Source organism: Rhinopithecus roxellana, chromosome 7 (assembly GCF_007565055.1).
Source record: "Rhinopithecus roxellana isolate Shanxi Qingling chromosome 7, ASM756505v1, whole genome shotgun sequence".
NCBI lineage: Eukaryota > Metazoa > Chordata > Mammalia > Primates > Cercopithecidae > Rhinopithecus > Rhinopithecus roxellana.
The window spans coordinates 36149405-36221493 of NC_044555.1; the positions used below are offsets into that span (position 1 = coordinate 36149405).

Genomic DNA, 72089 nt, shown 5'->3' on the forward strand with positions numbered 1-72089 from the left:
TAATCAATATTTTATAGTTTCCACTTTAGAGATCTTTCCCTTCTTTGGTTAAGTTAGTTCCTAGATAGTTAATTTTATGTATGGCTATTGTAAACAAGTTTACTTTTGATTTCATTTGAAGATTGTTCATTGTTGGCATATAGAAATGTTATTAATTTTTGTACACTGATTTTGTATCCTGCAACTTTACGGATTTTATCAGTTTTAATAGTGTTTTGGAAGCGTCTTTAGGTTTCTTCAAACATAAGATCAGTTCATTTGCAAACAAGAATAATTTCACTTCTTTCTTTCTGATTTGGATGTCCTTTATATCTTTCTCTTGCCTGGCTGATGTAGGTAGGATTTCTATTACTGTATTAGTGTGTTCACACACTGTAAATAAAGACATACCTGAGACTGAGTAATTTATAAAAAGAAAGAGGTTTAATAAACTCACAGTTCCACGTGGCTGGGGAAGCCTCATAATCATAGCCGAGGGCAAAGGAGGAGAAAACACATCTTACATGGTGGCAAGCAAGAGAATGTGTGCAAGGGAACTATCTTTTATAAAACCATCAGAACTCATGAGACTTATTTACTATCACAGTAACGCCATGAGAAAAATCAACCTTCATGATTAATTTCTTCCCACCAGACCCTTCCCACGACACATGGGGACTATGGAAACTACAATTAATGATGAGATTTGGGTGGGGATATAAATATGCCTTTGGCCCATCCCAAATCTCAGGTCATCACATTTCAAAACACAATCCTGCCTTCCCAACAAGTCTCCCAAAGTCTTAACTCATTCTAACATTAACCCAAAAGTCCAAATTCAAAGTCTCATCTGAGACAAGGCAAGTCCCTTCTGCCTATGAGCCTGTAAATTCAAAAGCAAGTTCATTACTTCCTGGACACGATGAGGGTACAGGCATTGGGTAAATATACCCATTCCAAATGGGAAAAATTGGCCAAAACAAAAGGAGCTAAAGGCCCCATGTAAGACCAAAATCTAGCAGAGAAGACAAATCTTAAAGCCCCAAAATGATCTCCTTTGACTCTATGTCTCACATGTAGGTCACACTGATACAAGAGGTGGGCCCCCACAGCCTTGAGCAGCTTCACCCCTGTGACTTTGCTGGGTACAGCCCCCTTTCTGGCTGCTTTGCGTGTCTGTGACTGGCATTGAGTGCCTGTGACTATAGGTGGATCTACGATTCTGGGGTCTGGAGGATGGTGGCCCTCTTCTCACAGCTTCCCTAGGCAGTGCCCCAGTGGGGACTCTGTGTGTGGGCTCCCACCCCGTATTTCCCTTCTGCACTGGCCTACCAGAGGTTCTCCATGAGGGCGCTGCCCCTGCAGCACACCTCTGCCTGAATATTCAGGCATTTTCATGCATCTTCTGAAGTCTAGGCAGAGCTTTCCAAACCTCAATTTTTGATTTATATGCACCTGCAGGCCCAACACCATATGTAAGCCACCAAGAACTGGGGCTTGTGCCCTCTGAAGCAACAGCCTGAGCTGTATGTTGACCCCTTTTAGCCACAGCTGAGATTCAGGGGACTAAGTACCAAGACTGCACAAAGCAGAAAAGCCATGGGTCTGGTCCAGAAAAAAAGATATTTTCTCCTAGGTGTCTGAGATTATGATGGGGGGAATGCTAGGAAGATCTCTAACATGCCCTGGAGACATTTTCTTCATTGTCTTGTTAATTCACATTTGGCTCCTCCTTACTTCTGCAAATTTCTGCAGCTTGCTTGGATTTCTCCTCAGAAAATGGGTTTTTCTTTTCTATCACATTGTCAGGATGAAAAATTTCCAAACCTCTACTCTTCGCTTCCCTTTAAACATAAGTTCCAATTCCAAACCACCTTTCTCAAGTATAAAGTTCCACAGATCTCTACGGCAGGGGCAAAATGCCACCAGATTTTTTTTTTTTTCCTAAGGCTTAACAAGAGTCACCTCTGCTGCATTTCCCAGCAACTTTTTCACCTTCATTTGAGACCACCTCAACCTGGACTTATTGTCCATATCACTATCATCATTTTGGTCAACACGATTCAACAGGTTTCTAGGAAGTTCTAAAATTTTTCATATTTTCCTGTCTTCTTCAGAGCCCTCCAAACTGTTCCAACCTCTGCCTGCTACCCAGTTCTAAAGTCACTTCCACATTTTTGGGAATTTTTACAATAGCTTTACACCCCACTCTACTGGTACCAATTTGCTGTATTAGTCTGTTCAAATGCTGCTAATAAAGACATAAGTGAGACTGAGTAATTTATAGAGAAAAAATGTTTAATGGACTTACAGTTCCACATGGCTGGGGTGGTCTCACAATCATAGTGGAAGGTGAAGGAGGAGCAAAAGCATGTCTTGCATGGTGGCAGGCAAGAGAGCATGTGCAGGGGAATTGCCCTTTATAAAACCATCAGATCTCCTGACACTTACTCACTATCATGAAAATAGCACAGGAAAGATTCACCCCCACGATTCACTTACTCCTCACCGGGTCCCTACCAGGACATGTGGGGATTGTAGAAACTACCATTCAAGATGAGATTTGGGTGGGGACACAGCCAAACCATATCAAGTATTATGTGGAATAACAGTTGTGAAATTAGGCTTTCTTTTCATTTTCCAGATCTTAGAGGAAACATTTGCAGTTTCTCCCCATTCAGTATGATACTATCTGTGGGTCTTTCATATATGGCTTTTATTATGTCATAGTATGTTTCTTCTAGATTGATGTTTTGTCATTTTTTTTTTAATCATTAAGTAATGTTGAATTTTACCAAATGCTTTTTCAGCATCAACTGAAATAATCTTATGGGATTTTTCAAGGGAAAAGAGCCTTATTTTTAAAATAAATCAATTATTTAAAGTATACTTGAGATAGCATCTTTCATTTAATCCTGAGTTAATTGTGTACAATCACTATAATATTGCAATGACATTCTGGAAATAAGTTCCAAGTACATCACCATATGCTTATTAGTAGCTATCACACAAATCTAGTGACTTTGAGGGAAAGATTTTACTAATTTTTCACTGACTCTGAGATATTCATCTCACAGTATAACTGTGATTTATCTGAACATTTACAAATTTTGACAAAATTCTTTTCTTTCCATTGCAGGCATCAATACGTTAAATTATATACTACAATTCAAGTAAAATAATGATGGTTATCAGTGTGCTTTCTGATACTGCCCATGATAGATAGAGTGAAATTACAGCATAAAGAGTAACCGGAAACCTATATTGTAAACTTTATTTGGCTGCAAATATCTTGCAACAAATAAATACTAATATGACAAATAGTTACTAATATACGTAACACATGGAGCATAACAGTCCTGGATTGTAGTATACCTGTAAAACCCTTTATAGCAGTTTTTTTCCCACCTTTTTTTAAAAAACAAATCACCTTTGTTTCCAATGAGAAAAAATAAATTCAAATTAAATTAATTAAATAGCTTTAACTGTAAATTTATTCCTAATAGAAATTAATACTAAGGAATAAGATTTTGTTGGCTAGGATGTTTTGGAAGGTCAAACGCCATTGTATTGTCTAAGGTTTTTTTCACTCTGTGAACTCAGAAAATCTGAGGTAGGTCTAAGTTAATTTAGAAAATTTATTTTGCCAAGGTTTAGGACATGTCCATGACAGCCTCAGGAAGCCCTGATGACATGTGCCCGAGGTGGCTGGGGCACAGCTTGGTTTTATACATTTTAGAGACATGAAACATCAATCAGCATGTATAAGAAGTACATTGATTCCATCTACAAAGGTGGAGACAACCCAAAGCAAGCCCCTGCCCCCACCCTCGCCACTGGGGCTTCCAGGTCATAGGTAAGTGAGAGACAGATGGTTGAATTTTTTTTTAGTTTCTGGTAAGTCTTTCTAAAGGAGGCAATCAAATATGCATCTATCTGAGCGTTCAGAGGGATAACTTTGAATAGAATAGGAGGCAGGATTGCCCTATGCAGTTCCCACCTTAGTTTTTCCTTAGTGATTTTGGAGGCCCAAGACCAGGTCTCTAATATGTTTTTCTTTCATAACCAATTTTTGTCTCCATTGAATATGTATGGCTTAAAGTTGATGAAAATACATTAAATAGCCTTTAACATTATTAGAGGGGAAAAAACCTAATGAGTAACAATGGAGGTTGAGATAGTTGACTTCTAGACTATCACTGTTCTGTGCTGGCTGAATGATCTCAGAAGAAATCATGTCTCTTTATTTTCTTGTTTTGGAAAACACAGGAATAGTGTAAAACCTAATTTCTTGGAAAAATTACTTAATCTCACTGGATTCAGAGTTCTTGGTTATTACTTGAAGGAATTGGTATAGACGAGTTGCTGTCAATTCTGGATGCACTTTCCTGGGACATATAAGAGATATCAATGCTCACTTATATTTACCCAAATCAATTAAACCAGTCTCTGTAGGATGTGGTCTAATCAGTGGTTCTACAACTGTAGTGTGAATCAGAATCACCTGAAGAGTTTGTTAAAACAGAGATTGGTAGGCCTCACTCTCAGAGCTTCTGATTCAGTAGGTTTGGGAGGGTGAGGCCTACAAAGTTGTATTATCAAGTTCTCAGGTAACACTATGCTATTGGTCTGTGGACCACACTTTGAGAATGATTGGACTAGGCATATGTGTAAATGTGTGTGTGTATCTTTCTCTCTCTCTCTCTCTCTCTCTGTGTGTGTGTGTATCTAATCAGGTGAATTCTTATCTCAAAACTCATGGTATAGAAAACACCAATAAGGTTGCTTAAGTTCTAAGATACAGAGATTTTAACATAATAAGAGTTGCTAAACATCAAGATAATTTATATAGAAAAGAGGCCTGTGGACAAATATCAACTTATTGGTGACTTTTCATTAAAAACTTGTTCTTATAAAGCCTTTTACGGTATTTTTTGAAAACTAACTTTTTTTTTTTTTTTTTACTGCATATATTGTTCTTCTTTTCTCCATAGATAGCTTAGTTGATAATCAGTGTCTCATCGTTTGATAAGACCAATGGAAGATTTGAATAGTAGCCAGGTGTTTTCAAATTGCTTGAAGAGAATCTTATAAATTAGTAGTTCAGAGGCAATTCTGCAATTGTTTCAATACGTGGAATTGCAATAGTGCTGTAAGTACTGATTCTTTTACATGACCATGTATAAACCAAGGAGTATTCTGTATTTTTCAGTATCAATAAAGAGCCCAATTTTTTAGATGAACTATTTAAAGGCTTTTCCTTTGGTCCCTTATATTTTCCTTCCTTTCCTAGAGGCCGTCACTCCTCAGGCCTCTCACACCTCATGCCTTCATCCCCTCTCAGTTCCTCCAGGATGAGGACTGTCTCCCATTGTAGTGATGAGCCACTTCATCCCCTCTCAGTGCCTCCAGGATAAGGACTGTCATCTGAATGCATGCTGTCACCAAAATAAACAACCTTGGGCTCAGGTTTGCCAGTCATTTTCTTCAGAACTTTATAGAGGTGGATAGCATTCCCTTGGGGTAGCAGCCAGGTGTATAGAGATGGCAGTGCCTGCTGCTCTTCATTATTCTTGAGTCTCTGGAAAGGCCTCTGACGTAGTAAATGAAAGAAGAAAACAAGCTTCAACACATTTGTAATCACAATGTCAAAAAGGGCTTCAAAATCATTCCCAATGACATCTTCACAGAGAAATCTATCATAATCACTGTGAGAACTGGTAATTAACATAATCGTTTTCCCAGCATTCTTTAGCTGTTGAAGCCGTTTTTCTAACAGATTCAGGACAACCATATAAATATCTGCCCGGATCTCTTTTTATTTCTGGAAAATATATACTACAATTTTCCTTAAAAGCTGACATTTTGTAATTGTGTTGAATACCAGCAAATATATCCTTCCAAAAATAAAAGAGTTTTTGATCACTGTTTGGTTTTGTTAAGTAGTCCACCACTCTGGCACATCAAAAAGTTACTGGAAGGTCAAAGTAGTTATCATAAAACAGTACTCTCCTGAGTGGCAAGCCATTCCAGTGTCCAACAAGAACTGCTTCCATTCCTTCTTGTCATATGCCTTTGCCAGCACCTCTGGAGTCAGCATATTGGTGCCATGGCTTTCGCTGAGAAGAGTGCCATTATCTGCAAATTTAATGAAATTCTCGTCTTCTAAATCCAGTGCCAAACCCTTGAAACAGAAAGACCAATCCTCTGGGGTCACATTGAGCATTTCCTTATCATACCTCTTCTCCTAAACTAGAAACTGGGCAAAGCTATTGTAAATGAGCAGGGTGCTTTGGAGCAGGTTGTAGTGACACAGACTGTAGTCTGAGTTTTAGCTGGCAGAGTCACTGGTGACTGGGAAAAACAGCTGAACCATGGCTGCGTGGGGAAAAATGGGGAGTGTCTCAACCTGGCAGGGTGTGAGGAGCAGACAGGTGGGACACTGCCAATCAATCCTATGATTTTTGTCCTTCATTCTGTTAAAATGATGTATCACATTAATTGATTTGTGCATATTGAACCATCCTTGCATCACATAGATAAATCCCACTTGGTCATGAAGAATGATCTTTGTAACGTATTTTTGAATTTGGTTTCCCAATATTTTCTTTAAGATTTTGGCTTCATTATTTCTCAGAGATATTAGCCTGTAGTGGTCTTTTATTCACATGTCTTTGTCTGCTTTTGTTATAAGGGCAATACTAGGTTCATAGATGAGTTTGGAAATATTCTCTCCTCCTCTATTTTTCAGAATAGTTCAAGCAAAATTGCTATTTATTCTTTAAATGTTTGATAGAATTCAGCATTGAAGCCATTGGGTCCCAGATTTCTTTTTTAACTTTTATTTATTTATTTATTTATTTATTTATTTATTTATTATTATTATACTTTAAGTTCTAGGGTACATGTGCATAACGTTCAGGTTTGTTACATATGTATACTTGTGCCATGTTGGTGTGCTGCACCCATCAACTCGTCAGCACCCATCAATTCGTCATTTATATCAGGTATAACTCCCAGTGCAATCCCTCCCCCCTCCTCACTCCCCATGATAGGCCCCGATGTGTGATGTTCCCCTTCCCGAGTCCAAGTGATGCCATTGTTCAGTTCCCACCTATGAGTGAGAACATGCGGTGTTTGGTTTTCTCTTCTTGTGATAGTTTGCTAAGAATGATGGTTTCCAGCTGCATCGATGTCCCTACAAAGGACGCAAACTCATCCTTTTTTATGGCTGCATAATATTCCATGGTGTATATGTGCCACATTTTCTTAATCCAGTCTGTCACTGATGGACATTTGGGTTGATTCCAAGTCTTTGCTATTGTGAATAGTGCCGCAATAAACATACGTGTACATGTGTCTTTCTAGCAGCATGATTTATAATCCTTTGGGTATATACCCACTAGTGGGATGGCTGGGTCATATGGTACATCTAGTTCTAGATCCTTGAGGAATCACCATACTGTTTTCCATAATGGTTGAACTAGTTTACAATCCCACCAAAAGTGTAAAAATGATCCTATTTCTCCACATCCTCTCCAGCACCTGTTGTTTCCTGACTTTTTAATGATTGCCACTCTAACTGGTGTGAGATGGCATCTCATTGTGGTTTTGATTTGCATGTCTCTGATGGCCAGTGATGATGAGCATTTTTTCATGTGTCTGTTGGCTGTATGAATGTCTTCTTTTGAGAAATGTCTGTTCATATCGTTTGCCCACTTTTGGATAGGGTTATTTGTTTTTTTCTTGTAAATTTGTTTGAGTTCGTTGTAGATTCTGGATATTAGCCCTTTGTCAGATGAGTAGATTGCAAAAATTTTCTCCCATTCTGTAGGTTGCCTGTTCACTCTGATGGTAGTTTCTTTTGCTGTGCAGAAGCTCTTTAGTTTAATGAGATCCCATTTGTCAATTTTGGCTTTTGCTGCCGTTGCTTTTGGTGTTTTAGACATGAAGTCCTTGCCCATGCCTATGTCCTGAATGGTACTACCTAGGTTTTCTTCTAGGGTTTTTATGGTATTAGGTCTAACATTTAAGTCTCTAATCCATCTTGAATTAATTTTCATATAAGGAGTAAGGAAAGGATCCAATTTCAGCTTTCTACTTATGGCTAGCCAATTTTCCCAGCACCATTTATTCAATAGGGAATCCTTTCCCCATTTCTTGTTTCTCTCAGGTTTGTCAAAGATCAGATGGCTGTAGATGTGTGGTATTATTTCTGACGACTCTGTTCTGTTCCATTGGTCTATATCTCTGTTTTGGGACCAGTACCATGCTGTTTTGGTTACTGTAGCCTTGTAGTATAGTTTGAAGTCAGGTAGCGTGATGCCTCCAGCTTTGTTCTTTTGACTTAGGATTGTCTTGGCAATGCGGGCTCTTTTTTGGTTCCATATGAACTTTAAAGCAGTTTTTTCCAATTCTGTGAAGAAACTCATTGGTAGCTTGATGGGGATGGCATTGAATCTATAAATAACCTTGGGCAGTATGGCCATTTTCACGATATTGATTCTTCCTATCCATGAGCATGGTATGTTCTTCCATTTGTTTGTGTCCTCTTTGATTTCACTGAGCAGTGGTTTGTAGTTCTCCTTGAAGAGGTCCTTGACATCCCTTGTAAGTTGGATTCCTAGGTATTTTATTCTCTTTGAAGCAATTGTGAATGGAAGTTCATTCATGATTTGGCTCTCTGTTTGTCTGTTACTGGTGTATAAGAATGCTTGTGAGGCCGGGCGCGGTGGCTCAAGCCTGTAATCCCAGCACTTTGGGAGGCCGAGACGGGCGGATCACGAGGTCAGGAGATCGAGACCATCCTGGCTAACACGGTGAAACCCCGTCTCTACTAAAAAATACAAAAAAAAATTAGCCGGGCGAGGTCGCGGGCGCCTGTAGTCCCAGCCGCTCGGGAGGCTGAGGCAGGAGAATGGCGTGAACCCGGGAGGCGGAGCTTGCAGTGAGCTGAGATCTGGCCACAGCACTCCAGCCTGGGTGACAGAGCGAGACTCCGTCTCAAAAAAAAAAAAAAAAAAAAAAAAAAAAAAAGAATGCTTGTGATTTTTGCACATTGATTTTGTAACCTGAGACTTTGCTGAAGTTGCTTATCAGCTTAAGGAGATTTTGGGCTGAGACAATGGGGTTTTCTAAATATACAATCATGTCATCTGCAAACAGGGACAATTTGACTTCTTCTTTTCCTAACTGGATACGCTTTATTTCTTTCTCTTGCCTGATTGCCCTAGCCAGAACTTCCAACACTATGTTGAATAGGAGTGGTGAGAGAGGGCATCCCTGTCTTGTGCCAGTTTTCAAAGGGAATTTTTCCAGTTTTTGCCCATTCAGTATGATATTGGCTTTGGGTCTGTCATAAATAGCTCTTATTATTTTGAGGTACGTTCCATCAATACCGAACTTATTGAGCGTTTTTAGCATGAAGCGCTGTTGAATTTTGTCAAAAGCCTTTTCTGCATCTATTGAGATGATCATGTGGTTCTTGTCTTTGGTTCTGTTTATATGCTGGATTACGTGTATTGATTTGCGAATGTTGAACCAGCCTTGTATCCCAGGGATGAAGTCCACTTGATCATGGTGGATAAGCTCTTTGATGTGCTGCTGAATCCGGTTTGCCAGTATTTTATTGAGAATTTTTGCATCGATGTTCATCAGGGATATTGGTCTAAAATTGTCTTTTTTTGTTGTGTCTCTGCCAGGCTTTGGTATCAGGATGATGTTGGCCTCATAAAATGAGTTAGGGAGGATTCCCTCTTTTTCTATTGATTGGAATAGTTTCAGAAGGAATGGTACCAGCTCCTCCTTGTACCTCTGGTAGAATTCAGCTGTGAATCCGTCTGGTCCTGGACTTTTTTTGGTTGGTAGGCTATTAATTATTGCCTCAATTTCAGAGCCTGCTATTGGTCTATTCAGGGATTCAACTTCTTCCTGGTTTAGTCTTGGAAGAGTGTAAGTGTCCAGGAAATGATCCATTTCTTCTAGATTTTCTAGTTGATTTGCATAGAGGTGTTTATAGTATTCTCTGATGGTAGTTTGTGTTTCTGTGGGGTCCGTGGTGATATCCCCTTTATCATTTTTTATTGCGTCTATTTGATTCTTCTCTCTTTTCTTCTTTATTAGTCATGCTAGCGGTCTGTCAATTTTGTTGATTTTTTCAAAAACCAACTCCTGGATTCATTGATTTTTTGGAGGGTTTTTTGTGTCTCTATCTCCTTCAGTTCTGCTCTGATCTTAGTCATTTCTTGCCTTCTGCTAGCTTTTGAATGTGTTTGCTCTTGCTTCTCCAGTTCTTTTAATTGTGATGTTAGAGTGCCAATTTTAGATCTTTCCAGCTTTCTCTTGTGGGCATTTAGTGCTATAAATTTCCCTCTACACACTGCTTTAAATGTGTCCCAGAGATTCTGGTATGTTGTATCTTTGTTCTCATTGGTTTCAAAGAACATCTTTATTTCTGCCTTCATTTCGTTAGGCTACTCAGGGGTCAGGGACCCACTTGAGCAGGCAGTCTGTCCGTTCTCAGATCTCAACCTCCATGTTGGGAGATCCACTGCTCTCTTCAAAGCTGTCAGACAGAGTCGTTTGGGTCTGCACAGGCCTCTGCTGCTTCCCCTGTTGTTTTTTAGCTGTGCCCTGTCCCCAGTGGTGGAGTCTACAGAGACAGGCAGGTTTCCTTGAGCTGCTGTGAGCTCCACCCAGTTCGAGCTTCCCAGCAGCTTTGTTTACCTACTTAAGCCTCAGCAATGGCGGGCGCCCCTCTCCCAGCCTCACTGCTGCCTTGCGGTTAGATCGCAGAGTGCTGTGCTAGCGATGAGGGAGGCTCCGTGGCCGTGGGACCCTCCCGGCCAGGTGTGGGTATAATCTCCTGGTGTGTTCGTTTGCTTAAAGCGTAGTATTGGGGTGTTAATTACCCGATTTTCCAGGTGTTGTGTGTCTCACTTCCCCTGGCTAGGAAAAGGGATTCCCTTCCCCCTTGCGCTTCCCAGGTGAGGCAATGCCTCGCCCTGCTTCAGCTCTCGCTGGTCGGGCTGCAGCAGCTGACCAGCACCAATTTTCTGGCACTCTCCCGTGAGATGACCCCAGTACCTCAGTTGAAAATGCAGAAATCACCGGTCTTCTGTGTCGCTCGTGCCGGGAGTTGGAGACTGGAGCTGTTCCTATTTGGCCATCTTGCTCCACCCCCTTATTTATTTATTTATTTGTTTATTTATTTATTTATTACTGGGAGACTTTTTGGCATGGATTCAATCTCATTACTTGTTATTGGTCTGTTCAGGTTTTGGATTTCTTCCTGATTCAGTCTTGGTAGTGTGTATGGGTCTAAGAAGTTGTCCATTTTTCTAGATTTTCTAATTTATGGACACATAGTTGCTTATAGTAGCCATTAATGATCCTTTGAATTTCTTCAGTAGCAGCTGTAATGTCTTCTTTTTCATTTCTGATTTTACTTATTTGTATCGTCTCTCAGTCTGGGTAAAGGTTTATCAATTTTGTTTAAATTTCAAACAAGAAACTTCTTGTTTTGTTGATCTCTTGTATTGTTATTTTTAATTTCAATTTTATTTCTCCACTTATTATTTCTTTTGCCCTACTAATTTTGGGTTTGCTTTGCTCTTGCGTTTCTAGTTCTTTAACATGCATCACTACATTTTTTATTTGAAGCTTTCCTTCATGTCTGATGTAGGCACTTATATCTATAAACTTACTTCTTAATACTGCTTTTGCTTTATATCATAGGTGTTGGTGTGTTTTCTTTCCATTATCATCTGTATCAATAATTTTTAAAAGTTTTTTTCTTAATTTTTTTATTGACCCCCTGGTCATTCCAGGAGCATATTGTTCAATTTCCATGTATTTGTATCATTTCCAAAATTTCTCTTCTAACTGATTTTTGGTTCTATTCCAATGTGGTCAGAGAAGATGCTTGATATTATTTCAATATTTTGAATGTTTTCACACTTGTTTTATGACCTAACATACAGTCTATCCTTAAGAATAATCCATGCACTAAGAAAAATAATGTGTATTCTGCATTAATTGGATGAAATGTTCTGTAAATATCTATTGATTTATTTGATTTATAATGACGATTAAATCCCATGTTTTCCTGTTGGTTTTCTGTCAGGATGATTTGTCTATTGGTGAAAGTGGGGTGTTGAAGTGTCCAGCTATTGAAGACCCCAGAGATTGGAGTCCATCTCTCCCTTTAGCTCTAATAATATTTTTTGTGTATATTTGTGTGTTCCAATATCAGGTACATATATATTTAAAATTGTTATATATTCTTGCTGCATTGACACCTTTATCATTATATAGTGTCCTTCTTTATTTCTTTTTGTAGTTTTAGTCTTGAAATCTGTTTTGTCTGATATAAGTTTAGCTACTGCAGGCCTTTTTTGGTTTCCAATGACATGGAATATCTATTTCAATGTTTTAAATTTTCAATCTCTGTGTTTTTTTATATAGGTGAAGTATGTTTCTTGTAGGCAATAAATCAGTGGGTGTTGCTTTTTTATCTATTCAGCAATTCTGTGTTCATTTTCATTCAGTGATATTATTGAAAAGTAAGAACTTACCCTGCCATTTTATTATTTGCTTTCCGCTTGTTTTGTGGTCTTCTCTTTCTTTTTTATTTCTTTCCTGCCTTTCTTTTAGTGAGGTGATTTTCTCTGGTGATTATGATTTAATTTCTTCCTTTTTATTTTTGATGTATTTATTGTATTTTCTTGGTTTGATGTTACCAGGAGCCTTGCTATTAATATCTTATAAGCTATTATTTTAAGGTGAAAATAACTTAACGCTTTTTGCATGAATAAACCACAAACAAACAAAAATAAAATTAATAAACACTCTATGCCTTAACTTCATCCTGTCACTTTGTAACTTTTTGTTGTTGCAATTTATATCTCATTGTGCTACTGTGTCTTGAAAAGTTGTTGAAGTTACTATTTTTTATTGGTTCATTATTTAGTCTTTCTACTTAACAGTAGTTTACACACCACACTTATGGTGTTATATTTTGTGTTTTTCTGTGTACCTTCTATTACCAGTGATCTTTTTACCTTCAAATGACTTCTTATTGCTCATTAACATTCTTTTCTTCCTGAATTATGTACTCCATTTAGTATTACTTGTAGGGCATATCTTGTGTTGATAAAAATGCCTCAGTTTTGTTTGTCTGGGGAAGTCTTTATCTCTGTTTAATGTTTGAAGGATAATTTCACTAGATACACTACTCTAGGGTGAAAGATTTTCCTTCAGCATTTTTAATATTTCATGCCACTCTCTCATAGCCTGTAAGGTTTCTACTAAAAAGATCTGCTGCCAGACATATTGATGCACCATTGTGTGTGTGTGTGTGTGTGTGTGTGTGTGTGTGTGTGTGTGTGTTTTCTCATGCTTCTTTTAGAATCCTTTATCTATACTTGACCTTTGAGAGTTGTGTTATTACATGCCTTGAGGAAGTCTTCTTTAGGTTAAATCTGCATGGTGTTCCATAACCTTCTTGTACTTGAATATTACTACATTTCTCTAGGTTTGGAAAGGTCTCTGCTTTTATCATTTTGAATAAACTTTCTACTTCTATCTCTTTCTGTGCCTCACTTTCAAAGCCAATAACTCAGATATTTGCCCTTTTGAGGATCTTTTCCAGATCCCCCCTGGTGTGCCTCACTGTTTTTTATTCTTTTTTTTTTTTTTTTTTTTTGTCTCCTCTGACTGTGTATTATCAAATCGCCTGTCCTCGTGCTCACTAATTCTTCTCTTGACAATTTTGCTATTAGATGCCTCTGATGGACCTCACAAATAACATTACGCATATGCAACCATCAGGTCTTTGAGAAACCTGACAAAAAAAAGCAATGGGGGAAAAATTCTTTATTTAATTAATGGTGCTGGGAAAACTGGCTAGCCATATGCAGAAAACTGAAACTGGACCCTTTCCTTACACCTTATACAAAAATTAGCCCAAGATGGATTAAAGACTTAAATGTAAAACCCAAAACCACAAAAACCCTAGAAGAAAACCTGGGCAATACCATTCAGGACATTGGCATGGGCAAAGACTTTATGACTAAAACACCAAAAGCAATGGCAACAAAAGCCAAAATTGACAAATGTGATCTAATCAAACTAAAGAGTTTCTAAACAGCAAAAGAAGCTACCATCAGAATAAACAGGCAACCTACAGATTGGGAGAAAATTTTTGCAAGCTACCCATCTGACAAAGGGCTAATATCCAGAATCTACAAGAAACTTGAACAAATTTACAAGAAAAAAAAAAAAACCCATCAAAAAGTGGACGAAGGATGTGAATGGAGTCTTCTCAAAAGAAGACATTTATGCGGTCAACAAACATATGAAAAAAGCTCATAATCACTGGTCATTAGAAAAATGCAAATCAAAACCACAATGAGATACCATGTCACGCCAGTTAGAATGGCAATCATTAACAAGTTAGGAAGGATGGGTGCGGTGGCTCACGCCTGTAATCCCAGCACTTTGGGAGTCCAAGGTGGGTGGATCACAAGGTCAAGAGATGGAGACCATCCTGGCCAACATGGTGAAACCCTGTCTCTACTAAAAATACAAAAATTAGCTGGGCGTGGTCGTACATGTCTGTAGTCCCAGCTACTCGGGAGGCTAAGGGAGGAGAATCACTTGTACCCAGGAGGTGGAGGTTGCAGTGAGCTGAGATCACACCACTGCACTCCAGCAGGGCAACAGAGGGAGCCTCTGTGCCCTCCCCACCCCCCAAAAAAATCGGGAAACAACAGATGCTGGTGAGGCTGTGGAGAAATAGGAACGCTTTTACACTGATGGTGGGAAAGTAAATTAGTTCAACTATTGTGGAAGACAGTGTGGTGATTCCTCAAAGATCTAGAATCAGAAATACCATTTGACCCGGCAATCCTGTTACTGGATCTATATCCAAAGGATTATAAATCATTCCACTATAAAGACACATGCATACCTATGTTTATTGCCATACTATTTACAATAGCAAAGACTTATAACCAACCCAAATGCCCATCAATGATAGACTGGATAAAGAAAATGTGGCACATAAACACCATGGAATACTATGAAGTCATAAAAAAGAATGAGTTCAAACCTTTGCATGGACATGGATGAAGCTGGAAACCATTATTCTCAGCAAACTAACACAGGAACAGAAAACCAAACACCGCATGTTCTCACTCATAAGTGGGAGTTGAACAATGAGAACACATGGACACAGGGAGGGGAGCATCACACACCAGGGCCTGTCAGGGGGTGGGAGGCAAGGGGAGGGAGAGCATTAGGACAAATACCTAATGCATGCGGGGCTTAAAACCTAAATGATGGGTAGATAGGTGAAGCAAACCACCATGGCACATGTATACCTATGTAACAACTCTGAACGTACTGCACATGTATCCCAGAACTTAAAGTAAAATATTTTTAAAAAGACTCTGATGCATCCTGCAGTATGACAACTGCATTTTTTAACTCCAGAATTTCTGCTTGACTCTTTTTAATTATTTCAATCTCTTTGTTAAATTTATCTGAAAAAAAAATTCTGAATTCATTCTATGTGTTATCATGAATTTTTTTGAGTTTCCTCAAGACAGCTACTTTGAATGCTCTGTCTGAAATTTCACGTATCTATGTTTCCTCAGAATTTATCCCTGGTGCCTTATTTAGTTCACTTTTTGAGGTTATGTTTCCCTGGATTGTTTTGGATATATGTATTTATTGTAATCTTCATTGTCTGGGCTTGTTTGTACCTGTCCTTCTTGTGAATGCTCTCCAGATATTCAAAGAACCTTGAATGTTGTATTCTGGGCTGTATCTGTTTTTATGGGGAGCCCAAACCTAGTAATGCTGTTGTTCTTACAGACCCATAGAGGTAGAAGGTCTGGAAGAATTCTCTGGATAACAAGGCAGAGACTCTTGTTCTTTTCTCTTACTTTCTCCAATACAAATAGAGTCTTTCTCTCTCTTTTCTGAGCCACCTGGAGGTGGAGATGAAGTGACACAAGCACCCCTGTTGTCACCACTCACAGGACTGTGCTAGGTCAGATATGAAATCAGCAAAGCACTGAGTCTCGCCCAACCACTTCCTTGGTACCACCTAAGTTTAGTCAAAGCACTGAGGCTCTAGAATCAACAGGTGCAAAAGCCACCCAGACCTATGTCCTTTCCTTCAGGGCAGTGAGTTTTCATAGGCTGTGGGTGGGTTCAGAGGAGCCATCTGAGAGCAAGAGACTACAGTCAAAGACCTTAGATATTTACATGATATTCTATTGTTCTGGAGCTGAGCTGGCACTCAAATCATAAGACACAGGCTTTCTCACTCTTTCCTCCTTTTTTTTTTTAAAGGCAGAGGAGCCTCATTTTATGGCCACTGCCACCTCAGGCCCATGGTTAGTACTGTCAGACTACTGCCACCAATGACTCCTTAAGGCCCAAGGGCTCTTCAGTCAGCTTGTGGTGAAGTGAATGCTGTCTGGCCTACGAGTCACCCTTCAGAGGACTGGGTCCCCTCTGGCCCAGGAAATATCCAGAAATGCTGTCTAAAGAGCCAAGTCCTGGAACTGAAGAACCCAAGAGCCCACTTTGTGCTCTACCTGACCGTGACTGAGCTGGTACCTAGGTGCAAGACAAAGCCCACATTAGTTTTCCTTTTTTCACTTTTCTGAAACTTAAGGATTCTCATCCAATAGCTACCACAGCTAGGATGAGTCTCATCTGAAGCTAGTAATTCTGAGTCTCACCTATAGCCCTCAACATAGTACATGAGTATTGCTGCTGGTTATTTAGCGCCCAAGTGTTCTTCAGTTAGCAGATGATGAATCCTGCCAGGACTGGGTTCTTTGCTTCAAGGCATTGTGTTTTTTTTTCTGGCCCAGGGTGTGAATAGAAATGTCTAGGAGCTAGGGCCTGAAAAGGGGGCCTCACAAAACTGAGCAGTGCCCTATTCTGCTGTGGTTGAGTGAGCATCCAAGATGCAAAACAACGTCCTCCCCACTCTTCCCTCTTGTCTACTCAAATAGAAAGAAAGGGCCTCTTTTGGAGCCAGGAGCTATGCAGCCTTGGGTTAGGGGAAGAATTATGCCAATACTCCCCTGGATGCCCCAGTTGGTGTCTCAGTATGTCACAGGCCCTCCCAATCCACTGTCTCTGGGCCCAGTTCCGCCCTAGGTTTCGCCTAGGTGTTGCAGTTCTTGTGACTTTAACTGCCTTTTAAGTTTATTTGGGTCCCAGAGCCCTGTAACACGTGGTGGTGATTCTTGCAGGAAATCAAATTCTGACCACTGGGATCAGTGATTGCCCTCTGGCTAGGACTGGTTTAAATTCCTTCTCTGTGAGTAGGCATCGGCTGAATTTGGTTTGGCTTTCCTTTCTGCTCTAATAGGACAGCACTGAGTTCATTATGTAGTAATTGTTGTGACTTCCCTCCCCCAGCACCCAGAGATGCTCTTCACAGCATGCCACTGCTAATGGGGGATGGAGGATGAATGGCGCCAGGGCTTCAAGCCTTCTTTTAAACCCCTTTAGTGCCTTTTTCAGTAATATGATATTACAACCAGGTACTGTGAGTGTTCACTGTATTTTTGTTCTTACAAAGGTGCTTTTGTGTGTAGATAGTTGTTAAATGGTATGCTTGTCAGGGGGATGATTAGTGGAGCCTTGTATTCCTCCATTTTGCTCCACCCCCTCCTTTTTCTGTTGTTTTGAGTAAGCAACCCCACATTTTCCTTTGGTGCTCAACCATAAAAATTATGTAGCCAATCCTGAACCCAGTTCCTGGGATATAGTAGCATTCAATAATTTGTAGCATTTAATATATATATATATATACTAAGAGTAGATAAATAATAAAAGTTTTTTAAGTTTTAAAAGAACTAATAACCAGTTTTATTTCATCCAAGCTATAATTTATATAAAGATAGAATAATGCTGGTAATAATGGTATGTATGATGAAAATTATGGAAACATAAATATGTATAGATAGGAAAAGATTGATATGAAACAAAAACAGTGGTTGTGTAAAGTCATTTTTATTGTTCACAATTATTTTCCCTATTTTAAAAATGGTATGCCATATTTCTGTTTTATGGGACTGAAAAGTCTCACTAATTAAGTAAATATTGACCAAGCACAGTAATTTTATACATAGCTTCACCTGATAGAAAAGGGCTAACTTAGTACCTGCAATGACATCAAGAAATTATGATGTTAAGAAATCAAAGCAAATTAGTTTCTTCCCACTTGTTTGGGCTACTTCTAAATCGTATATTTTTTATTTCAGAACAATTTAATAGAGATTTAAATATTTAGCAGTTCAAATGTTTCTCAATATGAAGAGATTTAGAAATAAAGAAACAAGGTCTGTCCACTTTGATAGATGTTCTACGAAATGGTAAAATGCATAAACCTAAACCTTGGACTTGCCAAAACTCGCCTCTTGAGGTAAAAGTGGAAAATTGAAATCTGTGATTTAATGTTGTATTCCATTTAGGCTGAGATAAAAATCAAATTGAAGTAAAAGTGGAATGACATTGTCAGTATAAAACTGTGCATTCATATTTCACTCATTTTAAACATGAAGTATGCACTTTTCTGCATTTGTTTCCCAAAGTCAAACTGGAAGAAAGCTTTTTGCAACATTGCTCAGATTTTCTCTCAGATTTCAAGCCGTTCCAAGTATATTAAGTCCCTTAAATGCTTGCTGAATTTAGAAAGTGGTTGCATGTATGATGACAAAATGCCTGTGCTTTGAAGTCATCTCTGGGTTCTAATTTCCACTTAAATCATTGTAGGAAAAATTAAATGGAGGCTCGCACAGTGGCTTACACCTGTAATCCCAGCACTTTGGGAGGCCGAGGCAGGTGGATCACGAGGTCAGGAATTGGAGACCAGCCTGACCAACATGGTGAAACCCCGTCTCTACTAAAAATACAAAAATTAGCCAGGAGTGGTGGTGCATGCCTATAATCTCAGCTACTCAGGAGGCCAAGGCAGGAGAATCGCCTGAATCTGGGAGGAAGAGGTTGCAGTGAGCCAAGATCACACCACTGCACTCCAGCCTGGGTGACAGAGTGAGACTTTGTCTCAAAAAAATAAAAATAAAAATAAAAATAGGGCCGGGCGTGGTGGCTCAAGCCTGTAATCCCAGCACTTTGGGAGGCCGAGACGGGCAGATCACGAGGTCGGGAGATCGAGACCATCCTGGCTAACATGGTGAAACCCCGTCTCTACTAAAAAATACAAAAAACTAGCCGGGCGAGGTGGCGGGCGCCTGTAGTCCCAGCTACTTGGGAGGCTGAGGCAGGAGAATGGCGTGAACCCGGGAGGCGGAGCTTGCAGTGAGCTGAGATCCGGCCACTGCACTCCAGCCCGGGAGACAGAGCGAGACTCCGTCTCAAAAAAAAAAAAAAAAAAAAAAAAAAAATTAAATGGAATAATGCAAATGGAACTGTTAGTACAGTGCCTAGTCCACTGTTGATGCAACAATAGATGTAGATAAATAAAAATAAATAAATATTCTTATACAGAAATGTTCAAGTTCTTCTACTTCTTGCATAAATTCACTGGAAATTTTCTTTAATAGGTTTACTGTTTATTTGGATCCAGTTAGCTATTAAGTAAAATAATTAACTCAGCAATCGTACCTTACATGGCAAATTGTACCGTATATGTCATACAAAGAGACATAGTTTATTATGTATTCGGCTCTGTTACAAATTTTTATATTACACACATAAGAATTATATTTAAAAGAAATATCCTACTTTGTAAGCTCATTAATATTAGTAGATAGTTTAATGAATTATGTTTTTAATGCATTTATACTTACTTTAGGTAATATTCCATTTTTAAAAATAATATTAATGTATTTTCATGCCTTATATGATGAGGCTAGCAATAAGGCAAAATATGTCTCCTAACTTAAGAAACAGATGTTGTACTTTTACTTCTAAATGCCAAATTAGTAAATTACCCTAAGCTTACAGTAAGAGGTTGTATTCATAGGCAATATTATCTTACCATTTCAGTCTCAATTTCTTAGAATTCTCACCTGTAATGACTCCTTTCATGATTGGATTTTCCCTTTCCTGAATACTGATAATGATCATCTATTTTATACAAAGTGAATTCAGAGTTATAAACTGCTGTTAATTCAAAGCAAGGCCCTATTCATGGTAGATGCACTAAGCAGTATATATTATACAAATAGGTATTGTCATCTGTCCGAAGACAGCATTCCCAATAATGTCAATTGTATTGATATTTTCAATAGCAATATTTTCCTATTGGTAAACACAGAAAGAACCAGGTTCCGAGAGGCTGGGATGCAGAATCTCAGAATAGTTTTTAATGCTGAATTATGCTTTTATAAACTTGTTCTGAAAAAAAAGGAGTTTTCTGATTAAAATATTTCTGTAAAATGAGCTAATAACTAGTCTTATATACACCTGTGACTTAAAGTCTTACTGTCAGAATGATGCAGTGATTTATAACCTATGACTCCCTGTTAGCAGTAAAGCTAAATTGGCAGCCCTGTGTTAATTGTTTTGTTTTAATAGGCAAAAACACTCTTATATATATATAATATATAATATATATATTATAATATATATAATAGTATATATATACACACTCTATATATAGTATATATAATATAGTATATAGTACATATTATATAGTATATATACTATATTATAGTATTTTAATATAATATACCATACTATAATATACTATAGTATACTATAATATAATATACTATTGTATACTATAATATAATATATAGTATATATACACTATGGTATATATAATTTTATATATAATGTGTGTATAAATATATGTGTGTATATATGTGTATATAGGTATACTTATATTTTTGTGAAAGAAAATATAATTTTATATTTTCAAATATTTGTTTTTTACTTTAAAGCTTCTGAATTTCACATCACACTTAGAAATGCCTTCTTGTGGGTAAAACTAAAACATTCCCATACATTTTTCTTTACAATTTTTGCTTATACATCGAGAGCCTAAATATCCTGAAATGTATTCTTATTTCAAAGTTAAGAGTTTTAACTAATTCATTTTCAAATAGCTAATTATGTTTAAAATATATATTGAAAAATGCATCCTTTCATTACTAATTTGAAATGCTAATTTTATTACTTGCTATGGGAATTAACCTTGTTTTGTGTTTCTCTTTTATTCCATTGATGTGTATGTTTATTCCTCTTTTAGTACCAAATACTGTAACTGTTGTATGTTCACATTATGTTATATGACTGCTAGGGCAAGACCTATGTCCTCATTATTCAAATTATTTTTAAATGACTAATCTTACACAATTTTTCTTTCAAGTAAAATCTAGAATTAATTTATCAAGTTCTGAAAAAAAAAATCCCACTAGATTTGCACTGAAGTTCAATTTATGAATCAATTTGAAGAAAGTTTTATTTTGCAGTATTGAGTTATTACATTCAAAAAGCACTTTTGACATCTAAAGTCAGCTACTGCGAGTGGTCCTGAGTTCATTTTTGTCTGCTCTCCTTAAAATGGTCTAGTGCCATAGTGCTACTAGCATGGCTTGGATGTTTGTTGCCTCCAAATTTTATGTTAAAATGTAATACCCAGTGTTGGAGGTGGGCCCTCGTGAGAGGTGTTTAGATCATGGGGGTGGATCCCTCATGAATGTCTTAGCACTATTTTTTCCGTAATTAGTGAGTTCTCATTATGAGTTCACACAAGATCTGGTTCTTTAAAAATGTATGGTACCTCTCCCTTCTCTCTCTTGCTTCTGCTCTCACCATGTGATTAATTTGCTCCCCCTTCATCTTCTGCCATGATTAAGAGCTTCCTGAGGCCTCTCCAGAAACTGAGCAGATGCTGGCACCATGCTTCCATAAAGCCTGCAGAACCTTGTACCATTTAAACCTCTATTTTATATAAATTACTCAGTCTCAAGTATTTCTTAATAGCAATACAAAAATGGTCTAATTCAGATAATTGATAACAAGGACTGAGGTTTTGCTATAAAGATACCTGAAAATGTGGAAGCAATTTGGAAATGGGTAATGAGCAGAGGTTGGAAGAGTTCAAGAAGCCCAGAAGACAGGAAGAGAAGGGAAAATTTGAAACTTCTTAGGGTCTTGTTAAGTGGTTGTGACGAAAATGTTAATAGAAATATGGACACTGAAGGTCAGGATGATAAGGGCTTAGATGAAGATGAATAACTTTTGGGGAATTCAAGTAAAGTTTACCTAGATTACATCCTAGCAAAGAGCTTGGCTGCATTTTGTTCACATCCTAGTTTTGTGTAAGGTTTAACGTAAGAGTGATGACTTACAGTATCTGGTAAAAGAAATTTCTAAACTGCAAGACATGCAAGAGTGTCATGGCTGCTTCTAATAACCTTTCATCAGATATGAGAGCAAATAAATGACTTAACATTGGAACTTATATTTAAAAGGGAAGCGGAGCATAAAAATTGGGAAAATTCAGAACATGGACACATCATAGAGAAGGAAATTCAATTTTAAGTGGAAGAATTTAAAAGGGCTATGAACCTTTCATAATATTGACATGATGAAAAGGGAGCCAAGTGCTGATACCCAAGTCAAGGAGAAAAATGTCCTGAGGCATTTCAGAGATCACTAGGCCACCACTCTCATCATAGGTTCAGAGGCCAAAGAGGAACAAATGATTTCAGGGGCCAAGCCCGGGGTGCTACTTCTCTGCTCAGCCTCAAGACACTACATCCTGCATTTCAGCTACTCTAACTCTATCTGTGGCTCAAAGAGCCCTAGAAACAGCTTGGGCTGCCACTGTAGAAAGTGCAAGACACTGTTAGCCTTGGTGGTTTCTATGTGGTGTTAAATCTGCAGGCAAACAGAATACAAGCATGAAAGGGGCTTGGCAGCTTCCTCCTATATTTCAGAGAATGTATAAGAAAGCCTGGTTATCCAGGCAGAATCCTGCCACAGGGGTGGAGCCTTCATAGAAAGACTCAACTTGGGCAGTGCAGAGGGGAAATGTGGGGTTGGAGCCCCTATGCAGGGTCCACACCAGGGCACTGCCTGGTGGAGCTGTGGGAATGGGGCTGCCACCCTCCAGACCTCAGAATGGCAGATATATCATCAACTTGCAAAGTCCGTGTGGAAGAGCCACAGGGGTGGAGCTGCCCAAGGCCTTTGGAGCCCACCTCTTGCATCAGAGTGCCCAGGATATAGGACATGGAGTCAAGAATTATTTTTAAGCATTAATGTTTAGTGTCTGCTCTGCTGTGTTTCAGACTTGTGCGGGGCCCATAGTTCATTTTTTGGTCAATTTATTCTGGAATGCTAAAGTTTACCCAATGTCTGTACCACCATTGTACCTTGGGAGTAAATAACTTGTTTTGATTATACAGGTCCCTAGGTGGAAGGAGATCATTGCCATATGAGATGAGGACTTTAAACATGATGCTGGAATGATTTAAGATGGGGGGGGGGGGCGGCGGTTGGAAATTGGCAGGAGATCATTTTATCCTACAATGTGAGAAGAACATGAGATTTAGGAGGCCAGGGTTGGAACAATATGGTACGAATATTTGTCCCTTCCAAATCTCACAGTGAAATGTAATCCCCAGTGTTGAAGAGGGGACCTGGTGGGAGGTGTTTTGATCATGGGGGAAGATCCCTTAAGAATGGCTTAGCACCATTCCCTTGGTGATGACTGAATTCTCACTTTGACATTTCATGAGATCTGGTTGTTTCAAAGTATGTGGCATCTTTACACTCTCTCTTTTGCTCCTGCTCTTGTCATATGACTCTCTACTCCCCATTCACATTTAGCCATGATTGTAAGATTATGGAGGCCCCCACCAGAAGCAGATGCTGGCATCATACTTGCTATATACCCTGCAGAACCATGAGCCAATTAAATCTGTTTTTCATTATAAATAACACAATCTCAGGCATTTCTTTATAGCAAAACAAAATATGGCCTAATACACCTGGTGACATAAATTAGGAGCTTTCATTTTTTTTTCTGTGCTCTGGAACAGTTAAAATAACAGTAATTTTCTATTCCTTGAAAGTTTCTATTCCTTGAAGTCAATTGGAAAATCATTGCTTCTATTTTCTTTTGTGAAGTAAAATTTTATAATCTTATATTCTTCTACAATTTCAGCCAATTTGGGTTTTATTATTTTTACCTGTCATCGAATGGATTTTTTGATACAATTTATTGTTTTAAATTTTAGTTAATTAAGATTTGTACATTTCTTGATATAGAATTTTATATTGTAGTCTCGTTTTTTTTTTTTAATGAGAGAAAAGCATACAAATTTTATTAGTTTAACATGTACATAGGAACTTCACAAAAAAAAGTGAAGCTCAAAGTGGTCAAAGCAAGATGCTTTCATACTATTTAGACAAGGAATTATACATTTGAGAAGAACTGACAGGACAAGGATGATATGGGTAGAGACAGTAAATTTCTACAGAAGTCACTGGGAGATATATGGGGTGTGGTGGGGTATAAAACTAGTGGAAAATAAAGATTACTTCAGTAAGTATATTTATTCAGGCCCATTGCAGCCCCGATTTCCCAGTATCTGGTGATAAGGGCTATTTTCTCGCTGGTATGGGGAGGGTACCCCTCCCAGATGAAGGATTTTTAAAAGTTTGCTGAGTCTAGAAAGAGACAGGTCATCTAGCCCCTTCTGAAGTTTCTTCAGTGTTTTTCAACTCAAAATAATCAATATACCAATTTGGTATACTTGGGAATGGCACACTCTTCACTCCTTCAAAAGTCTTCCTTGACTGTTCAATTTTATCCAGTACAAGTTTTGCTTTGACACAATAAAAGTCTTAGAAAGTGTCACTTCCTGTTGTGCAAGTGAGGAAAACAGGACTGAAAGAGAAGTGACTAGGCACAAAATTCATGAGTATCTAGAGCTGATGTTGGCGAGATTCTTGAGTTCTCTTTGAATTCCTCCATGCTGCATTGATAAGAGAGGTTGAAACTAATTAGCATGGTTTACTATATTGACAGCCTTACTTACTTGCTGGCTTCTCTATGGCTTCTTCACCTACAAAATGAAACCATAATACTACAGACCTACAGGGTAGCTGTGAGGGTTAAATGAGTTAGTAAATGAAAAGTGGCAGTTTCTGGCACACTAGAGCCTGCTATTCTTCTTCTTATTATTATTATTATACTTTATATTCTAGGGTATATGTGTACAATGTGCAGGTTTTAGCATGAAGGGCTGTTGAATTTTGTCAAAGGCCTTTTCTGCATCTATTGAGATAATCATGTGGTTTTTGTCTTTGGTTCTGTTTATATGCTGGATTACATTTATTGATTTGCATATGTTGAACCAGCCTTGCATCCCAGAGATGAAACCCACTTGATCAGGGTGGATAAGCTTTTTGATGTGCTGCTGGATTCAGTTTGTCAGTATTTTATTGAGGATTTTTGCATCAATGTTCATCAAGGATATTGGTCTAAAAATCTCTTTTTTTGTTGTGTCTGTGTCAGGCTTTAGTATCAGGATGATGTTGGCCTCATAAAATGAGTTAGGGAGGATTCCCTCTTTTTCTGGCATAGTTTCAGAAAGAATGGTACCAACTCCTCCTTGTACCTCTGGTAGAATTGAGCTGTGAATCTGTCTGGTCCTGGACTTTTTTTGGTGGGTAGGCTATTAATTGTTGCCTCAATTTCAGAGCCTGCTATTGGTCTATTCAGGGATTCAACTTCTTCCTGGTTTAGTCTTGGGAGAGTGTATGTGTCCAGGAATTTATCCCTTTCTTCTAGGTTTTCTAGTTTATTTGCGTAGAGGTGTTTATAGCATTCTCTGATGGTAGTTTGTATTTATTTCTGTGGGGTTGGTGGTGATATACCCTTTATCAATTTTTATTGCATCTATTTGATTCTTCTGTCTTTTCTTCTGTGTTAGTCTTGCTAGTGGTCTATCAATATTGTTGATCTTTTTCCAAAAAACAGCTCCTGGATTCATTGATTTTTTTAAGGGTTTTTGTGTCTTTATCTCCTTCAGTTCTGCTCTGATCTTAGTTATGTCTTGCCTTCTGCTGAGCTTTTGAATGTGTTTGCTCTTGATTCTCTAGTTAATTGTGGTGTTAGGGTGTCAATTTTAGATCTTTCCTGCTTTCTCTTGTGGGCATTTAGTACTATAAATTTCCCTCTACACACTGCTTTAAATGTATCCCAGAGACTCTGGTATGTTGTATCTTTGTTCTCATTGGTTTCAAAGAACATCTTTATTTCCGCCTTCATTTCGTTAGGTACCCAGTAGTCATTCAGGAGCAGGTTGTTCAGTTTCCATGTAGTTGAGTGGTTTTGACTGAGTTTCTTGTTCCTGAGTTCTAGTTTGATTGCACTGTGGTCTGAGACACAGTTTGTTATAATTTCTGTTCTTTTACATTTGCTGAGGAGTGCTTTACTTCCAACTATGTGGTCAATTTTGGAATAAGTGCGATGTGGTGCTGAGAAGATGTATATTCTGTTGATTTGGGATGGAGAGTTCTGTAGGTTTCTATTAGGTCCACTTGATGGAGAGTTGAGTTCAATTCCTGGATATCCTTGTTAACTTTCTGTCTCGTTGATCTGTCTAATGTTGACAGTGGAGTGTTAAAGTCTCCCATTATTATTGTGTAGGAGTCTAAGTCTCTTTGTAGGTCTCTAAGGACTTGCTTTATGAATCTGGGTGCTCCTGTTTTGGGTACATACATATTTAGGATAGTTAGCTCTTCTTGTTGAATTGATCCCTTTGCCATTATGTAATGGCCTTCTTTGTCTCTTTTGATCTTTGTTGGTTTAAAGTCTGTTTTATCAGAGAGTAGGATTGCAACCCCTGCCTTTTTTTATTTTCCATTAGCTTGGTAGATCTTCCTCCATCCCTTTATTTTGAGCTTATGTGTGGCTCTCTAAGTGAGATGGGTCTCCTGAATACAGCAAACTGCTGGGCCTTGACTCTTTATCTAATTTGCCAGTCTGGGTCTTTCAATTGGAGCATTTATCCCATTTACATTTAAGGTGAATATTCTTATGTGTGAACTCGATCCTGTCATTATGATGTTAGCTGATTATTTTGCTCATGAGTTGATGCAGTTTCTTCCTAGCATTGATGGTCTTTACGTTTGGCATGTTTTTGCAATGGCTGGTACTGGTTGTTCCTTTTGATGTTTAGTGCTTGCTTCAGGAGCTCTTGTAGGGCAGGCCTAGTGGTGACAGAATCTCTCAGCATTTGCTTGTCTGTAAAAGATTTTATTTCTCCTTCACTTTTGAAACTTAGTTTGGCTGGGTATGAAATTCTGGGTTGAAAATTCTTTTCTTGAAGAATGTTGAATATTGGCCCCCACTCTCTTCTGGCTTGTAGAGTTTCTGCCGAGAGATCTGCTATTAGTCTGATGGGCTTCCCTTTGTGGGTAACCCGACCTTTCTCTCTATTGGCCTTTACCATTTTTTCCTTCATTTCAACTTTGGTGAATCTGACAATTATGTGTCTTGGAGTTGCTCTTCTTGAGGAGTATCTTTGTGGCATTCTCTGTATTTCTTGAATTTGAATGTTGGCCTGCCTTGCTAGACTGGGCAAGTTCTCCTGGATAATATCCTGCAGAGTGTTTTCCAAGTTGGTTCCATTCTCCCCGTCACTTTCAGGTACATAAATCAGACGTAGATTTGGTCTTTTCACATAATCCCATATTTCTTGGAGGTTTGTTCATTTCTTTTTACTCTTTTTTCTCTAAACTGCTCTTATCACTTCATTGCATTTATTTGATCTTCAATCTCTGATACTCTTTCTTCCAGTTGATCGAGTCGGTTACTGAAGCTTTTGGATTTGTCACGTAGTTCTCGTGTCATGGTTTTCATCTCTATCAGGTCATTTTTGGACTTCTCTGCATTGGTTATTCTAGTTATCCATTCGTCAAATCTTTTTTCAAGGTTTTTAGTTTCTTTGTGCTGGGTTCGTAGTTCCTCCTTTAGCTCTGAGAAGTTTGATCAACTGAAGCCTTCTTCTCTCAACTCATCAAAGTCATTCTCCATCCAGCTTTGTTCCATTGCTGGCGAGGAGCTACATTCCTTTGGAGGGGGAGAGGCACTCTGATTATCTGAATTTTGAGCTTTTCTGCATTGCTTTTTCCCCATCTTTGTGGTTTTATCTACCTTTGGTCTTTGATGATGGTGACATACAGATGGGGTTTTGGTGTGGATGTCCTTTCTGTTAGTTTTCCTTCTGACAGTCAGGACCCTCAGCTGCAGGTCTGTTGGAGTTTGCTTGAGGTCCACTCCAGTTAGGCTACTGGGGGTTAGAGACCCACTTCAGCAGGCAGTCTGTCCGTTCTCAGATTTCAACCTCCATGCTGAGAGAATCACTACTCTCTTCAAAGCTGTCAGACAGGGACATTTACATCTGCAGAGGCTTTTGCTGCTTTTTGTTTAGCTATGCCCTGTCCCCAGAGGTGGAGTCTACAGAGGCAGGCAGTCCTCCTTGAGCTGAGTTTGGCTCCACCCAGTTTGAGCTTCCTAGCCTCTTTGTTTACCTACTTAAGCCTCAGCAATGGCAGGCACCCCTCCCCCAGTCTTGCTGCCACCTTGCAGTTAGATCTCAGACGGCTGTGCTAGCAATGAGGGAGGCTCAGTGGGCGTGGGACCCTCTGAGCCAGGCGCAGGATATAATCTCTTGGTGTGCCGTTTGCTAAGACCCTTGGTAAAGCGCCATATTAGGGTGGGAGTGACCTGATTTTCCAGGTGTTGTGTGTCACAGTTTCCCTTGGCTAGGGAAAGGAATTATCTTCCCCCTTGTGCTTCCCGGGTAAGGAGATGCCTCACCCTGCTTTGGCTCTAGCTCGTTGGGCTACACTCACTGTCCTGCACCAACTGTCCAACATGCCCTAGTGAGATGAACCCATTTCTTCAGTTGGAAATGTAGAAATCACCCATCTTCTGTGTCGCTCACGCTGGGAGATGGAGGCTGGAGCTGTTCCTATTCAGCCATCTTGGCGCCCCTTTATCTCTTGGTTTTTAAATTCTTCATATGCAGTTTCTCATTTCTAAATTTGCTTAAGTATTATTTTATTATTTTTCTGAGTTAGATCAGTGTATTAGTCCATTCTCATGTTGTTAATAAAGGCATACCTGAAACTGGGTAATTTATAAAGGAAAGAGGTTTAATAAACTCACAGTTCCACATGGCTGAGGAGGCCTCACAATCATGGTAGAAGGTGAAAGAGGAGCAAAGGAACATCTTAAATGGCAGCAGGCAAGAGAGTGTGTTCAGGGAAACTACCCTTTATAAAACCATCAGATACCCTGAGACTTACTCACTATCATGAGCAGGGAATCTACCCTTTATAAAACCATCAGATACCCTGAGACTTACTCACTATCATGAGAAGAGGCTGGGAAAAACTCATCCCCATGATTCAATTGCCTCCTACCAGCTTCTTCCCATGACATACGAGAACTATGGAAGCTACAATTTAAGATCAGATTTGGGTGGGGACACAGCCAAATCATATCATTCCATCCCTGACCCATCCCAAATCTCATATCCCATATCCTCATATTTCAAAACCAATCATGCCTTCCCAAATGCCCTCCAAATTCTTAACTAATTTCAGTATTAACTCAAAAGCCCATAGTTCAAAGTCTCACCTGAGACAAGTAGAGTCCCTTCTGCCTATGAGCTTGTAAATTCAAAAGCAAGATAGTTACTTCTTAGATACAATTGGGTACTTCTTAGATACAATTAGATAAAATTACAGGCATGGTAAATACGCTCATTCCAAATGGGAGAAATTGGCCAAAACAAAAGGAGCTAAAGGCTCCATGCAATTCCAAAATCCAGTAGGGAAGTCAAATCTTAAAGCTCCAAAATGATCTAATTTTCCTCCATATCTCACATCCAGGTCATGCTGCTGCAAGAGGTGGGCTCCTGCAGCCTTGGGCAGCTCCACCCATGTGTTGTTGCAGGGCACAGGGCCCCCTTCTAGATAATTTTATAGAATGGCATTGTTGGCAGCTTTTTCAGGCACATGGGCAAGTGGTCAGTGAATCCACCATTCTGTGTTCTGGAAGATGGTGGCCCACTTCTTACAGCTCCACTAGGCACTGCCCCAGTGGGGACTCTGTGTGGGGGCTCCCACCCCACATTTTCCTTCTACACTGCCCTACCAGAGGTTCTCCATGAGAGCTCCACCCATGCAGGAAACTTTTGCCTGGACATCCAGGCATTTCCATTCATTCTCTGAAATCTAGGCAGAGGTTCCCAAACCTCAGTTCTTGTCTTCTGGGCACCTGCAGCCTCAACACCATGTGGAAGCTGCCAAGGCTTAGGACTTCATGCTCTGAAGCCATGGCCTAAGTTGAACACTGGCCTCTTTTAGCCATGGCTGGAGTGGTTGGGATTCAGGGCACCAAGTACCTAGCCTGCCCACAGCAGGGGGACCCTGAACCCTCCCCAGGAAACCATTTTTTCCTCCTAGGCCTCTGGGCCTGTGATGGGAGAGGCTGCTCCAAAGGTCTCTGAAATGCCCTGAAGACATTCTCCCCACTGTCTTAGCGATTAACATTCAGTTCCCTGTTACTTATGCAAGTTTCTGCAGCAGGCTTGAATTTCTCCTCAGAAAATGAGTTTTTCTTTTCTATTGCATCATCAGGCTGCAAATTTTCCGAAGTTTTATTCTCTGCTTCCTCTTGAACGCTTTACACTTAGAAATTTCTACTGACAGATACCCTAAATAATCTATCTCAAGTTCAAAGATTCACAAGTCTCTAGCACAGGTGTAAAATGCCACCAGGCACAACAAGAGTCACCTTCACTCCAGTTCCCAACAAGTACCTCATCTCTATCTGAGACCACCTCAGCCTGGACTTTTTTGTCCATATCAACATCAGAATTTTGTTAAAAGCCATTCAACAGTCTCTAGGAAGTTCCATACTTTTACATATTTTCCTTTCTTCCTTTGATTCCTCCAAACTATTCTAATCTCTGCCTGTTACCCATTTCCAAAGTCTCTTCCACATTTTTGGGTATCTTTACAGCAGTGACCTACTACCTGGTACCAATTTACTGTATGAGTTCATTCCCACAATGCTAATAAAGACATAAGCAAGACTGGATAATTCATAAAGGAAATTGTTTTAATGAACTCAGGGGAATTGCCCTTTATAAAACCATCTGACCTCACGAGCCTTGTTCACTATCATGAGAACAGCGTGGGAAAAACCCACCCCCATGATTCAATTACTTCCCACTGGGTCCCTCCCATGACACATGGGGATTTTGGGAGCTGCAATTCAAGATGAAATTTGGGAGGGGACATAGCAAAACCATATCAATCAGTCACGTGTGAATTTATTTTTACAGAAACAACAATTGCTTTTGGTTTATGTATCAATTTTATAAGATTGTAACTTTTTTTTTAATCTGAAATAACTTGTTCCTACTTTTGTTGGGTCATTTTGTTGTTATTTTCCTAAATTCTTGAAAAAGATATTTGGTTCATTAGTGTTTCAAAAAGTACAGAGTGATTAAAATTATTGGTTTTATACTCAACACAGTTTTAGATACTTAAGTAAAAATTTTTTGTTCCTTAAATTGCATTAATAATGACAAATATATATAGACTGACTCTATTGAATTTACCTTGAAGCACTATGGTTATTATTAATAATAAAAACATTAATAAATAATTTTTGAGTGTCAATTATGTTCAAGCATTACTTATTTTACTTAATCTTTTCAACAGTCAATGAGATGATTTAAATTTATCATTCCTCATTTATATAGAAATAATGAAATACTCAGAGAAATAAAGGTACTTGCTCAAAGTCATGCAACTAGTGAGTAGCAGAGCTAAGAACCCAAGACTTTCTGATTCCAAAGCTCACAATTTTAACTAGTGCTTTTTGCTGCCAAGTCTATTCAAATGACATAATTATATCAAGATGGGAAAAGGACATAGGGGAAAATATATATTGAGAAGTTATTTGGAAACAATATATGCTATGCATTTTCCATTTGTTGTCTTTTAAATGCAACAATATGACGTGCTTGATTGACCTCATATTAATATCAGTATAATCTTTGAAATAGTTCCTAATATCCTATTGACATTAATCTAATTTTATCAAAATATATAGGTCTTTGGAAATACTTTCAACTTGAAGGAAGAAAACTTTCTGTCTGTTACTTCATCTTACTTTTCTCTGATTGTATTATAAATGAACAAAAAGCTTCTTAGGACAATCTGAATAAAGTCAAGTTAAATGAAGCTGGGGACATGGGAATTGTGAAATATTATTCAATCTTGAGTGCTTGATAAGTGAATGTGTGTGCACCAAGAAACAGAATATAATAAATGCCTTAGGAAAGCTAATTTTTAAGTAAAGCTTAAAGAATTCAGATGAAAATGCTATAAAAAGAAAATACTGTAGAAAGGGAAAGTATTGAAGAAAGTGGAATTAGGCAGCTATTGGCGTTCATCCCAGTAAATTCTAAGTAAATAAAAGGGTGGCAAGCACAAGGTGGTAAAATTAGAATTAAATAAGAGGGATTATCAAAGACTCAGCACACAGAATTAATAAACTGTATCAAAATATGCATCAAGGACAGAACTAGGTGAAGTATATCTATAAAATAAGTAAAGACAAAGCTTAACAATGTATTAAAAATACTACACAGTACAAGGTACATTGTACCTTTGGCTAACACCCAGAGCCTTTGGGCCATATAAAGAATAATCATAAATCATTCTGAACCTATGTCATAAAATATGAGAGCCACTAGCTACATGGGGCTATTAAACACTTAAAATGTGTTAGCAGCTGGCATTAATTGATGCGTGCTGGAAGTATAACATACACACAACACTTTGAAATCCCAGTGGAAAAAAACAGGACAAAATATCTCCTTAATATTTTTATTTAATTAATGTTGACATCATCTTTTAAATATATTGGGTTATAATATATTATTACAATATATTTAAAAATAATCTTTTTTTTACTTTTTAATATGGCTAATATGTTACTTGTATTACATATCTGTTGAACAACACTGTCCTAGGCCAACACACACACACACACACACACACACACACACACACACACACACTCAAACAAAAGAAAACCTCACAAAAATAATATTATCAATTAACTCTGATCCAGTATCTAGGCTTTATTTTCAATGATATCTGTTAAAGATGAACATTTTAGAGTTTACACAAATTATCTTTTTATCAAATTACACAAATTATCTTTTTACATGGCTCAAATTGAAAATTATTAACACTCCGTTATATATGTTTACATAATAAAAAACAATTTATTGGGGAAAAAAGAAAATGGAACAGATGGTTTTCACTGGTATGACTCAATAAACAAACTACATTCATCTACAAAAATATTAAAATTTTGCTTTAGAATTATTGCATTTGATTTAATTAATGATAAAATATGACATGTAATGATTAAATGTTTGTATTAAACAACATTTGTCAAAGTCTTCATAATAATTGAGCCCAAATGTAACATTGTCATCAGCTCTGTTCTTTCCCTACTTTATATTGGCCACAAAAAAAGAACATGCAATTGGAGAAACAATCAGGTTTCATTCAGTGGCCAAAGAATGGAGAAGTAGAGCTCATGCTCAAAAGGCACCTTCTCTCTAGGCAATGGCAGGGAGTTATAAAGTCAATGGGAGTTATAAAGAGTAAGATGCAGGGTGGGAGAAGTATGTTGACATGTATGGAGAGGAGTTCCAGGAACACAGGCATAGTTCATAAACATACTACTTTATACATCACATGTACACAAAATGTCAGGGGTCTTCCCTCAGGGGAGAGTTTTCAGTATTATCGTGATATGTTAATGACTTAAAGGTAACTGGAGGTCACCTGCTGTGGTATGCACCCATTTTGCCTGGGTCTGGACTCCCTCTGATATCTGAGGGAGTCATCTGGCTTTCTTTAGCATCTGTGCCTACAGATAAAAATACCAAAGAGAAACTGTTGAAGACCAGGCTGTCCTGATGACAATACTTTCTATTTATTTGTTAAGGGTTCAGGCATCTGTTAAGCAAGTTAATGAAAGCCAGGTTTCTTCTTAAGGTAGATCACATTATGACTAACTGAAACTTCTTTTGTTGGATTTTCAGATATATCATACAGGACCATATATCCTAGTCTTCATAAAGTGGATATTTGTCTTCGCAGCACCTGTTCCATCCCTCCCTCATTTTGCGGCAGCCATGCAATTTGGATGGGATTGATGTTCATCATAGGGATGAGCACTGAGAGCTATAATCCAGTTAGCATAATCTCACTTCCTCTGCAATACCAATTAAATTATGTATAGTCAATAATCCTGACCCAAAATAATAAATGTGTAGTATTTTTCTGGGCACCATGATTGGTTCAGATTGGTTCAGAATAAAATACAGGACTTTCCTACAAAGATGTAGCATGGTGATATAAATTCTGTAACTGCAGTAGCCATTTTGCTACAATGATAAAGAACAGCCTGAAAACAATTGCAACACATGGAGAGTGGCAACATTGAGAAAAATCACAGAAAAACTAAGCTAGAGGCCTAATAAAATTATGCCTGAAATCTTACCTCTAGGTTTTTTCAACTACATTTTGTCAATACATTTCATTCATTGTTTAAAACAATTTGAGTTTGAGTTTTCTGTTACTTGCAATCAAAAGCATTTAAACATGAGTATTTATAGTTACTATGTGTTGGAAACATTTCAAATTCTCTCTTACTATGAAATATACATTATTGCTAACCATAGTCACCATGGAACTTTAGAACTTCTAACTGTACGTTTGTAACCACTAACCACCCTGTCTTTATCCCCCCACCACTTCAAATCTCTGTGATAAATACCCCATATACCTTGATTTGATCATTACACATTCTATACCTGTAACAAATACTCATGTGTACCCCATAAATATGTAAAATACTATGTATCAATTTAAAAAGAAATTTTAAAAACTTGTAAAAAGCATTTAAACTAAAATATCTATAGTTTTTTCTTAATTTATTTTTATATTTTTTGTAAATATTTATCTGGCTGTTTGATCTAATTTCTTATTAGTCTTTCCCAATATCAGAGCTTTCTGGATCTTCTCTCTGCCCTGTCTTCTTCATTTTAATTTCTCTGTTCTTTGTAATTTGGAATGAATATTCACATATAATAATATTTGTTTGAGATGTAGTTAGAAGACCCTCAGTCAATTACCATTTGACATGACTATATTTAATCTTTAGATTCCTCTCTCTCTCAAAATTTTGGTCAGTCATGGTGGTCTGTTCGTAATTAGGCAACATTTTGCTTGAGTGAATTTTCATAACTGAAGAGTAACATTATGATAGTTGAATTGGCTTTTTGAGACGGCAAAATAGTTTGATATTATTGTTTGCTTATTATCACATGTGATTTTTATATGTCACTGGGATTACTGTGAAATTCATTTTTATGTCTAATAAAATATTCAAAATATTAGACTTACCAAGTCTTTCTTTGAATCCAGTTTTAAGCATGTAGATCCATGCTAATACAGATGTCTTTCTGTCTGTATGCTCATATCTTTTCTCTTGCATGTAGTCTTATATGTTCTATCTATAGCTCCAGTTCTATGCCTCCCTGAGCTATGTTTTTTTAGTCCATGCAAACTCACCTGATGCTACTGCTACTCACAAATGACTCTTCTGTTGCTATCAGTCTCTGTTTGTTATTAGCTGTATGTGGATTCAAACATAGAAGTCAATTTTTTATAGCATATTCAATATATATTGTGAAGCATTATTTATATGACCCACATAATACTGGACAAGAATGAGTAACAGTAAATACAAGAAGTATTGTATCCTAGAGGATGTTTTGTGGCACTTTGCATTAAATTATCTGGTAACCATTTTCACACACTGTGAATGATCTCTTTTTACTTCAGACACCATTAGAATGTTTACAGCTTAGCAGGAATCATTAACATTAAGAAAATACAGATAAATACTTTAAGCAATTGCATCAGTGTCAGCACTGGAACATCATATAGCCATAACCCAGGTCTTCCAGATCTGTACTGTCTAATACAGTAGCCTGTATCCATATGTAGCTATTAAGCATTTGAAATATGGCTAGTCCAAATTGAGATTAGCTGAAAGTATAAAATACACACTGTACTTTGTATAGACTTAGTATGCATAATAAAGAATGTAAAATAGCTCAGTAGTACATTTTATTAATTTCAAGATAAAATAATATTTCAGTTACGTTGGATTAAGTAAAATTATTAAGAATTTATTTCACTTGCTTCTTTTTATTTGTTTAATAATGCTATTAGAAAATACAAAATTATATATGTTGTTCTCATTATATTTTTATTGGACAGTGCTTTTCTATGGCATATTGAAATGGCCCAAGCCTGTCAATAGATATCCACTGCTTACAACTTGAAGCCTGAAGTTTGTATATGCAACCTCTAAGTCACAGTAATAAGAATACTGAAGCAAGAAAAAAATCCTAGCAATAATCATGTGAGACTGAGGAATCCTTTTATAAGATCCCCAGGTTGATGGGACAGAATCAGTTTTTTTTTTTGTTTGTTTGTTTGTTTTTTTTTTTTTTTTTGAGAAGGAGTCTCACTCTGTCACCCAGGCTGGAGTGCAGTGGCCAGATCTCAGCTCACTGCAAACTCCGCCTCCCGGGTTTACGCCATTCTCCTGCCTCAGCCTCCCGAGTAGCTGGGACTACAGGCACCCGCCACCTCGCCCGGCTAGTTTTTTGTATTTTTTTAGTAGAGACGGGGTTTCACCGTGTTAGCCAGGATGGTCTCGATCTCCTGACCTCGTGATCCGCCCGCCTCGGCCTCTCAAAGTGCTGGGATTACAGGCTTGAGCCACCAACACACATTTTCATTTTCTTCATAGGTTTTCAAACTAAAGAACACCACTGAGGGATTGTTATAAAAGAAGCTTGTACCCAGCAGGCCGGCTCTCCCTGACTTAGAGTTGAAAACAAAACTAGTTAAGCAACCATCCTTTACAACTATGGCTTTTCTTTTTTTTTTTTTTTTTTTTTTGAGACGAAGTTTCGCTCTTGTGGCCCAGGCTGGAGCACGATGGCATGATCTCGGCTCACTGTAACCTCTGCCTCCTGGGTTTAAGTGATTCTCCTGCCTCAGCCTCCCATAACTATGGCTTTAAAAAGCACCTTGTCCATCAAGTAGGCTATAAGCAGAGAAAATTGAGGTAAATGCCCTATACTGAAGTGTACCAACCTATATATACACATAGTAATACATATTACTTTACCATCACAGATGTAGTTTAGAGCAACAAAATATTTCCCTAGAGAGATATCCTCACTCTATAACAAACTTTGCCTTAAACACAATGAGAATGGACACAGTAGACAGAAATAACAATTAACAGAAATAAAAAATAAACTTGGAGAGAGAGCAGAGCAAGATGGCCAAATAGAAGTCTCCAATGATTGTTCCTCTACCACAGGAACACCAAATTGAACAACTATCCACACATAAAGAAAGTTCTTTCATAAGAACCAAAAATCAGGTGAACAATCACAGTACCTGATTTAACTTCATATTAAAGAAATACGTAGGAAAACAAAGGGTAGGAAAGACAGTCTTAAACAGCCTACACCACCCTTCGACCCCTCCTATGGCAGTGGCCATGTGGTCCAGAGAGAGAATCTGCGTACTTGGGGAAGAAAGAACACAGTTATTGTGAAACTTTGCATTGGAGCTCAGTGCTGCCCTGTCACAGTTGAAAGCAACATTTGGCAGAATGCAGTTGACACCCATGGAGGGGGCATATAGACTAGCCCTAGACAGAGGGGAATCACCCATCCCAGCGGTTGGAACCTGAGTTCTGGCAAGCTCTGCTGTCAAGGGCTAACGTACCCCGGGGTCCTAAATAAGTCTGAAAGGTAGTCTAGGCCACACGAAATGCAAATGCTGGGCAAGTCCTGGTGCTGTGCTGGGCTCAGAGTCAGTGAACTTGGAGTGCATGAGACCTAGTGAGATAGGAGCCAGGATGGCTAAGGGAATGCTTGGGTCACCCCGGGCAACCCCAACCCCAGGCAGTGCAGCTTACAGCTACAGGAGAGACTCCTCCCCTCTGCTTGAGGAGAAGAGAGAGAACAGTAAAGCGGACTTTGTCTTTTAACTTGGATACCAGCTCAGACACTGTAGGATAAGGTGACAAACAGAGTCCCGAGGCCCCCATCCAAGGCCCTAGCTCACACAGGGTATTTCTGGACACACTGTGGGCCAGAAGGGAACATGCTACCTTTAAGGGAAGACTCACCCTGGTGGGATTCATGACCTGCTGACTAAAGTATCCTTAGGCCCTGAATAATCAGCAGTGGTAGCCAGGCAATACTCGCTGTAGGTCATGGGTGATAGAGCTGTTCTGGCTTCAGGTGTTACCCAGAACATTCCTAACTGTGGTGGCTAAAGGGAGAGACTTCTTATGCTTGAGGAAAGGAGAGAAATGAGTAAAGGGGACTTTGTCTTGCAGCTTAGGTACCAACTCAGTACCCAAGTGGAGTAGAGAATAGAGCAGGCTCACTGAGTCACCAAATATAGACCCTGGCTCTTGGACAGCATTTGTAGAGCTGTCCCAGGCCAGACAGTTACCCACTACCCTAAAGCGAGAGACACAGGCCAGGCAGCATTCACCGCAGACTGACTGAAGAGCACTTGGGGGTGAGTAAATGTCAGCAGTAATCAGGCAGAACTTGCCATAGGCTGGGGTGATGGTGGCTATGGGGAGAGAATTCTCTGCTTGAGAAAAGGAGAGAGCAAAATGGGAAAGACTGTCTAGTGGCTTCGGTGCCAGTTCAGCTGCAATAGAATAGACCAACAGGTAGATGTCTAAGGTTCCAGACTCCAGGCCCTGACTCCTGGATGACACCTCCAGACATGCCCAGAGCCGGGGGATACCCACTGTGCTTAAAAGAATGGCACAAGCATGGTCAGCTTGAACACCTGTAGATGGTAGAACCCTAGGGCCTTAAGAGAAGATAGGGGGTAGCCAGGCAGTGGTCACTGCAGTACTTGGGTGAGACCCAGGGTTGTGCTGGCTTTGGGTCTGACCCAGTTCAGTTTCAGTGGTGATGCCCACAGAGTTGGTTGTATTACTCTTCTCCCACCTACGGGCAGCTTAGCACAGAGAGAGAGAGACTTCATTTTGTTTTTGAGTAAAATTAAGGCAAGAGAAGAATAGTTTCTGCCTAATTCAAGGAATTCCTAATCCAAGGAATTCTACCAGATCTTACCCAAGACCACCAAGGCAGTATCTCTATGAATCTTTAAGAGCCACAGTGTTGCTGGGCTTGAGGTGCCCCGTAAAGTAGATATAGCTGCAGCAAACAAAGTCTTAGTTCACAACATCCAAGTCCCTTTGAATACTTGGAAAGCCTTCCCAAGAAGGACAGTTACAAAGGAGTCTAGACTGTAAGGACTAAAATAAATACCTAACTCTTCCATGTCCAGACACAGACAAACATCTACAAGTATCAAGACAATTCAGGAAGACATAGCCTCACCCAAATGGCCTAAATGGGAAACCGAGCGCCAATATTGGAGAAACAAAGGTATGTGACCTTCCAGACAGATAATTAAAAATAGTCATATTGGGGAAACTCAAAGATACTTAAGACAACATGGAGAAGGAATTCAGAATTCTATTACATAAATTTAGTAAAGAAATTGAAATAATTAAAAAGAATCAAGTGGAAATTCGGAGCTAAAAAATTCAAGTGACACACTGAAGAATGCATCAGAGTCTCTTAACAGCAGAATTGATCTAGCAGAAAAAATAGCGAGCTTGAAATCAGGCTATTTGAAAATAAAGAGTCAGAGGAGACAAAATGAAAAAAATTAAAAAGAAGAATGAGGCATGCCTAAAACATTTAGAAAGTAGCCCCAAAGGGCAAATATAAGAGTTATCGGCCTTAAAGAGGAGGTAGAGAGAGAGATCAGGGTAGAAAGCTTATTTAAAAGGATAACAGAGAACTTAACAAACCTCAAGAAACATATTAGTATTCAAGTACAAGAAGGTTTAGAACACCCAGCAGATTTAATTCAAACAAGATGATCCCAAGACATTTAATAATCACACTCCCAAGGGCCAAGGATAAAGAAAAGATTCTAATAGCAACAAGAGAAGAGCAACAAATAACATACAAATGAGCCCCAATGCTATTGGCAGCAGACTTCTCAGGAGAGTCCTAGTGCTAAACTGGGCTCAGAGCCAGTGGACTTGGGGGAGCACATGACCTACTTCAACACAAGTGGGTGTGGCTGAAAGAGTGCTTTTGCCACACCTCACCCAATTCCCAGCAGCACAGTTTGTGGATTCAAAAGACCCTTTCCTTCCACTGGAGTAGAAGAGAAAGAAGAGTAAACAGACTTTGCTTTGAATCTTGGATATGACATGAGTCACAGCAGTATAGTAAAGTCATGAGGCCCCCTTTTTAGGCACTAGCTCCCAGATGACGTTTCTAGACACACCCTGGTCCAGAAGGAAACCCACTGCCTTGAAAGAAAGAACCCAGTCCTAGAAGGATCCATCACCTCCTCACTAAAGTGATCTTGAGCCCCGAAAACCCAGTACCAATGCCCAGGTAGTATGTTGTGGTCCTGGGTGAGACTCTGAGACTTGCTGGCTTCATATGAGACTCAGCATATTCCCAACTGGGATGACTATGGAAAGAGACTACTTCTGCTTCAGCAAAGCAGAGGCGAGGCAAATGTAAAAGGAATTTTGTCTTTCACCTTAGGTACCAGCTCAGTCAAAAAGGTATAGAACACCAAGTGCCTTTCTTCTTAGAAGGCATTTATAGACTTGTCCTAGGCCAGAGTGGAGCCCACTGTCCTGAAAAGCCAGTCCCAGGCCAGGCAGCATTCACCGCAAGCTGACTGAAGAGACTGTGGGCTTTAAGGCAATATTGGCAGTAGACTAGTAGTACTTCCTGTGGGCTACTGGTGGTGGTGGCCATGGGGTGAGGTTTCTCTTCCTGTGGAAAGTAGAGGAAATAATGGGAAGTACTGAGTTTTGTGGTTTAAGTACCTGTGCAGATTCAGTACAATAAAACACCAGGTAGATTTCTAAGGTTTTTAACTCTAGTCCCTGGACGCTGATCACACCACTGGGTTCCTCCAGGGCCTGGGGGATCTCATTATTCTGAAGTAAAAGACAAATGCCTGGCTGGCATCATCACGTGCTGATTGCAGAGCCCAAGGGACTTTGTAGAGTACAATGGGCCTTGGGCAAGACCCAGTACTGTGCTGGCTTCAGGTCTGACACAATGAAGTCCTGGGGGTGGTGGCCACAGGAGTGGTACTCTGTCCCCAGGTCTAGGTAGCTAAGAAGAGAAGGTGAGACTCTGCTTGTCTGGGAGAAAGAGAACAAAAGACTCTGCCTGATAATCCAAATAATTATTTGCATCTTATCAAAGATTATCAAGGTGGTGCCTCTAAGACTTTACAAAAAACACCTTTTTACTCAGCTTGGGGTATCCCCCAGTGCAGATATGGTTTAGATCACAAAACCCAAGTCCTTTTGAATACCTGAAAAGTCTTCCCAAGAAGAACATGTATTAATACAAACAGGCGCAGACTGCAAAGACTACAATAAATACTTAAATCTTCAATACCTAGATACAGATGAACATCGTAGGCATCAAGAAAACATGACCAGGAAAATATGACCTCATCAACTGACCAAAATAAAGAGATACTATTGGAGAAACAGAAATATGTGACTTTTGGGACAGAGAATTCAAAATAGCTGTGTTGAGAAAAATCAAAGAAATTTAAGATAACACAGAAAAGGAACTCAAAATTTAATTAGATATATTTAACAAAGATACTAAAATAATTTTTTTAAAAAATCAAGCAGAAAATCTGAAGCTGAGAAATGAATTTGAAATAATAAAGCATGTATCAGAGGATCTTAATAGCAGAAACAATCAAGCAGAATAAAGAATGAGTAAGCAGAAGAAAGAATGAGTAAGCAGAAGAAAGAATGAGTGAGACAGGCTATTTGAAAATACAGTGAGAAGACACAAAATAAAAAAAGAATAAAAAACAATGAAGCACACATACAGGATCTAGAAAATGGTGTCCAAAGAAAAAACCTAAGAGTTATTGGCCTTAAAGGGGTTGTACAGAAAGAGATAGGAGTAGAAAGTTTATTCAAAGGGATACTAACCGAGAACTTCCCAAACTTAGATAAAGATATCAATATCCTAGTACAAGAAGGTTATAGAACACAAAGCAGATCTAAGACAAAGAAGACTACCAAAGGCATATAATAATCAAACTCCCAAAGATCAAGAATAAAGAAAGGATACTAAAAGCAACAAGAGAAGAGAGACAAATAACACACAATGGCACTCCACTATTTCTGGCAGCAGATTATTTAGTGGAAACTTTACAGGACATGAGAGAGTGGCATGGCATATTCACAATGCTGAGAGAGAAAACTTTTACCCTAGAACAGTCTATCCAGTGAAAATATATTTAAAACATGAAGGAGAAATAAAGAACTTCCCAAAGTAAAGCTGAAGGATTTCATCAACATCAGACCTGTCCCACAAGAAATGCTAAAGACGGTAGCTCAACCAGAAAGCAAAGGATGTTGTGAGCAGTGAGAAATTATCTGAAGGTCCAAAATTCACTGGTAATATTAAGAAAACAGAAAGACACAGAATATTACACAAGTGCATCTGTGGTGTGTAAACTGCTGTTATCTTCAATAGAAAGACTAAATGATGAACCAATAAAAATAACTACAACAACTTTTCAAGACATAAACAGTACAATAAGATATAAATAGTTACAACAAAAAGTTTAACAACAGGGAGACGAAGGTTTTATTTGTTTTGTTTTTACTTGCTTTTTATGAAAACAGTGATAAGTTGTAATCAGCTTAAAATAATGAGTTATAAAATATTAATAGCAAACATGGTAAACTCAAATCAATAAACACAAAATGGGTGAACAAAAAGTAAAAAGCAAGAAATAAAAGCATACCACCAGAGAAAATCACTTTCACTAGAAGGAAGGCAGAAAATAAGTAAAGAGGGAAGATAAAACCACAAAACAACCAAAAAACAAATAAAAATAGCAGGAGTAAGTGGTTGTATAAATAATAACATTAAATGCAAATGAACTAAAGTTTTCGATAAAAAGCGATAGAGTGGCTGAATGGATGAAAAAGCAAGACCCTTTGATCTGTTGCCTGTAAGAAATATATCTCATTTATAAAGACACAGAAAGTCTGAAAATAAAGAAATGAAAAATGATATTCCATGCCAATGGAAACCAAAAAGAAGTGGCAGCAGCTTTACTTGTATCACACAAAATACATATCGACACAAAAACTTCAAGAACAGATGAAGGAAGTCACTATGTAATGATAAAAAAGTGAATTCAGCTAGAGGATGTAACAATTTTAAATATATATGTACCAAACATTTGAGGCCAAGGTGGATAGATTGCTTGAACCTAAGAGTTTGAGAGCTAGGGGAACATGGAGAAACACCCCTCTACAAAAAAAGTATATATATATGTGTGTATATATACATATATGTGTATATATGTGTGTGTGTGTGTGTGTGTGTGTGTGTGTGTGTGTGTGTGTATAAAAAATTAGCTGAATGTTATATCACTCATCTGTAGTCCAAGCTACTTGGGAGGCTAAGGTGGGATGATTGCTTGAGCCCAGGAGTTGGAGGCTGATGTGAGCTATGATCATGTGACTGCACTCCAGCCTGGGTGACAAAGCGAGACCCTGGCTCAAAAAAAAAAAAAAAAAAAAAACAAACAAACAAACAAAACAAAACAAAACAAAACAAAACAAAACAAAACTAGAATTTTCTATTCCCTTAGAATAAAGCCAACTGACAAACACAGATGTCCTAAGACCCACCCTCAAAGTACTCCAGTACTTTTCTACTAGCTATCCTCAGTGCTTAAAAACCTTTCCCACCCTTTTTTTTTTTTATAGCACAGTCAAGTTCAGACTGGGTTCTGACCTCCCTTCATTATTGCAATGTTCTTGAATAAAGTCTTCCTTATCTGTATAACTTTATCCAGTGCAATTTCTGCTTTGACACTAATTCATATAATTGTTGAGAAGAATAAATGAGCTAATACACATAAGGCATTCAGTACAGTGCTTGGTCAATATTAAGTGCTCAGTAAATACCAGTTATTTTAAATACTATAATTGATGTAACTACTCACATATTGGCTGACACTTTTATTATCTGTAAAAATGTTTTCATTTTACAGTACTGAATTAGTACTCATTCACAATTGCACATGTATTTATGTAGGTTTTTTTCTAGAATGTAGTATATTTGTATTTTAAAATTTAGTATAGATTCAGGAAGTGGATTTCAAACTTCCTGAAGAAGGTCTCTTCAATGAGAAGAAACCTCAACAACTGGTCTTAGAGAATGGATTGAGTGAAGAAGTTATAAAGGAGTTCAAACTAAATTCCCAAACTTCTGCTTGAACAAGGTCAGCTCTACTTTAATTTGTTTTGTTAGCGGTGGCAGAGATCTGAGTTACCCCAATTTACTGGTGGTGAATCCATATACATCTGCAGCAACTTCAATTCTTGATTCCTCAGAAGAAAGAATTGGACTGAGGGGCATATATCATAAAAAGAGACCAAGGTAAGTTTCCTAGCAGAAGTGGAAGTTTACTTAAAAGGCTTTAGAACAGGAAAGAAAGGAAAGTTCACTTGGAAGAAATCCAAGAGGGTGCATGAAGGTTAAAGAGAGAGAGGGTCAAGTGCCCCATTTAACGATGATCCTAGGACTTTGATTAGCTCATCTCTTTCCCATGAGTCTTCCCATAGGGTGGGCTGCCTGCATGCACAGAACCCATCTTACCCTTGTGAAATGAGCATGTGCAGTGTGTTTATGAAGTTGCATGCATGCCCATCTGAGGCTTTCTTCCCTTTTCCAGTGGAGTGTATCCAGAATATTATGCTTTGCCATTTTCATCTCTTAATGTGCATGCCCAGAAAGTTTCTTCTCTCTGGGGTCTTCCTTTAGTTAACACTTTAATGTTAATATTTGTGGACCGTCAGGAAATGGTTTCTCCCTGGTGCTGGCTTCCAATTTATTACTTTTAGAGAGGCAATGCAATAACTGCTGAACCAACACCTGACATTTCTAGCGGGTAGTGGGAAGAAGAGCCCTCTCCTGCCTGACTCATTCCTAACTACCTTTAACCTTTCATACCTCAAGAGCCAAGACCCCTGAATTTTTTGGGGAGAATGAATGAAGGTCAGTTTTCCATAACTGCTTCCCACAGATAAAGGGGAGGTAGTGGTCCTGTGGGTCTTGGTCTCGCTAGCTGTCAGGGCAAGAGGGTGATTCCATGCATTGGTGAAAGCAGTATCCAGCCAGATGCAAGAGAGACAGGGGCAGGATTTTGCCTCCTTCCTGTAAAAGGATGCCTCTTGATTACTGAGGGAATAGTGTCCCTCACTGAGGATTATCTGGAGCTTAATGGCCTGAAGGTGAGAGGAGATAAACCAGGTTATTAGATTAGAAGACATGGACCAAAATGAAATAAGGGGGTGAGGACAGGTCTAAAAATCCCAAGGCTGCTGACACGCCCAGGTAACTGGTGGCTATAGTTATGCCTGCTAAGACTTTGGTGCATAGGGTTTGGCTTTGATTTGGTCCTTTGGTCTTATTTCCCCAAAAGAGCAACCTCTGGGTTATGGGGACACCATTTACCTCCATCACCTGGAACGATTTGGATAATTGCCCAGAATTAGAATATTCATCCACATTTTTACATTACTCATCTCTCTTGTTTCTTCTGAGCTGCAGCCAGAGATCACTGGTTGGTTCATAGGAATAAGTGGGGTTAGGCTAAAATGCAGATAAAAATTTAAAAACAACTGATGAAACTAGAATTTAACGACAGGTGTACCATAACTTTTGAAGCATAATTGGTCTCCTCCAGTCTTTATTTTTGTTAAAAAAAGAAAAATAATGATAAGACTGGTTTGTTTATAAAATAAACTTTAGTCTTATTATACTTGGCCTGGCTATTTCCACGAAGCGCAACAGGAATCATTATTTTTCACATAGGCTTTTAAAATTTGTTTTGATGGAACTTTGTTCCATAAGGAATCTCAGGTAAGACTTTTTAAAAGCTGAGCTCATTCATGGTTTTGTACCCTCAAATGCCTATGAGTTTAAATTCCTCTCCTCTTGAGGTACCAAGATAACCTGGGGCACCCGGGCCTGTTAGAAAGTGACATTCTTTACTGACCACAGGTTAGCAACTCTGTACAGAGACTGTGTAGATAAGTTATGAGGCTAGTTTTTCAAAAGGGCTTTTACTGTCTCTATAAGCCTTAACTAAGGTTATGACATAACCACAAGTGTATGAGGTATTTTCAAAGAGGTGGCGAGCAATTTTTCCAAGACTTAGGGTCTACAAAGGTACCTCTGAGAAAGGAAAATTCAAGAAGCGAGATCAGAAGTTGTTCATTGAGGGACAGGGAATACAGGGATTTTTACCATTTCTACAACAAGCCAGAATCAGACTGGTAGAAATTTTAATCTTTTATTTTGGAGGGAGGGGATGTCATTTGCCCCACCCAACAGGCTTACCCCTGTAGTGCTTATTCTACTCTCGGTTACAAAAGACATAAGAGGTTAATCTGAGGACCTCCTGCACAGGGGTACTGGATTCTAAGACAGAATCTTGCAGTTTCCTCCAAGTTTATTTTTAAGTCAAGCAGTTTAAGATTTAGGGAAATTAAACTTTTCCCAGTTTTAGGAAATGCATCTGAGGGCCATGTCCTGCAGTATGAAGATGCAATTACCCATCTCCCACTGTGAAGAGAGAACATAGGAGACAAAAGAGGGAAAAGGAAAAAGAAGGTATCCCCTCTTTCTTCCTATTATTGTTGATGGGGTATTCCTCATCATCCTGAATTCCAAGCTCAACCAGTCTTACCGTGTACTTTTGGTCTCATCTCACCACAATTACCCACTTGAGAATAGAGGAGATCCTTTTATCCCTGTTCCCATGGTAATCTGCCAGCTTGGGACAATAGTTCCTGGGCTCCATACTTAACCAGCCTTTACCATGCACCGTCCGAGCCTTTTGTCTCTCTTCTATGGATCTCTTGCATATGTGACCTTGGACAAGCCTTGTCTCTAAGACTTTATAGTAACCCTCACCTGAAGTATTTTAGTAATAAAATGATCATCACTTTTCCTAGAAGCTTGTTTCTCTGTTAACTGCCACAGGGGCTGGAATTCCCTCCCTTAGAATATGACTCTGAAGGCCTTGCTGCATGTTGAAATGGGTATGGAACTAATTAGAGAAATGGACGCTATAGGAGTAAATGGAAGGAGGCAAGATGAATGCTCATGAAAAGCCTTCATATGCTTGCAAAAACAGCAGCCCTTGGATTCAAGAGATCAACGTTTGTTTGCCCTCCGGAACAAAAAGTCACACAAAGCAGTAACCCTCAAAGTCTTAGGGCTTGGGTTTGGAATTTCTCCTCTTTCCAAAGCCCTACTAGCTTAAAAAGCAAGGGGGTGGAGTCCTTAAAGGGCCAGAGTGTAGGCCTATGCAGGCGGACAACCTGCTTTTCAAAAACTATCGGAAAACTTAGCACTGGGGCATAACAGCAATGAAAAGCACATGGTGAGTTGTAAAAACTGGCAGGGCCAGAGTTCCAATTTGGTTCTGTCCTGGAAAAGAGGTGATTTTAGTTGAAAGAAAAAGCAGGGAAGAATTAAAGTTCACTGGAGCTGGCAGAAACAAATATAAACCTCAGGGAATATCTACGAGGGAGCCCACACCTTTACTGCCACACAAACACATAGAACTGTGGTGAGCAAATAACATGGAATGTGTGTTTAAGAAGTCTAGTGGCATGCAAAGTGAAAACAAAGAGGGAGACTTGCCCTCGAGGTAGAAGGTCTGGCAACCAGTGTGCAAAGCCATTTCAGAACACACATAGAGAAAGCAAGAGACAGAGAGAGAAAGAAAACATTCATGGGGGTCAGATGTCTCCAGCCAAATAAGATGAGGGATAGAAATCTCTTACCACTAGGAAGGTATCCAAGTCACGTGCACCAAATATGTTAGCAGTGGCAGAGATCCAAGTTACCCACAGTTACCACCGGAAATCCGTACACGTCTGCAGCAATTTCAATTCTTGCCTCCTTAGAAGAAAGAATTCGACTGAGGAGAATAAAGCAGAAAAAGAGAATGACACAAGGTTTAGAGCAGGAGTGAAAGTTTATTTAAAAGGTCTTAGAACAGAAAAGAAAGATCCAAGAGAGTGCACGAATGTTGAAGAGAGAGAGGGTCAAGCGCTCCATTTAATCATGATCCTAGGACTTTTATTGGCTTGCCTCTTTCCCATGATTCTTCCCTTGGGGTGAGCTGCCCGCATGCACAGAGCCCATCTTACCCTTGGGAAGTGAGCACATGCAGTGTGTTTATGAAGTTGCATGCGTGCCCATCTGAGGCTTTCTTCCCTTTTCTGGTGGAGTGTACTCAGCAGATTATACTTTGCCATTCTTGTCTCTTAATGTGCATGCTCAGGAAGTTTCTTCTCCCTGGGGTCTGCCCTATTTGACACTTTAATGTTAACAGGTATGGACCATCAGGAAATGGTCTCTCCCCAGTGCCAGCTGCCAATTTATCACTTTTAGACAGGCAATGCAATAATTGCATTAGTGATAACCACTACATAGCATATTTAGTGGTTGAGGGGAAGAGCCTGTTCCTGCCCGATTCATGCCTAACTACCTGTAACAGTTTTATATATTGGAGTTCAAAGTACATTATTCTGGAAGACAAAAGTACTAACAGTTTCTGCTACTAAATATCAACCTGCACAAACATTTGTTAGCGGATGAGAATCCAAGAAATGATGCTTTTAGTAATTTTTCCAGGGATTCTGATGAATAGTAAATTGGATAACTGGTAGAAAACTTAGGAACATGGACTTGGAATCAGATGCATCTGGGATCCCTAAATTTAAATCTACCCACTTAAAATCTGTAGAGTACCTTTCAGTCCATCCTGGGTATCATTGCCAATGACCTGCTTTTACGCAATTTACGTTCAATTGCCCATGGTCAATCAGATATCCATACCCCCTTAGTGTTATTAATCCCACTCCCCTACAGCTGTCTTTGTAGAGATGACTATTGAGAACCAGTTCATTTTCCCTTCTCCCCATCCCAAGTCTGCTGCTCTGATATGGCTGACAATATTTCTGCTAATTGCTTTAGACACATTGATATTTCTCTAACTTAGTAGTTCCCAAACTTTGATGCACATTAGAATCTCCTGAGGGTGTTTTAGAATTATTGACTCCCAGGTTACACTCTACATCAACTAAATTAGAATGTCTGGCGGGGGATGTCCAGGTAGCAGGAGTTGTAAAATACCCCTAGGTAACTCCAATTTACACAACAATTGGAAACAACTGCCCTGACTGGAGGCCCGATGTGGGTTATTTTCCAAGTGTTTCAGTCAGCTACTAGTCCTTGAACTAATTTTAATTCGAGTCAAAAAGCATCTGGAAAACTTAAGAACGTCAGTAAAAAAAAAAAAAAAAAAAAAAATACAGCCCACCTTTCAACAGAATCTCAGCAGTCCCATCACAGTGTCCCTGAAATGCCCCTGCCCTGGTACTGAGAACTCTCCATATTCCATTCCTTGCATCAAGGAGCAATAATTTGTTACTGGAGAATGTGTCTCTGGGAAGACATCAAAGAGAAGATGACATTTGGAGTAGCCTGGAAGGATGAAAAAGATTTTCACAGGTGCAGATATAGAAGAAAAGAGCCTTATAGAAATTGGCAACAGCCAGAAAAAAGGTATGAAGCTATTGAAGTGAAGAGCACAATGCTATATGTTTTTATATTTTATCATTATTTCTCAGAGTAAATTTGAAGGACTACTGCATCAAAATCCCCTGCGGGTAGAAAACAGACATCTGCATTTCTACCAAACTCCAAAGATCATTCTGGAGTTTGACCTTTACCCAAGAGACAGCTGGATACCCTCCTCAATGGGAAAATGTGTTCTCCCTCCTGCAGACTGGCTAGCTGCTACGTAACCCCTACGTCGGTATTTTCTGCCCCCTTGTGGATAGAGTTGGGAACTATCCTTTCCTTTCCCATTCAATTCACTGTGAATGGCCTTGGAAAAGCACATTATCCTGGAGTCCTACGCCCTGCAAGCAAGATCCGTAACATTAGAGAGATTCTTGGAATATCTCTCTTTTGTTCTTCTGTATTCTTTTAAAAATAAATATTTTCTTAGCTATATCCAAGGAGCTATGGTTTAGTATCACAGGATAAGCATTTGTTTACACACAAATGGTTTAGTATCACAGGATAAGCATTTGTTGTATTATTCCTTAGTTTCATAATACATGGGAAAGACATAAAAACATGGTTCATTACCAGAAAGAATTCTAATAACCAGCTCTGTACAAATATGGAATCAATGAGTGTTGGAACGTATTTATTTTTCACTTATCCACCTATACAGTCTTCTTTGATCATCCAGGATAGAGACAGAATAATGTGGGGAGGTGGAGGGCAGACAGATAAAGAGGAGCAGTTGTGGGGAAGAGTAAAAGAAGAGAGGGAAAGATGGTAGAGGAATCTTAGGAAGATGAAAGATGATGAAAGAAGACTGTATAGGTGGATAAGTGAAAAATAAATATGTTCCAAAACCCATTGATTCCATATTTGTACAGAGCTGGTTATTAGAATTCTTTCTGGTAATGAACCATGTTTTTATGTCTTTCCCATGTATTATGAAACTAAGGAATAATACAACAAATGCTTATCCTGTGATAGTAAACCATTTGTGTCTTACAGGAATGCCCTGAAGCTGATAGAGATAAACACAGTGCTTCAGTAAATAATGAATTAATTAGATTATCTAACAGCAAGATATTGAAAACATCCTACAGCTTTAAGGTTACTAAAATGCCATTTCTTCTTATCTGACACACCAAAGATGACACCATAAGGACAATTTTTATCACAGGTTGTAGGTGGGATAAAAATGAGTATTTTTTAGATCAGTAGATGAATCAGAAATAATCCTTTTTTAGAGCAAAATTTAATTAAGAAAATTTATTGTATGTCTCTAAATAGTTGAATAGTATTCTCTCCTCCCCAAAAGATTTCATGGCCTTAATGTCCAATACAAATCACATTTAACATTCTATATCTGGATTTTTCCCCACATGACTGAAAAAATCTGTTGCAGATATTTGTCCAAAGTGTGATATATGACCATCTGCATATCTCCTTTTTATTTTACCCCCAAGAAAATGTGTCCTTAGAAGTAAAATGTCTATCAGCAAACATGATTTTAGGTGTCTTTTTCAGGATGTTGAAAATGAGATCCTCACTTCTGCCTTTTCTTTATAACTATCATTAATGAAGTTTTGATATCATTTGACACCCAAATCAACGTCACTAATGAAGCTTGGGTATCCTTTGTTACTAAAGTCAAATGGTGTCGTTAATGAAGGTTTGGTGTCATGATCCACTTTGCATGGATAATTTAGTTAATTGTATAATGATTAATTTTTTGATTTCAGAAGTCATGATAAGTCTCATATTACCTAGAAAGCATAGATGTTATTGGTGGATTAATGGCAGCTCTAAAAAAATGTGGACTGCAAAATAAAATCATTGGTACTTAAGCTTCAAGACAATAATGATTTCTAAGAAACCTCAAGGTTAATTCTATAGATAAATGGCTATCATACAGTATCGCATAGTATTTACTATGTGGCAAACACTGTTCTAACAGCTTTATACATTTTTACTTATTTAATCATTGTAATAACAACAAGACATTGGTATTCAAATTATTCTCACTTTCACAGATAAGAACACTGAGGCAAAGGGAAGTTAAGCAATTTGCCTTATGTCAAGCAGCTACTAATTGGCAGAGGTGGAATTTGAACCCAGACAATCAGATTCTAGAATCCATGCTATTAACCACTATATTGTATCACATCTTGTATAAAAGTACGTGGAAAAGAAAGCTGTTGGAATAGTGGTAGAATGCTAGTTAGGATTTTGTTTTTGTCCCTTCACAAATATTACAGTGGCTTTTTTTTTTCCTACAGAGAATGTGTTTTCTTGCAATGTGGTATAACTACATTTCCTGCTAGAGCTCACTCTGATATTATCTATACATAATTCTGAGCCTTCTGAACATTATTATGTGACCTGGTGCTGAGTATGTAGCATGGTATCATTTAAATTCTGGGTTCCTTAACCTATGTTCTTTTTTTTTTGCCCTTTCTAAGCTGTTGGGAGTCATACAACTCCATAGCACTCAAAGTGAAAATTCTATTTTACATATTCATTAGAATGCACTCAATTGTTTAAGTACTAAAGTTTAAATATTATGAGTCAGGGTCATCCTTTTATATATTTGTTGCAATATTAAGTGTGTGACAGACATGAATGCCCACATACTGTTGTAGTTAATTTCTTCAAGAGCTAAACAGCCATAATAAAATTATTTTGTACCTTAGCTAGCAAGGAATAAGCTGTTACTGTTGGTATGAAATATACACTAGATATGTTTTCTTTGTTGATGATTCTTAATATCCATTATTATAGTCCAACCTGGGTATAGATCTCATTTGCTGAATTAAGAAGGATAATTTTAAATAAAACTTTAAAACTGGAACACTTAGTCAACATGACTTTGTTTTCTGAATAGTATGTTTTGAAGAAATATATAAAAGAAAATGAGAGGATAATCATATCAAGGATTCATATTTAAAATATTTTCAGTGTATGTTTTGGACTCATTCCAGACATTGTTCAACTTTCTACATTTAACTTGTGCTAAACATACCTTAAACAGAACTTTAAAACAGTCATTTTGTCTTAAGGGCACACAAATGCTTTCTGGCTTTGCTTTGCATCCCGCTCAGGCTTCTTCACCTACCTTCCTTCCAAAATGTTCTTCCCATCACATCCAATTTCTTAAGCAGCAGGTTCACCTGACCTCAGCTTACCTGTTAAGAGGAAGAAAGTGGTCAATTAAATGTATTCATTAAGGTGTGGTCCATGACTGAAATGCTTTAATATGTTAGCTTTCCCATAAGTATTTGCATTTTAAAAGAATTTCATTTTAACTTAGAGAAATCTCTAATACTAGAATTGCTACAAAAATCTATTTGTCCAGGACAATTTTTCTGGTATACTACAAACTAAGCCTCCAGGAAAGTACCTCAAATGTTGTTTCTCTTGTAAAGCAAAACTTGATATCAACAGAGATCACTTTTTTCAAGATTTTTCAAGAAGCATGTATAGATGCTAAAACCCTTGAGCTTTACACATTTGAGAATGTTTTCTTGACCTTTAAAATAAACATCATTCTAGATGGATACAGAATTATTGGGCTACAGCATTTTATACTGATTTGTTCTACTGTTTTCTTAAATCCATTCTCAATGAGATTTTTGAGACCAGCCATGGGGTTTCATTTTGTAAGTCATCTATTTCCTTTGTTGAAATAATTGTTTCTTTCTTTGTCCTTGAAGTTCAAAGATTTTATAAGAATATATCTTGTTCTTAATGAAACACATGGACACAGGGAGGGGAACATCACACATCGGGGCCTGTCAGGGGTGGGGGGCCAGGGAAGGGATAGCATTAGGAGAAATACCTAATGTAGATGATGGGTTAATGGATGTGGCAAACTATCATGGCACATATGTACCAATGTAACAAACCTGCACGTTCTGCACACATATCCCAGAAGTGTAATTTTTTTTAAAAAAAAAAAAAAGAATATATCTTGTTCTTAAGCATTTTCTAACAATTTTTCCAAGTACCTTTTTGATCTATAAGGTTAAGTTTCCTTTATTTCTGAAACGTTTGCTTTTGTTATGTCTTTCAATTTGGGGGTAATTTCTGCTCCATATTTCAAAAATATCAGTTATTACATGTTAGATCTCTATCATCTGTCTGCTATATAAATCATCTTCTTTTGCATCTAGATTCAAGTTCCAGTTCTGCAACTGACTAGCTATATGGCCTTACACCTGTTTCATACCCCCTCTAAGCCACTTGTACAATGTAGCTAATAATAGTATCTGCCTTATTGTTTTGTTGTGAGGTTTGAATGACATAATTGCATAACCACTTAGCACCGTGGCCAATAGCTGATATTTGTATTAGCGATTATTATCCAAGACTTCAAACACAAAATTGAGATCATTGGATATTTACTCTATTAGATTTATTATTAGGGGAGGTTAAACACCTGTCATTATGAAAAATATCTCGACACAAAATACTTCCTTTAACCTTCCAATAAATAGAAAGAGCAATCAACAAGAAAGTCTCATGTTCTAAGCAGTTTGGTTAGTCTTTCTTTAAATAAACTTTATTTTAATATATGAGCTTTCTTAACATAATTTCCTCACCCCGTTTTACTACCCCCTGCTTTGTGAACTCTTTAGGGGCCCTGAGATTAAACACTTAGAAGGAGATGTAAATGCCCTAACATATTGAGACACTAAGCATTGTTAGTCACAACTAGTCACATAAGGTTAGAGTGAGATGGCAGTCCTTGAAGCTTGAGAAAAGTGTTAGTGAACCCCAGAGCATAATGCATAATTTAGATGGGATTTTAAACCCAGACCCAAATTAATCTGGATAGCTAGAGTACCGTGGAAAGTCCTCAGTCTTTTTTTCCTTCCTTCAAAGAGTTTCTTGAGTAATTGCCTTCTTGGTTGTACAACTGCAAATCCGGTGTAGGTGACAAACATCCTATTGAGCTTAAGTTCTGGGAGTCAAAGTTGACAATAGCCTGGCAAGAACTTCATTGGGAGGGAATGCTCAGTGTTGTTGTAGCAAGAGAGTCCATGAGCAGGACCATTTACAGATTCAATACCAGAGAAGAATTAAAGCAGCAATGCATAGGGCACTGCTCCAATGGCTATAATCAAGAACTTTTCTTTATTGCTGGCATGGGCTCTTAACTCAACTAAGTACTCTTATTCTTTTTCTTTTTCTTTTTTTTTTTTTTCTGTAGCCTCTACTTTTACCTATATATTTACCTCTAAAATTATTTGGGAGTGAGGGTGGAAGTCGTGCTGAAAAAAGATTTCATTTTTTCTCTGCTGATTAAATTTCTTAGATCTGTCTCTGATTGACCACTATAAAATCTAAAAATTATAATCTCCATGAGGACAGGGACCATATCTACTATATTTACGTTTATATTCTTAATACCCAGCACAGTGCCTGGCATCTGATATACATTCAATAAATATTCTCTGAATGGATGAATGAGTGAATAAGCAAACAAAGACTTCCTTTGCTATGTGCTTATCAGCCTTATGTGTCATTTGTATATAATCCTTATTGTTATCTATCTTGAATAAATTTGTTCTCTCCCTGATACAGTATCTTTTCTTTTAAAAAAAGTAGATGAATTAGAAATTTCTTTTAGTGGGCATTGCTTAAATATTTCTTATTATATTGTAATCACTAAGCTGTGATAAACATTTAGAGTTTGTCTAAACATAATTAATAAATATATATAATGTCTTGGCCTCAGTTTCCCAAAAGTAAAAGCCAGAGGCAATAACTTATTTTAAACTATGATCCAGCGAGCAGGAATGAAGGACGGAGTTTGTGAAACAGGGAAGGAGGGAAAGCCAATCTAAGAATACCTTACGAAAAGGGGCCACTCGTAGAGGTGATTGGTTGCTCGTTGTTGCTTAACTTTGTGAGGAGGCTTAGGGAAAGCTTCTCAGAATGGTCTATTCAGGGAAAGATACAAGAAAGCACTTATCCATAGAATTTCATTTCTCATCAGTCAAGGCCTAATCTGTGAAGCATTAAATTCCCCTGCACTTTCAGTTTGCATTTATCTGAGTAGTGAGCAAGTTCTCATCATGGCCTGTGCTGTGGTGTCAGAGAAGCGCAAGGCAGGAAGCAAGAGGCATTTAGCACAGGCTTATGATGAGATGCTGTCAGGTATCACCCACACGAAGTTTGTCAAAGTCCATGGGGAACTGGTTACTGCAAAGATGGCTGAAATAGGAGGTAAGGCGGAGAGATTTGAAGTAGTGCATCAGAGATTTTCCATGCAAATAGTAAAATGACTAATCACTTCTAAATATGTCTTCAATAATATGTTTTAGATATCATCATTGAACTCTAAAATAATACTTTGGCTACAATTTGATCTCTGAATTCCACAGCTGTCTCCAAATCACACACAATTTACTCTGGTGTTTTGACACTAGCAAAGTCTCAAGATTGAATTGTAAGATGATAGTCAATTAAATTATATTTTATATCTTAAGGGAGAAAAATTGTGAAAACAAACTATATGTAAAACAAAATAGAATTTAAAGAAGATTAGGGGCTGGGCATGGTGGCTTATGCCTGTAATCCCAGCATTTTGGGAGGCCAAGGTTGGCGGATCACCTGAGGTCAGGAGTTCGAGAGCAGCCTTGCCTTATGGTGAAACCCCATTTCTACTGAAAGTACAAAAATTAGCTGGGTGTGGTGGTGGGCACCTGTAATTCCAGCTACTCAGGAGGCTGAGGCAGGAGAATCACTTGAACCGGGAGGCAAAGGTTGCAGTGAGCCAAGGTTGTGCCATTGCACTCCAGCCTTGGTGACAAGAGCTAGACTCCATCTAGAAAAAAAGAAATTAGGACACGCTGCTCTCCTAACAAAAATGACACAACTTTTTGAGGATTGGTCTCTTTGTAGGTATTTAATTGAAATTAGATTTTATCTGGAAATATTTGTGTTTAGCATAATAATTACATTGTATCTCAAAACAACATTTAGACACTCCAGTGGACTTGCAAAATAAAGTTAGTCTTGCTAACATTTAAAGGCGAATCCACAAGGAAGATGACTTGATTCTTCTATCTCTAGATAAGGTTGCCCATAGAAACCTTATGCCTGTCACGCCAAACGTTGATAAAAATAATGAATTTAATCACATCATAATGACTAATAGAGAAACTTCCCGCGAGCATTGCTACCAGAGGTCATGATCAGAATGGCTCTGCTCTCTAATGCATGTATTCATTAGAGTCAGATCTAGATGAGTTATAATCACGTCGCTTTTCTCATGTAACCCTAGTCTGTTGACATAAACTTTATTTTTAAATGTTGATCCTAAACCAATTCCAGGAGCACAAAACACCTTAATTTTCATTTTACTTCTCAGCATGTCCTTTAAGGTACATCCAAGCTATGAGAGAAGAGCATGTACTTTGGCTGAATATCAAAATGTCATATTATACTTCAAGGAAGACACAAGTGTTCATGTAGACTGTGACTACTTTTACATCAGAACTTACTAGTGAGTTGTTAATTCGCTAAAGATCAACTTCCATCGTAAGCTGCATACTGACACATCCGGACCCCAGGAATGTGGCAAAATACATGTACCCTGTGAGTGCCATTGACCTTGCAGGTTGAGGGGGAAGTTGGATTCCCAGACAAATATGTATTTCTCTCTCCTGGCAGCTCTCAGATCAAGTTAATGACATAAAATGATTTTCTAGAAAATGGCAGAAAGTTGGCTGACTAGATGCAGCTAGTACACACCTCCTTCCATGGAAAAGAACCACAATTACAAGTAGATGTTAACATTTCGAATATATTGCCTAAAAGAGAACACTGGGATTCAACAGTGGAGTGAAGAGAATCCCCGAAAGCAAGTAAGGAGAGGAAAGTGAGGCAGTCTGCCGGGCCAGGATAGGCTGGGAGCCAGGAGAAGCTTCCCAGATGGCAAAAGGGTAAGAGAGAAACCTCCAGGACTTCAAATTCCTGCCATGATCTTTTACAGTCTTAGTTATGGGAGAACTCCTTAGCCCACGTGGACCTTGAGACGAACATAGGGAGCTGTCTAGAAACTGCACTGAGGCATTGCTTCAAACAGGGAACTCACACAGAGTCTCACAGTCATCTATGTCCTGAGCAATTGCAGGTTGGCACCATTCTGAAAGCCAAGCCCCTAAAGGACTGTGTAGTGCCTTGCCATGCTGCCACTGCCACCACCAGACCAAGGAGGGAGAGTGGAAGTGGACACTTTCACCTGCTTTGAGGAGAAATCCCACCACTGTTGCAGTTGGTTGCTGTGGGAAAGAGGCACAAACTGCACTTTCCACAGTTACTTGGCTATGCTGCTCCAGCTGAGAGTTACCCTGTCTCCCTAGTGCCAAGCCCACGGTCAGCAGTATTCTGAAAGTCTCGCCTCCAAATGTCTGTGTCCTGCCTGGGGCTGGGGCTGATGCTGTCTCAGCCAGGTCAAGGAGGGAGAGGGGAGCCTGGGTACTTTCATGTGCTTCGAGGACAAATCCCATGCTCCTGTGGGTGCTGCTGTGGGACGAAGATGTGAGCAAAGCACACTCCCCCTAGCTACCTGCCTCTGTCGTTCTAACTGAAAGGGGTTCCACATTCCGTGGTAGCAGGCCCACAAGGCAACTGATACTGCCCACACGTGAGCATTTCACCAGCAGGCTGGGGCCATTCTGCCCATGCCTATTATAGCCAGAGCCTAAACACACTACCAGGAAAACTGAGGACAGGTCCCCAAGTACTCAAACATGCCATTCAGGGACCTGGAAACTGAACAGTCTAGTTTACACCACTGGTACCTAAACACTCCTCCTGGAATCTGATGTTGGGCCAACCAAACCTGCTGATATCACCATAGCTATCACACACCCACATGTGCCACAAGTAGGCCAGGGGACTGGCCCAATCAACCGTCACAGCCACTGCCAACACCAGCACAGACCGCTTGGGTTCCAGTGGATTGCTCCACCACTGCTACTGCCATCACCCACATCACACCAGCTTCCCAAGGGCCTGGGAACCTTCACACATACCTAGCCTACTGCTGTCATTACCAGCATCCAAGCAAACCACCTGGAGGCCCACGAATTGGCCACCATGTGATACAGCAAAGCAATGCTAAGATGAAAGTTTATTGCAATATATGCATACATAAAATAAGTTAAAAAATTATGAATGAACAATCTCATAATACACCTCAAGGAATTAGAAAAGCAAGAACAAACCAAACCCCAAATTAGCAGCAGAAAAGAAATCATAATGATCGGAGCAGAAATAAATGAATAGTGACTAAAAAAATACAAAGGATTAATAAAATAAAAAGTTGGTTCTTTGAAAAGATACACCAAGTTGATAAACTCTAGCTAGACTAACCAAATGAAAAAGGGGGAAGACCCAAATAAGCAAAATCAGGAATGCAAAAGTAGACATTACAATTAATACCACAGAAATTTTAAAAGATTATCAAAGACTATTATGAACAACTATACACTAACAAACTAGAAAACCTAAAGGAAATTGATAAGTTCCCAGAAATGAACAACCTACCAAGGTTGAATCAGGAAGAAGGAGAAAACCTAAACAGACCAATAATGAGTAGCAAGATTGAATCAGTAACAAAAAGTCTCCCAATAAAGGAAAGCCAGGGACCAAATAGATTCACAGCCAAATTCTACCAAACCTACAAAGAAGAACTAATACTAATCTTCCTGAGAACTATTCCAAAAAAAATTGAGGAGGAAGAAATTATCTGGCCAGGCACGGTGGCTCACGCCTGTAATCCTAGCACTTTGGGAGGCTGAGGCGGGTGGATCACGAGGTCAGGAGATCGAGACCATCCTGTAAAAGACGGTGAAACCCTTTCTCTACTGAAAATACAAAAAAAATTAGCCGGGTGTGGTGGCGGGCGCCTGTAGTCCCAGTCACTTGGAAGGCTGAGGCAGGAGAATGGTGTGAACCGAGGAGGTGAAGCTTGCGGTGAGCCGAGATCGTGCCACTGCACTCTAGCCTGGGAGACAGAGTAAGACTCCGTCTCAAAAAAAAAAAAAAAAAAAAAAAAAAAAAAGAAATTATCTATAACTCATTCTATCCAGCCAGCATTTCCCCAACCCCAAAACCGACAAGGGCACAAAGAAAAAAATGAAAACTACAGGCCAATATCCCAAATGAACACAGACACAAAAATCCTCAGCAAAATACTAGCAAACTGAATCCAGCATCACATTAGGAAGATAATACACCATCATCAAGTGGCACCTACATCAAGGATGCAAAAGTGGTTCGACATATGCAAATAAATACATATAATATATCACTTTAAGAGAATGAAGGACAAAAACCATAAGATCATCTCAGTAGACGCAGAAAAAACATTAGATAAAATTCAATATTTCTTCATAGAAAACCACAACAAACGAGGCATAGAAGAAACATACCCCAAATTAATAAAGACCATTGGTGTAGTTTGGATATCTGTGTCCCTAAAATCTCATGTTGAAATTTGTTCCCTAATGTTGGAGGAGGAATTTGATGGCAAGTGTTTGGGTCATGAGGTTTTATCCCTCATGAATGACTTGGTGCCATCTCCAAAGTAATGAGTGGGTTTGACCTATTAGTTTACACCACCACAACTGGTTGGTTAAATGAGCATGGCACCCCTTCCCTCTTTATCTGTTTCTTACCCTCTTGCCATGTGATGTCTGCTTCTCTTCCTCTTCCATCATGATTGGAAACTACTTAAGGTCCTCACCAGAAGCAGATGCTGTTGTCATGCTTCGTATACAACCTGCAGAACAATAAGCCAAATAAACTTTTTTTCTTTATAAATTATCCATCCCTGGGTATTTATCTATAGCTATACAAAAATGGACTAAGACAGTCCCATGTGACAAACCCCCCGTTAACATCACACTGAATGGGAGAAAATTGAAATCTTTTCATTTAAAAACTGGAACAAGGTAAGGATGCCAACTTTTACCACTCTTATTCAAAATAGTTCTAGAAGTCCTAGACACAGCAATTAGGTAAGAGAAATAAATAAAAGTCATCCAAATTGAAAAGGAGTAAGTAAAATTATCCCTCTTTGGTGATGATATGATCTTATATCTAGAAAAAGCTAAAAACTTAATACTAAATAACCCAGATTTAATAAAGAATTCAGTGAAGTTGCAGGAAGCAAAATCAAAATACAAAATCAGTAGCATTTCTCCACGCCAAATGATCTAGCAGAGAAAGAAATCAATAATTCAGTACCATTTACAATAGCTATAAAAGTAAAATACCTAGGAAAAATTTAGCAAAGAAAGTGAAAGATCTCTACAAAGAAAATACAAAAAACTGATGAAAGTAATTGAAGATGACACACACAAATGGACAAACAGCCCATGTTCATGGATTGGAAGAATTAATATCATTAAAGTGGCCATGTTGCCCAAAGCACTCTACAGAGTCAATGTAATTCGTATCAAAATACCAAGGCATTCTTTCATATAATTAGAAACAAACAATTCTAAAATTTACATAGAACCAAAAAAGGGCACAAATAGACAAGGCAATCCTGAGAAAAAAGACGAAAGTGGAGGCACCATTTTATCTGACTTCAAAATATGTTACAATGCTATAGTAACCAAAACAGCACAGTATTGATATGAAAAATAGATATATAGGCTAATGTAACAGAATAGAGAACTCAGAAATGAAACCACATGTTTACTGTCAACTGATCTTCAACAAAGAGGACAATAATTCACATCAGATAAAGAAACCCTCTTCAATAAATGATGTGGGGAAAATTGGATAGACACATGTGACAGAATGAAACCAGACCTTTACCTTTCACAATGTACAAAAATTAACTCAAAATGAATTAAAGACTTAACTGTAAGACCTGAAACTATAAAAATACTAGACGAAATCCTAGGGAAAACTCTTCTGGACCTCGGTCTAGGGAAATAGTTTATGACTAAGACCTCAAAAGTACAGGCAATAAATAAATAAATTAAATAAATAAATAAATATATATATATATATATATATATCCATCCATATGGGACTTAACTATAAAGCTTCTGAATAGCAAAATAAATAAATTAACAGACTGAAGAAGTTAAGTGTTGAATGGAAAGAAACACTTGCAAACTATGGCTCTGACAAATGACTAATATCTAGAATCTACAAGAAACTTAATGAACCCAACAAGAAAGAAGTAAGTAACTCTATTAAAAAGTGGGCAAAGAACATGAAGAAATACTTCCCCGAAGAAGACATACAAGTGGCCAACAAACATATTAAAAAATGGTAAACATCACTAATCATCAGATAAACTAAAATTAAAACTACAATGAGAGATAATCTTACTCAAGTCAGAATGGCTATTGTTAAAAAGACAAAAAGGAAATGATGTTGTCAAGGATGAGGGAAAAAAGGGCACTCTTTCACACTGTTCATGGAAATGTAAACTAGTAAAACCATTATGGAGAGAAGTATGGAGATTTCCCCAAATACTAAAAATAGAATTACCATTTGATCTAGGAATCTCACTACTGGGTATCTACCCAAAGATATAGAAATTAATATATTAAAGACATACCCGCAGTTACATGTTTATTACAGCACCATTCACAATAGCAAAGATATGGAACTGACCTAAGTATCTATCAAAGGGTGGATGAAAAAAAGAATGTGGTATACATACATAGTGGAATATGGTTTAGTCATTAAAAAGAATGAAATTATGTCATTTTCAGCAGTATGGATGGAACTGGAGGTCATTATCTTAAGTGAAATAACACAAGCATAAAAAGACAAATATCACATGTTCTCATATATATGTGGGAGCTAATGTATTTTATCACATGGAGGTAGAGAGTGGAAAGACAGATAAACACTGGGAAGGGTGAGTCGGGGAATAGGGTGGATGAAAAGAAGTTGGTTAGTAGGTACAACTGAATAAAACATTGAATAAATTTAGTGTTTGATAGCAGAGTAGGGTGATTATATCGAACAAAAACGTACTGTACTCAGGTGATGGACACACCAAATACCCTGCCTTAATCACTATGTGTTATATACATGTAATAAAATTTTTCATGTACTCCCATAAATTTGTGCAAATAAAAAAAATGATTTTGTGTGCATACATTTGCAATAGATTCTGTATATGGAAGTTGATTTCCTTCATGGCACTGTGATTTCCCTCAGCTTAATTGAAGAAATCCAGGCAGACACTTCCCTGCCTCTCACCATTCTACTTAAGAAATGAAATTAATAAGAAGCCAGTGTTTGTGGCAAAAAGTGGAAAAGAAGGAACAATTATGTGGTGCATTTTGGCCATTTAAAAGCAAATTCAGAAAGGTGGTGGAAATAATACAGAATATAGAGCAAAAACGTGTAGGCTCTATGTCAATTCAAACAGGCTAAGTGGTTATGTAAGAAGAACAAACTCCAAAATCTCAGTGGCTTAAATAAAATAGCAAAGGCTTATTTCTTACTACTGTTACTTATCTACTGTAGGTTAACCACAGATATGTTGGGAAACCAAAAGTTGAGGAACTCTGTCTGCTCCACACAATCATCACTCAGCCTTATGAAAGCTCCGTCAAGTCAAAATGCTTTCAGCTTAATACAAAATTCCAGACTCCATTGCAACATTGGAAGACAGGGCTGGGAAGTCGAGCATGAACATTTCCATGCTTTGTCCTGAAAGAGATATATCACTTTTGATCTTTTTATATTAGGCAAAACTAGCCATATGTTCTCGTCTAACCTCAAGAAGGTGTGAAAGTGTAATTCTTCATGTACCTGGAAGAAAAAGAGAACTGAATACATTGGTGGGTGCTAATATTGGCTCCCACAATTTTCATCATGACTACCACTTCTGGCTGTACATCCTTGGGAACATTACTAAATCCTGTGGAGTCTCAGATTCCTCATTGTAAAATGGGTATAATAATTTTTATCTTGTAGTAATTTGTAAGTATGAAATGAGATAAATCTTTAAAGAATTGGACAGAGAGTCCCACACGTAATAATTATTCAATTGATGATAGTCATTTTAGTTCAGAGGAAAAACGTCAGCTCTTATCATTTAGTCTTGAATTACCCAGGTTTATTATCTATACAGACAAGATTCACTATCTTTAAACCAAATATTCCCATCACTGTATATTTGGCCTGAAAATATTGGTTTTTATAATGATTTCCATCTGGACCTTCTAGACCTGAGAAAAGAGAATTTATGATCAATCAAAATACTACTACTATTGGCATAACTATAGTTATATGTTAAACATAGCAAAAAACTTGTTGCAGAATAACTCTGTTCACATTAGTTAAAAAAAAAAAACTTCTATTTTTAACATATGCATAGTAACTATACATGTATGTTTTGCTGCTTTGGGGATATATAGGTTTGACTAATTATATCCTTAGTATCTTTAATGGTGTGGTTAATATTCCATGTTTTAGGTTTACCTTGTATTTGTCAGAATCTGTGCATGGTATCTTGCCTACCACTTCCTTTATTATAAAGAGCAAGTAAGATGGTGATCTGTATATGACAGGGATCGAATATATGTTGACTAACTACTGGTGGCGTGGCTTCTCTAGTTCTGATTAATAAAACTGACACACTTATTAAGCATTAAGACTCAAATCATTTTGGATGGATACATTTCTAAAATGTCCATATATCTCTACCTTTTAAACAGAATAATGAAAAGACCCTTTGACGATCTTTTGCATTTCCTCAAATTTAAACAACTCAAATTTATCTACCATATTCTTATGATCCAAGACAACTCTTCAGCCTTTTTTTTTTTTTTTTTTGAGCCATATATATAAACAAGGCATCTTTATCAGACTAGACTATCTCTATCTTCTGTTTCCCCTTCCAAACCAAGTCCAGTTGTTCTTCCTCCAGTTTTCTCTGCCCATACTCCAATCTAGAAGACTTACATTCCTAACGTCTTCTGTCCTATTCCATACACTCAATCAGTAATCTCATCCTATTGATACTACTTTCTGAATGTGGCTTACTTCTTTCCTTCTACTGGTTTAATCTACTCTCACTGTAATAGCCATAATACTGCCTCCTAACTACACTCTGCCATTATTCTTTCCCTTTTCAAATCATCTTTTCTACTGCTACTAAAAGCATTCTGATTTTTTTTTCTGATGGTATTCTTTATGATACTTTCACAAAGATTTTAGGACATAAACGTGTGTGCCTTCTCAAATTGCATCATCACCTTTCTTTCCAAACCTGTTCACCCAACTCCTAGCCTGCATGGACACCCCTTTTTTAGAGTGCACTGAGCTAGCCACAATCCAAGTTAAAGCTCCAGTCTTGTGTACCTATCACATCTCTCACTCCAAGTGTAATTGCAGTAATCCATTCTTCCATTAATGAGTATGAATGAAATGTGATACCATACTGCATGATCTGGCTTCCTGGGTGGCCTCTGAGTGACTGGATGATGCAAACTGGAAGTATGGGGTGTTATTTCCGCATGAGGTGAACTCGACAAATAACAGAGTAAGAAAGAATAACACTTCCTCCCCTCTCCCCTTCCCTTCTGAGGACTACTCAGAGAAGCAAGCTGCCTTTTTAAGCTTTCCAGAGAAATCCAGCAACAGCAGTGCCATAAAAACCCACCTGCTGAGAGCAACCTGCTGTGCCTCCTCACAAGAAGCAGAAGCCAGCTCAGAAATTCATTGCCTCACACTGCTTCTTACATTGCTTTGCCTTTGTCCCCCTTTATTCTTCACCCTCAAATCCCTGGACTTGCCCTCCAAAATAAAGTGTCAACACAGTAATCTGGCCTCAGGCTCTGCTTACACAGAACCGTGGCTAACACATAGGTAAAAATAAACTCCAGCAGTACAAATATTAAATAGTAAAAAGTAACTTTCCACCCCAAAACCAAAAGTTGTTCCCTGGATCCTCATTTTCCTCCCACAGAGTTATCCACTATTAGCAGTTTGTGTGTGCCCCTCTACAGATAGCATATAATCATATACATAAATATTATATAACGGTATATGTATACATATGTATGAATATACCATGTTACAAAAATAAAAATAGAATATGCCCATCACACCTTGCATTTTTGCTGATTGAAGTTTGTAGAACATTAATCTGATTATGTGAATCTCAAAAGGTTCAGGTGGCTTCTTATTATCCCCGAATAAAATTTAAATTCCCAGCTTTGAAAGTCCTTCATGCTCTGGCTTCAATCTATGACTGTCCGCATCCTTGTCTAGTTTCCTGTCATCATGTGCCCTTCGCTTAGCCACATCTAGTGCCTTGCTATTCCCCATACAAGCAATGCTCTCAATTTTCCATATATTTATGCATGCATTCCATGTGCATAAAATATTCTTTCAATGTATATGCATTTATTGATTGAATGAATCATCATGGTCAACTAATGACTGCAGTTTGATGTTCTTTCTAAAATTTAGTTTCCTTCCTCTCTCTTCTATGCAGTTAACTATCAATTTTCATAGCTATAGATGTGCCTGTTTTGGACAGCATCCACTGATACCACTAAAATAGCTGTGTACTCGAAGGTAAGGTAGGTATAATGTTTTCAGAGGAAAACAAGTAGCCAAACTAAGTAACCAGGATAACTTTAATTTTCTATTCAGTTCTGCTCATCTAAGAATATAAATCCAGACACTAAAACAGCTAGTTTCTTCACCATCTCTATTTTCAAGTGATTCATTTAATTCTGGCTTTCACTTACGCTCTCGGTTGCTGTTTCCGCTAGAAGTCTGACAGGAAGATAAGTAGAGTGTTACTGTTCCTTACATTTCTCAGAAGTCTAATACACAGTACACATACACAGCAGAGAGGAAGGAAGGAAGCATTCAAACAAAGTACCTTTTCTCCAGTCTGCATGCTAAAATATTGTTACACATTCAAAATCTTAAGACTAATTAACATCCTAGACCTTCTGCACACAGAACTACAGTTAAATGTACAGAGCTGATTACTAGGGCTTTAAAGAAAAGATTATCTGATATTTATAGAAACTTACTAAAAAAAAAATGAAGTTTTCAGTAAGAATTGTTGAGTTGTTTTAACTTTGTTCAGATGAAGAAGAAAACAAGGCTTTGAGCTTCTTGAAAGGAAAAAGTTATATATACATGAAGTATTGATTTATCTTTTTTGATCCAGGTCTGCCAGAATACCACATTGTATAATGCATCTCCATTTGTTCATAATGCATTAAAGGGCATTTTATATTTTTTCTCATACCTGAGGGCATTTTGAAATGAAGTCTTCTCCAAATAATACAACCTTCTCAGAAAATATGTTATTTGTTTAATTTCAGGTTTTAGTTTAGATTTAGGGGGTACATGTGCAGGTTTATTACAAGGGTATATTTTGTGATCCTGAGATTTGTGCTTCTATCGATCCCATCACTCAGAGAGTGAAGGTAATACCCAGTAGGAGGTTTTTTAGCCCTTCCTTGCCCCCAACTCCTTTTGGAGTCCCTAGTGTCTCATGTTCTTATCTTTATGTCTGTGTGTGACTAATGTTTAGCTCCCACTTATAAGTGAGAACATGCAGTATTTGGTTTTTGGTTTCTGTGTTAACTTGCTTAGGATAATGGACTCCAGCTAAATCCATGCTGCTGCAGGGATATGATTTCATTCTTGTTTATGGTTGTGTAGTATTCTGTGATATGTACCACATTTTATTTATCCAATCCACTGTTGATGGGAATTTGGGTTGATTCCATGTCTTTGCTATTGTGAATAGTGCTGCAATGAACATAAGAGTGCATGTGTCTTTCTGGTAGAATGATTTATTTTCCTTTGGGTATACACCCACTTGTGGGATTGTGTAGTTCAATGGTAGTTCTATTTTTAGTTCTTTGAGAAATCGCCAAACTGCTTTCCACAGTGGCTGCACTAACTTACATTCTTACAGTATATAAGCATCTCCTTTTCTCTGCAGCCTCACCAACATTAGTTACATTTTGACTTTTAAATGATAACTGTTCTGACAGGACTGAGATGATATCTCACTGTGGTTTTGTTTTGCATCTCTCTGATGATTAGTGATATTAAGCACTTCTTCATATGTCTGTTAGATGTCTGTATATCTTCTTTGAGAAGTACCTGTTTATTTTGTTTGCCAGATTTCTATATGGGGTTGTTTTTCTTGTTGATTTATTTAAGTTCCTTACAGATTCTGGATCTGAGTTGTTTGCTAGATTCATACCTTGTGAATATTTTTTATCATTCTGTACACTCTTTGTTACTCTATTGATAGTACTTTTTGCTGTGCAGAAGTTCTTTAGTTTTATTTGGTCCCATTTATCAATCTTTTGTTGCAATTGCTTTTGAGGACTTAGTCATAAATGATTTGCCAAAGTCTATGTCCTGAAGGGTATTTCCTAAGTTTTCTTTTAGGAATTTTATAGTTTGAGAACTTACATTTAAGTTTTTAATCCACCTTGAGTTAACTTTTTTTATATGGAGATAGGAAGTGTTCCAGTTTCATTATTTTGCACATGGTTAGCCAGTTTTCCCAGCACCATTTACTGAACATGGGTTCCTTTATCCATTACTTATGTTTGTTGACTTTATAAAAGATAATTTGGTTGTATGTGTGTGGCTGTATTTAGGAGTTTCTATTCCGTTTTCTTGGTCTATATGTCTATTTTTGTACCAATACCATGCTGTTTTGGTTACTGTAACTTTGTACTATAGTTTCAAGTTAGGTAATGTGATGTCTCCAGTTTTATTTTTACTTAGGATTGCTTTAGATATCAGGGGTCTTGTTTGGTTTCATATAAATTTTAAAATAGTGGTTTTTTTTTTTTTTTTTTTCTAATCGTGTAAAAAAATGGCATTGGTAATTTGATAGGAATAGTATTTAATCTGTAGAATGCTTCAGGTCATATGGTCATTTAAATTATAGCAGATTCTTCCAATCCATGAGCATGGAATGTTTTTCCACTTGTTCATGCCATGTATGATTTCATTTGGTAGTGTTTTGTAGTTGTCCTTGTAGGGCTAGTTCACTTTCTTGGTTAGATGAATTCCTAAGGTTTTTGTGTGTGTCTATTGTAAATGAAATTGCATTCTTGAGTTGGCTTTCAGGTTGAACATTATTGGTGTGTAGAAATGCTACTGATTTTTGCATGTTGGCTTTTGTATACTGAAACATTAATGAAATTATTTATCTGGTCTAGGATCCTTTCATCAGAGTCCTTAAGATTTTATATGTATAGAATTATATCCTCAGTGAAGAGAAATAACATGACTTTCTCTTTTCCTATTTGGATGTTTTATTTATTTCTCTTGCCTGATTCCTTTGGGTAGGATTTCCAGTAATACATTGAATAGGAGTGGTGAGAGTGGACATACTTGTCTTATTCTGGTTTTCAAGGGGACTGCTCCCAGCTCTTGCCTATTCAATACGATATTGGCTATGGATTTGTCATAGATGTCACTTCCTATTTTGAAATATGTTCCTTCAATGCCTAATTTGTTGAGGGTTTTTATCATGAAAGAATGTTGCTATTTATCAAAAGTTTTTCTGCACCAATCAAGATGTTCATATGATTTTTAAAATTTTAATTCTATTCATGTGTTGAATCACATTTATTTATTTGCATATGATGAACCAACCTTGCAGCCTAGGAATAAAGTCTACTTGATTGTGGTGAATTAATTTTTTCTTGTGCTGCTGGATTCAGTTTGCTAGTATTTAGTTGAGGATTTTGCCTCTACATGCATCAGTGATATTGACCTGTAGTCTTCTTTTTCCTTGTGTCTTTGCCAGATATTTGTACCAGGTTGATACCGGTTTAATAGAATTAATTAAAATCCCTTCTCTTCATTTTTTTTCAATAGCTTCAGTAATTGCTACTAGCTCTATGTTGTACATCTGGTAGAATCTGTGAGTCATTTTTATCTGGGGCTCTTTTTTTTTTTTTTTTTTTTTTTTTTGGTAAGTTTTTATTACTTACTCAATTTCAGAACTCATTACTGGTCTCTGCAGTGTCACAATTTCTTCCTGAATCAATCCCTGGAAATTGTGCATTTCTATGACTTTATTGATTTCCTCTAGTTTTTCTAGTTTGTGAGCACAGAGGTGTTCATTATAGTCTTTGAAGATCTTTTGTATTTCTGTAGGATCAGTTGTAACGTCATCTTTGCCATTTCTGATTGTGCTTGTTTGGATCTTCACTCTTGTTTTTTCATTGTTTTTCTAGTTAGCAGTCAATTGGTCTAATTCATCCTCTAAAAGAACCAATTTGTTTTGTTTTGGATCCTTTGTATGGGTTTTCAAGTCTCAATTTCATTTAGAGTTGATCTGATTTCAGTTATTTCCTTTTTTCTGCTACCTTGGGGCTAGTTTATTCTTGTTTCTCTAGTTTCTTTAAGTACAGTATTAAATTGTTAATTTGAGATCTCTGTCTTCTTGATATAGGTGTTTAGTGCTATAAGCTTTCCTCTTAACACTGCTTTTGCCACATACCAGAAATGTTGGTATGTTGTGTTTCCGTTTTCACTTGTTTCCAATAATGTTTTGGTTTCTGCCTTAATTTTGTTGTTTATTCTAAAGCCATGAAGAAGTAAGTTGTTTAGTTTTCATGTAATTGTGTGGTTTGAGGAGTTCCTCATGGTATTTATTTATATTTTTATTCCATTGTGGTCCAAAAGTATTTTTGGTATAATTCCATTTTTAAAAAAATGTATTAAGACTTGTCTTATTGGTGAGCATGTGGTTGATCTTAAGTATGTGTCTTGTGTAGATGAGAAGAATATATATTCTATGGCTGTTGAGTGGCATATTCTATAAATGTCTATTAGGTCTAATTGTTCATGTCAAATTTAAGTCCAGAATATCTTTACTAGTTTACTGCCTCACTGACCTATCTAACACCTTCAGTGGGGTGTTGAAAGCCCCCATATTATTGTGAGGGTGTGCAAGTCTTTTCCTATATCAATAAGTATTTGTTTTATAAATTTTGGGTGCTCCAGTATTGGATGCATATAAATTTAGGTTATTTAAGTCTTCTTCTTTAATTGAACCCCTTTGTCATTATGCAATTACATTCTTTGTCTTTTTTTTTTTTTTTTTTTTTTTTTTTTTTTTTTTACTATTGCTGGTTTAAAATCTAGAAAGAAAAAAAAAAGCGTTCTTGTTTGCTTTTCTCTACCACTGCTTTCTATACTGGAATCTACTGAAGACATACAAAGACTTCTTTGACTCTCTATAGTTATAATGCATTGTGTATATGCAATGCAGCTTCTCTGGAAACTAGGTATTAACAGATTGTCATGCTTACACCTCTTTTTAAAGAAGTATAAAACAATTACAGTTACTGACCCAAACTAAAATGTCAATACTCTTTGAATTGAGCCTATAAAAAGTTGCAATTTTAAGTTATCTGTATTATATACTGATATGATTTGGATTTGTGTCCCCCCACTCGAATCTCATGCTTGATAGTAATCCACAATGTTAGAGGTGGGGCCTGGTGGGAGATGATTGAATCATGGGGGTGGATTTCTCATGAATAATCTAGTACCTTCCCCTTGGTCCTGCCCTTGCAATAGTGAATGAGCTCTCACAAAATTTTATCTTTTAAAAGTTTGTGGCATCTCCCTCCTCTCTCTCTTGCTCCTGCTTTCACCATGTAACATGACTGCTCCCCATTTGCCTTCTGCTATGAACGGGAGCTTTCTTGAGACCTCCCCAGAAGCAGATGCCACTATGCTTCCTGTATAATCTGCAGAAACTGTGAGCAAATTCAACTTATTTTCTTATAAATTACCTGTTCTCAGGCATTTCTTTAAAGCAATACAAGGACAAACTAATACAGATATAAATGAAACAAATAAGTATGACAGATGCTCAGAGTTTAAGTAAATAACTTTTTAGTTGAAAAGCAACGAAGCAGAGCAAAGTTAAATAAGGGAAAGACAGTAGTCAATTCTGTTCATGTGATATCACAATAACTAATCTTGATAATTTGTAAAGAGGCTAAATATATTTGGGCATGGTTACCAGCAGGCTGGTTTATTACATCCTTACGGATCTTACATAGATGTATTTAGTACATTTAGTTTTAGATTGTTATAAGTTTCTGCTAAATGCCT

At 38.0% G+C, this 72089-nt stretch overlaps 1 pseudogene; it reads right to left on the reverse strand.

Moving 5' to 3' along the window:
- Positions 1-4978: 4978 nt before the first annotated feature.
- On the reverse strand, positions 4979-35611 carry LOC104675611 (annotated as a pseudogene).
- Between the last annotated feature and the right edge of the window lie 36478 nt (positions 35612-72089).